We start from the raw sequence: 72,089 nt of genomic DNA, 5'->3' as shown, positions 1-72,089 counted from the left end.
CTAACCACAAAATCACTCTCACCCCTACCACTAGACCACTCTCTCCCTTACTATTAGACCAATATTACCCTTACCACAAAATCACTCACATCCCTACCACTGGACCACTCTCTCCCTTACTATTAGACCAATATTACCCTTACCACAAAATCACTCACATCCCTACCACTGGACCACTCTCTCCCTTACTATTAGACCAATATTACCCTTGCCACAAAATCACTCTCACTCATACCACTAGATCACTCTCTCCATTTATATAAGACCACTGTGTACCCTTACCATAAAATCACTCTCACCCCTACCACTAGACCACTCTCTCCATTACTATAAGACCACTGTTTACCCTAACGACAAAAATCACTCTCACTCCTACCACTAGACCACTCTCTCCATTACTATAAGACCACTGTTTACCCTTACCACAAAATCACTCTCACCCCTACCACTAGACCACTCTCTCCCTTACTGTAAGACCACCATTACCCTTACCACAAAATCACTCTCACGCCTACCTCTAGACCACTCGCGCCCTTACTATAAGACTTCTATTATTCTTACACTAGATCACTCTCATCCCTACCACTAGACAACTCTCACCATAAAAATTAGACCACTCTTACCCTTACACTAGATCACTCTCATCCCTACCACTAGACCATTCTCTCCCTTACTATTAAACCACTTTTACTATTAAGCCACTAGACCACCCTTACCATTTGCAATAGACCACTTTCTCCCTTACCACTAGAACACTCTTACCCTTACTTCAAGACAACTCTTACCCTTACAACAAGATCACTCTCACGCCTAGCACTAGACCCTTCTAACCCTTACTTTTAGACTACTATTACTCTTACCACAAAATCACTCACACCTCTACCACTAGACAACTCTAACTGTTACTATTAGACCACTATTACCCTGACAACTAGATCACTCTTAAACCTACCACTAGACCACTCTTACTATTTGCAATAGACCACTCACTCCCTTACCACTAGACCACTCTTACCCTTAACACTAGAACACTCTCACTCTTACAACAAGACATTTCGCGCTCTTACCACTAGACATTTCGCACCCTTAAATCTAGACATTTCGTACCCTTACCACAAGACCACTCTCAGCATACCACGATTCTACTCTCTCTTACCACTAAACCATTCTTACCCATACCACTTGACCACTCTCACTCCTTCCTCTGGATCACTCTCACCCTTACAACTAGTCCACTCTCACCCCTACAACTAGACCACTCTCACCCCTACCACTAGACCAATCTCACCCTTACCACTTGACCACTCCAACTCCTACCACTATCATCCTTAACACAAAACTACTATCACCCCTGATAATTTACCACTATCACTCATACCACTAGACCACTCCCACCCATATAACTAGACCAATATTACCCCTACCAATAGATCACTTTCACTTCTACCACATGACCACTATCACCCCTACCACTAGATCTCTACCATCACTACCACTTGACAACTCTCACCTCAACTACAGGTCCATTATCACCCTTTCCACTAGACCACCCTCACCCCTACCACAAAACCACTATCACCCTTACCACTAGACCACCCTCACCCCTACCACAAGACCACTATCACCCCTTCAACTAGACCACTCTCAACCTTACCACAAGACCACTATGACCCCTACCACAAGACCACTATCATCCTTACCACAAGACAACTATCACCATTACCACAAGACCACTATCCACCCTACCACTAGACCACCCTCACCCCTACCACAAGACAACTATCACCCCTTCAACTAGACCACTCTCACCCCTTCCCCAAGACCACTATCACCCTTACCACAAGACCACTACCACCCTTACCCAAGACCACTATCACCATTACCACAAGACCACTATCACCCCTTCTACTAAAGCACTATCACCCCTACCACTAGACCACTTTCACCCCTACTACTATACCACTTTTACCTCTTCCACAGGACCACTCCCACCCATACCACAAGAAAACCCTACTACAAGACCACTTTCTTCTTTACCACTAGTCAACTCTAATCCGTTATATTAGACCAAACTTATTCTTACTTATTACATATTGTGATGAGTGGCGTGTCATTCTTTTTCCTTTTCAGAGTCATGTCATTCCCCACCTACATATGTTTTGTCTTATGCAATCCACTGAGATTCACGACTTACTTTTGCCTCACTAGACTATAAACGATATTCACAAACATTTTGATTCTGAGTTTTGAGATTATTTTTTTTGATTTTTTTTCATTTTTGTAAAAAACAAATCGGTGTGTCTGTTACAAAAAACTGTTTAAAAACATGCTAAGATATTTGGAGATCAATTTTCTGGGTCTGAGTCTCAAAATGACACTCAAGACATTAATGAATATCGGCCTTGTGCGTTTTATCCGGACTCCACATTGATTGGATCAACTTAACACATATAACTTATCCATCTTCCATCACATCAAGTAACAGAGGTTGCTGTTTCCTTTAAAACCCACCACTATATACATATAACAACGTTGTCTAAAAAAAACCATACATATTGCATACCAAGTGGATTTACGTTTACAACGTATCTCGCCTTCAGTAAAACTTACTTGTCACATTCCTTCCAAAGTTCGAAAAAAGGTTTATGAGATAAAGAAAAATGTAGAAACAATACTTTGGCTAAACTGCATATTTATAGCCTAATATTTACTTATTTGAATGCGTTATGCATTTGTATTCGCTGTTAAGCCTGTTCTTTACTAATCTAGAATTTGATTTATCCCTAAAACACTTTGCTAGTTTGGCACACAATCTAAATATCAATATTTATTTGAAGGACTCCTTTTGATGCTCTCATTACTGGACATTGGTTACATCACGTGTTAACGTCCATCAACTTTTCACGGAACACAGCGTCTTTACTAAATCGCGTTACGTATGTTTTTAAAAATTGAGGACTTCAGAAACAATAGTTTGAGCAAATGTCAATACCTGTTGAAGGGTTCGAGCTGTCAGTATCTTAGTTTTAATACTGGTAATTATTTGCCACACGTAAAAAATGTATTTTAAAGACAATGCGCGAATCCGTTAAATATAGGTGCAGATAAGATATGCATTCATGTTATCAATATATTGCATGCAGAGTCCATAGTTTATCTTGATACGGAACGCAAATACTTCATTGATCGTAGTAAATTTGTGGATTTAAAGATTTCATGGGTAAATTTAACCAAAAGGAAGCTATAAAAATCTTAAAAAAAAGATAACACAAACAAATTACATATTTTAACTGATTTCTTCGTTTTGAATGTAATTTAGGTAAGATTTGCTTTATATTATAAACTTAGTATTGTTTCTTAATCGTTTATTTGACAATATTTATTACAGTAATAGTTAATGTAATTATTTGTGTTAACATTTCTATAGTTCGCATTAATCGATGAATATACTCGTAATTTTTTTAGTTAAACAACACATTCGTTTAATTTTATGGAAACATACATGAAGCTTATGACTAATCACATAATGTGCTGAAAGTTGATTTATTTAAATTGGCAAATCATGATATATCTCAAGATATATATATAAGATGAGACCGATAGAATGTTTAATTATATTTTAAGATTTAAGTTTTATATCATTTGCTTTTTTGGGGTAGAACAAAGCGTTCGTTGTCCTATCTGTACTAAAGATTGAAATATTTGTTTTCAGAAAATATACTTTTTAAAAAGTTTTATGAGTTGAATAATGTTGAATAAACAACGCCGTGGTCCATATTCACCTTCGGCGGCTGACTGGCCGGTCCTTGTAATGTCATATGACCCTCAGTGCTGTGCTATATTTCTTAAATATAAGTATATTTCGTATCATTTTGCTTACAGTCAATTGATCATTTTAACCGAGCAAACAATTAGAGCAAGTGCATATCCCTGACTGGAAACACAATGTTGTGGCAAAAGTGTCGCGGACCCCCCCCCCCCCCCAGTATTTCATTAAAGTTATGGCTTTCAAAATCATTGTCACGACCACCACTATACCATAGTTCATGTTGATTGCGCAAGCAATTAGTGCCGTCGCCGTCTTAATTATAGACCAGATAAGTATTTCTACTTCTTAATATAAACCAACTTCTCTTTTTCAGAAAATATGCAGAAACAATATTGAAGGACATGGAGCAAATTTCTAGAAGATGAAAGCGAACTTACTATACTAAACCGCGATTCAATTGGTCGAAACATTCATAAACTTCAACCAGGTGATCATATTAATTATCCATTGAATTACTGAAACACAATCCACCGTGCCTTGTTTTGGGAAGAGCAAAGGAAAATCAGAAATCATTTAACCTTTTCAGTAACAATTGCGAGCATTTTGCAATGTATTACAAAACAGGAGAATTTGGTTCGTGTGAAACTGAATGGTTATCTGATAAAGCAAAAGGTGCTGCAGGTTTTTCTAGTGGACTGGGTATCAAAGGAGCTGCGACGATTGGCCTTAGGGAAGCTGTAAACTCATCTGCATCCCAGGTTTTACGGGAAACTGGAAAGGCATCTGCAAAGCGTGTTAATTTTGGAGCATCAAAATCGGCCGAGAGGTCGATTGCAGGTGCACCGTTAAAAATTATATCCAAAATGGGAAGCTATGAAGTAGGCGGTAAGATTGCATCAGGGTGTGCATCCCCGTCAAAAGCTGCATTGATCAAGCAAGCAACGCTAGATACCGGAAGTATATTTGGAGATGCAACAAAAGCTGGAAAAATATTAACTCGAGTAGGAACTTATGCAGGCGCCGCCATTACGGGAGTAGTGGACATTATTTCAACAGGACGAGATATTTACAGATACAAGAAGCTAAAAGATGCTGGGAAAATGTCAAAGGACGATTTTAAGAAAAATGTCACAGAACGGGTGTGTGAAGGTACTATCGGTAGTATAGCAACAGTTGTTGGAGATTTATGAGGAATGAAAATGGGTGCATTAGCAGGAGCTGGAATATGCCCTTTTTTTTTGGTCCTATAGGGGTCGTAGTTGGTGCTGGTAATGGATCGATAGCTGGGGTGGTTATAGGGTCGCTAGCTGCTAGGGAGTTGGCAAAGTGATTGGACAATGTATTGGTCATTTTTTGGACGTTTTTTTAAGTAAGACAAACACGTCTGAGAAGTTGTTTCCAATCTCAGATAGTTTTATGGGACAGTCAATTACTTAGTTATACGTACTACTGTGAAAGACAAAAACAATTTTTAATTTTTATAGCCACCTGTTGAGGCGGCTAATGTCCTCTACATATACTTTATTTGTCATTTTACCGCCCTATGTATGCCATTTAGGCTAGTTGTTATTTTAAATTTGCCCTCGAGGAAAGAACTTCGGACAGTGTCATATTGACATTGTTGTGTTGTTGGCATATCGAAGACACAATAACACGGCGGAACGACCAGCCACGCGAACAATGGAGTAGATTTCGTTTTGGGGCTTTTTTCAGTTTATTCAGGTCATAATTTGAACTATTAATTTCATATTATAATTTTTACCCTACGGCTTTTTATAAAACTTGTCTAGTTATGTTTTTTTTTATCTTTAAACATAGGTTCGGTCTTCAAGCTTTACCGCTTCGCTGCTCCTTTTACAACAAAACTAAATAATATTAATACAGTTTTTATTCAGTTCAGTTCTCTTCGTAAATAGTTGCAGCGTCTTGTTAGCAGTTTATGTTCTTATTTAAAACACTTTTCCTTTAATTCACAAAAGTAAATAATTAAGGGAGAACAACAAACTATACAAACTACGTTGCTATCTTATTTCTTATTTAGTGTAGATATTTCATTATAATTGTTAAATTATTAATTCTGAACATCATTGCTCTTATTTTAATAGGCAGTATATGTGCACTTTCAAATATGAGCAACATCTTGTTTAACTATGTAATTGTAAATGGCCCGATCAAAATTCACCAATAATCTGATCTTATGAACTTATTACATAGTTTTAAAACACAAACAAACAATACATGTTGCCAATTATTACTCTTAAAGGCATATACTGTACAGCAACCATAAACCTATAACGTTTTTTGGTGGAATGTTTACCTGATAAAATTCGTTCTCAAAATCAATTTCCTTCCCAGATACAGATCTGGATTTCTATCTTGCTAAAAATTGCTTGCATTTAAAAACAGACATTATAAATGATACACATGCTATAGTATCAATTCTTATAGAACTACAACACAGGATAGGATGATGATTTTTTTAAAACCTAATGTAAAACAAACTTATACCAAACTACTGTTTTCACTGCTTTTAATGAAATTGACACATATTTTCATGTTCATATCTTGTTCTACTGATAGAGTATACCAAACCTAAATAAAAGTTTTGAAAATTGTCGAAATTAATATATAAATATATATAACATTATCGATTTCGTTGCCTAGGCTATTGTGTTTTGGTGTAACTCAATATTGTACACTGGTATTTCAATTAGGTTGCAACATTTGCCTCTAAGGCAGTCTAGTATTTCGTTTTCTCTATCTGGGATTCGTGTTATGTACTTCTATTTGACTCGCTATACTGCTGTATAGTAGTGTTTATATTTTGTATAAAATACCATGATATGTTGTTCAGCATTTCATACACATAAAGAGACGCTAAATATGTTTTATTGATATAGTTTAAGTAAGTTTGAATGAACCGTTTGTTTATGTCAATGTTTTTGTTTGTTGTCTTCAGATTAACAATAATTTTAACATTCCCAACAAGTTTGGGGAATTGGTCGATTCATGTCATCGCTATGTTTTGTAAGAATATCAGTATGCAGTGAGCATATTATTGGAATAATATAAGAAGAGTTCACGGTTTGTTGATAGTTGATCGATTTTGATATGTGTAATGGATGGACAAAAAAGATCAAACTATTTTGAATGCTGTTTTAATTTCGAAATCTGTGCTGGTATGCTATATATGAAGCTCTTGTGTGTATGTTTATTTGCTATTCACATGTTTTGACAATAAACGGATTTGAGTGTGCCCTCTCCAAATGGGGCTTGCCCAAGTGCGAGTATGAATATAAAATGTAACACAAACAACCTTTAGCCAGACCATAGAATTCACCAATTATATACCATGTAACGTTTAAACCAGGTGACCCCATATCATTTTGTTATCACTTCAACAAAAATTGAACTTAAATCCAAACATTAACAACAGATTTATGAAATTCTTTATATATTGTAATATTCATATAACTAAAACAGTTTACCTTAATTGTCTTTGATTCTAGTATGCACAGGATCATGTTTTTGTCTAAAGGTTAAAGGGAGAGTCTACAGGTAGCCAGGAAAGTGCAATAAAGCCACATTTAGGCAATCCGAGTTTTTTTCGTGTTGTTATATAAAGGTCTACCCTCTATAAATAACTGCATTATGGCCGGACTTCGCTGTATGTTCGTTCACACGGTAAAGCAAACTGAAATGCCTGAATGATATGAGTGATACATCACTTACTATTCCTTTTTAAATATTTTCAAAACTTTGAAAACGTTAAGCAGACGGTCAGTCTAGATCAGCCTAGATCCATACATGTGAACTCGTATTAAAATCAGTCTGTTGAATATTTAAAACTTATCTTCGCCGCCCGTGAGTCATCATTGCTTAAAAACAAAGACGTATGGAGAGTTCAAAACATATTATTGTTTCTTAATTAGACGCCATACATTTAATTATTCAAGCCAAAGAATATAAATAGGTAGACCTATCTAACTACGTTGTCAGTCTTGAACATCTGTTGGCTTTGAACGATCTATTTTCCTAAACCACCGAGTCGATTTAAATGAAAAAAAAACATATTTATGTTCCTAGAATTGTTCTCTTCATACATTGCAAAAATGAAACGATTTCCAGTCCTAGTAAAAATCTGGTTGAAATGGGAACTGAGAAATAACAACCCTGTTACAAATAATCTATAAAATACATACCTGTTTTCAAAATCATATCATATGATCATTAAGTGACCCTGAACCAAGATTGGTGAACGTGCGTTAGTGCGTTGCAAAACATGGCAGTGACTTTGTTTATGTAAGGAAACATCACAAAAATGCTTGATTAATACAACTATTGTTGCAAAAACTTCAGACGAAGTTTAACAGTTTAACCTTATTGCAACGATTGTAAAACCAATTTAAACAACATTATATCAATTAATTTCGTTCACACGCTGGTACGCGAGAGTATTGTCTTTGTGTTGTCGGGGAAACGGGACTATCCGGAAAGAACCCACTTTTCCATCTTGTCGACCACAGTCCAAACTCAGATAGACAATGGCTTAGAGTCAAACACAGGTAACCGCGCCTACTGGTCATCCGATACCTTCAGACGTTGTCGACATGCATAAACTGCTGCCTATCATCAAAATAAAATGTTAATGTATTAAATAACCTAGGTTTTCTGCAAGAAATCTGGTACTTACTAATTCATATCTATACATTCTAATGTAATGTTATTTTTTATAAATTATAAATAGTTGTAAATCATGAAATTAATATCACATATCAAACATTTGTGAAACGTTTTAACTAAATGCCAAGTGTCTGAAAGTGGTCTAGGATGTATGCTTTGTTTATAAAATTGAGAATGCTTCTTTCGGTTAATATATTCTTCAAGTCTAAGAAATGCAAATTGTAATTAGTTGTTTACATCTAATTACGTCAAACACCTACAACCAGAAAGAAAACAACAACAACAGAACAATGAAATGCTAACTGAGATTAATATGAAGTGGATGGTCTTAGGATAAACATAACATATTTTTTAATTCTTAAATAATTTGGATTTAAACTACGTTTTCAGAAAACGTAAGGTAGTCACTGAAACGCTAGAAATGGCATATTATCATTCTTCACAATGATCATTCCCTTCCTGAAATATACAAGGGTTTTTATGACGCATTCTGAGTGAATTCACTCGGAACCTTGTAGTTCATATTTCGCCAAGGTTTTAATGTAACTTTTTTCAGTTAATTAAAAATATATATGGTATCTTACAATCTCGTTGATTTTTGCACATACAAGTGTTCAAGCACTTAGTTTGCTGTTCTTACACAGGTCTATTATCATGGTTATCATGATTTACATATGCATTAAGCTCAATGAAGCACACTACAAATTTACGTTGTAGCTCAATTTTTGTTTTGGCAAAATGTCTTCATTGTCATCATCATCGTCGTTATCATCATCGTCGTTATCATCATCATCATCATCAGCAGCATAATTATCATCATCGTCGTCGTCGTCGTCTTTTATTTGAAATACAACAAAGGACATGACACTTGAAGTAAAGTTTCGGTGATATCACAACTAGTCTGCAATGTCTAGAAATTTGCATTAAGAATCATCTAATCGATTTCATTCCAACAGAACAGTACTATACTGCGCCTAAGATTTTATTAAGATTAAGTTGCACCCTCCACCTGAATTTCTGATATTTAGGTCATTGTCAAAAAACGAAGTTTAATGATAATGTTTATCTGTGGTTAACACTTCTAACATATTTATTGGGACTACACGTTTGAAGTGCGATATATAATCTAAAACACTCCCATATTTCTTAATATATAAGGCTAGTCTATGTCATAGGTTTTGTTTATATTTACCTTGTATAAATCTATCTTATAAATAGATTGAGTGGCATAAACTTAAACATTTCAATATGCCTAAGGGTTAATAATTGTTCCGTTCCGACTATAATTGTGTCATTGAACTATGTACAACGTTCGCTGAGTGGATATTCGGTGAATAAAACAAGATTACACTCTCGCGCAACATTATGCTTAGCATAAGTCATTTTAACTATTCTTCATAATTGTTATAAAATAAATACTGTTTAAACTAAGTGTTACGATGCGGTAATAGGTTGCAGTGCAAATTAATAAACCAACAACTGTTATTTTCATAATATTATTTTCATTTTATGCTTGTAAACAACTGTCCTGTACATTGAGCGTTTGATTTGTTTTACTTATATGATGCTATTGCTCTTTTGAAACGCATAACATTTTTAACCCAAAAAAACCCTTACGACTGGTGCTCTCTCAATGACCGTCAAAAGTTAAATATGTAGATATACCATTGGCATAATGTTACTCTTTCATAGTACATTCTTATAAGTTAGTAATTAAATGTTTATAAACATAATAAAGTTGCATAATTGTGCACATATTCACAACAAGAATTGTATTTTAAAGTTGAAGTATTTGATACACTAACTAATACTACTAGGTAATAATTTGTTTTTTTCGTGAAAGAACCTTCCCTGAAAAGTATGTTTTTGTTTATGCATGCTCTGTTTTGATTATAAAACTGAAGAAAAATGAAAATATTTCTCTAAAACCTTTTTGCTGATACTTGGTTATGTTGGTCGATTTCCAATCTTTATTTGCAAAGAATTTTCTAAATTAACATTTTGAATTATGTTCATAGCGCAATAGTACTTGAGAGAAAAAAACAACCTTTGCATGAGATTGAAACATTTCAACGGATTTGTCCTCGAAAATGTCATTTTGGTAAAAAGAATTATTGAGGTGTGTAAATCTCTATATCTTTTAAACTACGGTTTTTAATTAGAATTTTAGTAAGTGCTTGTCGAAGGTATCCCTTATCAATCCTTAACTCCCTTTCAAACCGTTCAAATATTAGAATAATATGTTCAAAAGATGACAAGAAAGATATGATATGCAGATGAGATGATAGGAAGTGTAACAAAATTGTGTAAATATATGTGTGAATATAACTCATAAACCATTCTACTTGGTTACCATAAGAACAGGATAACACTGGAACGTTCAAAGTGAAAATATCGCATAATTGTAAATGTCGAATTTCGAACACGAGCAGTGAAGAACACAAGCAGTAGACTAACTGTATTGCATGTCAGTTGCACATACCATTTGTAGATGAAATAGTTGGTAAACTAATTTAGATAACTTTAAAGGACATATACATGCTTGTCTTCAGTAATTGTATGAATCGTACTAAAATATGTTATCCTTTTTGGAAAGTAAAATGTAGGTATATGATAGCTTGACCAGTCAGTACGTTTTATGACCATCGGAACAAATGTGACGTTTTATTCGAATTCAATGTTAAAGGTAACACAAACATACATATATGAAAGGAAAACTATAAATGTACACCATTCATTTAAATAAATGCATCGTGATGTTTCTGAAATTTGAAGCTTGTAATAAAAAACATCAGAACAGATCAGAAGTTTATGTTGTCTTATGCAACAACTCATCTCTTCATATAAATCTATAAAACTCAAATACAAATTCATACACATGAGTCTAAAAAAATGACGATTGTTTTGGCGATATATAGACAGTGGCTAAACAAATATCGCTGTATTTAACGTCTTTTACATGAGCTTCTCTACCGATATTAAGAATAAACACATACCCAACTGAAACGATTATCTCCATTGACGTCAACGATAGATGGAATTAAATATATTTCAGTCACGGCATAAGTAATTGTCATGTATGTTCTTTTGTGCGCTTGGAATGCAAACACTCCTGTATCTTCTTAAAGACTTCTTTTATATGTTTCATATACACATACTTAATGGACAAACAAACAAAAGATATAGATGGGACACTTAGATGGTAAACAATAACTTTAGGATAAGCAGTAAACGCTAGCGGCGGTCCTGTTAGTGAAAATGATTTTGTTTTCTACTCTATTCAATGTCTCTTGAAACATGCTCCCTTTACAAATTTCAAATAGTGCAAAAGTTGTTATTTGAATCTACTTGGGATTGAACCCACGAGCCCTCCCTGGCAACAACCTCTCCCTGTGCGGATTTCACACTTTGAAATACAAATGAAATAACATGCGCTCCTATTATTATATACTAACTGTAACTGATAAGATTTTATACGGCACATGCATTCTTGTATTTTACAGTAAAATGGGAGCTGGCGCCTCGGCAAATCGGAACACAGAAAATAAATACGCTTATTCGATGACAACTGATAACATTGATAGATGGAATGAAGATAACGGACTTGCAGTTGTTGCTGGAATTGATTTTGGAACATCTTACTCCGGATATGCTTTCTCGTTAAAAGGCTCCCTTGACGTCATCAGCACACAGAAGCATGGCGGCAGACTTCCAAAGGACCGGGTTCCGACGGTAATACTGCTCAACCCCGACCAGACGTTTAACTCGTTCGGGTACGATGCCATTGAGACTTACAGTGGCCTTTCTGTGGATGTGAGACCACGTTACTTTTACTTTGAGAATTTTAAGATGTTCCTGTACGAGACCATGCACGGAAAGGCCACGGTGAACTTGTACACACTACACCTGCGGGCCGTGAAGGAGATGGGGCTGAAGGATGTGGCGCAGCTGGAACAGCTTCCTTATAACCAGTGGCCAAAGTACCTACAAACATATATCGATTCAGATATCAAACACAATTCACACTCTCGATTTTTAAGAATAAAGGACACTTTAAAAAAAGAAATAGATGCACAACAATTATTCTCTCTAGCATTCAAGTACTTTAGAGATCTTGCAGTGGAAACAGTGGACCTGTCAACACATGGTCTGAATGAAAAGTACATTCAGTGGATGATCGGCATTCCAGCTGTCTGGTCAGACACAGCCAAACATTTCATGCGTCAGGCAGCAAAGGACGCCGGCATGCGTCCTGAAAACCTACGACTCGTCCTTGAACCAGAGGCGGCCTCTCTTTTCTGTGAAGAGCACGCAGTTGTGGCGTCTGGGAACACATTAGATAGACTTCCAGTTGGTCACAAGTACATCCTGGCTGACCTTGGAGGCGGCACGGCGGACATTTGTGTTCACGAGATCATGAGCGCAGGAAGACTGAGGGAATTGTACAGGGCCACAGGCGGAGACTTCGGGGGAAATACGGTGAACAAGGAGTTTGAAATATTTATATCAAACGTTGTAGGATGTGGAGTTTGGAAGGAGTTTAAGAAAACACATTGGGCGTGCTATTGTGACTTAAAACTATGTTTTGAAACTAAAAAGCGAGAATTTCGTATGGATACTACAAATGTAATTTTTAAATTAGAACCGTCACTTATATCATTGTGTGAAACATCCTCAAATGAAACGTTTAGTTCAATAGTTTCTAAATGTAAACACAGTACCAGTGTTGAGTATAAAACCAATCTAGGAAAACTTTTTATCAACAGATCTAAAATGGAAGAATTTTTCGATCATTCTTTGTGCGGAATCATTCAGACATTACGTCATATTGTACAATCTTGTAAAACAGACAATATCACAACATTGCTGCTCGTTGGAGGTTACGCTGAGTCTCAGTACATAAGGGAGAAAATCAAGTCAGCATTTCCGAACTTCAGATTTATGCTTCCTTCTGACTCGCGACTGGCCGTGTTGAAAGGCACCGTTATGATGGGATACAAGCCGAGAAACATCGTAGAACGGAGGTCCCGGTTCACATATGGGTTTTGTTGTAACGAGGCATTTTTACCGGGCGAGCATCCGAGGGAATTAAGATTGATCAATGATGGTGAAGAAATGTGTAGGGGGGTGTTCGTGAAGATGATAGAGAAGAATCAGTTGGTGAATTATGGCGACACCTTCACATGGGAGGGACACTACTCAGCAGTAGATATGCACAATAAACATATAGCAAGGGAAACCGCACTTTGGCGTTCTTGCCACTCGAACCCACGCTTCTGCCTTGACAAGGAGGGCAGCGAGCTGCTGGGTATAGAGGACCAGTTCTGTGAGAAGGTGGGTAAGTTCGTCATTAAACCGCCGCACGAGGGGTGGCCAAACTATTGGAATTGTGAGACACAGCTTATTGTCGGGGAGACAGAACTTATTGTGAAATTCATTAATAAGAACACTGGACAAGTGTATGAAACGAACATGAACTTCTTTTAAGTCGCAAAAATGAAGTAATGTAAGTCTTAATATGTTTAATTCCATTGATAAGTTCTGAAACAGTATACTATTAGAGTTTTATTGAGGGTGTGCAATTTATATTCACGAACATTTTCTGAGTCCCTCAAAATAAATACATTTCTGAATCATTTTTCTTTATATCTAGTAAAATTCGCAATTTATTAAGGAATTTATGATACATTTTGGCCTATGTTAACCTACATCGTCTTCGGACATGTGCGAGTTTATTTGTTTCATTGTTAAGAAACCTAAAGGCACCAGTTGAACTGAAAATTAAATTCACTGATTCACTTGACGATAAGCAAACACATATGGATACAAGTTATCTTTGATTATTAAGTAATGCATGGATGGAGCGAAAATGAGTGAATTCATAGCAAGCGACTCGTTGTGAGAAAGAAGCTATTGTCAATTCCAATAACATTCAAATAATTTTCACTGCATTTTTCGTTTGAGTATTTCCTGTTTTGAGACAAATCAATACTGATATTAGTGTTGGCATATCGGTATAAATGGAACCACTCTACCGATCATTCACACTAAAGTAATGTTTTGAAACCGTATTATGCTCAGGTTTTGATATATATATATTTTGTGACTAGCAAAATATCTGTAGGCGGCAATGACGGTGTCTAATTAACTCGTTTCTTACCAAGGTTCCGGGTTTGATTTTAGACGTTTTTCACGTACATTTGCATATGCTTAACCTTATTTGGAAGAAGTACGTTTTTTACATATCTTAAATAATTTAGTTTTTTTTTTCCAAGCGATCTGGTATTTATTTCTCAACAAAATTTGTAGGTAAATTGTGACTCATAAATAACAAGGTCATACATGAAAGCACATTTGCCTGATATGTAGTCGTTCGTGAATCTAATACTTTCAATGACAACCCAGCTGATAAAAATATAAATCAGTGTTTGAAAGAAGGCCCCTGTGTTGTGATAAATCAGTAAAATGTAAGATCCTATTAAAGTTGAGACCGGGAGATAAGGTAATAAAGGGTTTACCCGGATACAAGGATTTGACGTCAACGTATCTTTATTGCACATATACACAGAAAGAAAGACAGTTGTAAATCGTGAACATAAACGATTGAAGCACACATCAATAAAACAATACCGACCATGTTTTATTGGGAACGATATCATCTGTATTAAATCAAAACCGAGTTTGCAATTTAATGTTAGCGATAAACTACCCTATAACATGTTTGTTTGACTTTAACATCATGTTTCTTATGTCTATAATTATTGTCTTTGCAAACAATTAATTCTTCGGAAACGTCAATAACAAAACCTTAAAGGAATAAAACAATTGTAAAGATTGTGTAATTTCTTCCCATTAAGCACCGTATACTTCATTTTATACATAAATCCTGCGTATCAAATACTACTTAATTATGATATGCAGTGATAACTGCGTACCACATACCGAGCTTTTGAGTCTTGATTATTGTGAATATCATGTACCGGTAAGGAGGTTTCAGCCTAACGAAATAGCATACCATGCAATAAATATCAGACAGCGTTACACATGTATGTTAGAACAAAACCAATGGAAACAAAGCAAGGATACCCACAGTTGCCTGATCTTTAACTAAAAAATTTTTATAAGAAAAATAACAAACAAACAAACAAATGTAAATTAATGTCTAAGACATTGTTCGACAGGTTTGGTTTGTATGCAGTAGAAGCAGTTACAACAAAAACAACAGCATCATTAACAACTGCAACAACAACAACTGCAAAAGCAGATACCATCACCACAATGACAGAAACAGCTATTCCAGTAGCCGTATACACAACAGTAACAATTACATCAACAGCAACAACAGAAGCAGCATATACAATCAACAAACATGTATGAACAACTATATCAGCAACCATATTACCACAACAACAGCAGCAGCAACAGCCGCATCAGCAGCTGCAGTAACAACAGAAACAACCGCCACAGGGACTGGAGCGGCTTTTCCAACAGCATTAACTCACTAGCCACCATACCACTAGCAGCAGCAGCAGAAGCATTTCACATTTTAACCTCCGTTTAAGTGCATCGTGTCCGAACCCAGCGCGTGCTGCAGAGCATCATAATTATCAGAACTGTATAAAAATGTGCAAACGATTCAGCCGCCATACACTGTATCATATGGCTTTAATAACGAGCTTTATTTCTCTACGAAGGCATATCAGTGTTTCACTCAGTTGAATTTAGGAAGGGCGTTTGTTGGAGTCAGGAAAACGACCATTTTTGGCAACCTTTATGCGGAAAGTTATTGTGCTGGATGATATGGTTACAAAAGCGCTAAAGATCCGGTTGTGACTGATCTGTCTAAGAAAGGCACTCGTCATAGAAATTTATCTGTCATCGTATTGAAACAGAACTTGTCTTTTACTAACCTCCAACGCAACGAGGCACTTGTACCTACCTAATAAACTCCATGGACAATTAACAGTTCATGACTTTATCTAGAGATATGAGTCCGAATAAATTGCAGGATTTGGTAAAATGCTTCAAAGAAGCCGTTACTATACCATACGGTTAACTTTTCGTAATTTTGACACCTGAATAACTGAAAATGCGCACGCAAATATAAGACGACATAAGAGACGTTGCAACCATCACTTTGATCAACATGGGTCCATTGTATAACGCAACCCTCTTTTAGGACAGGATAGTCAATTGTACTCTGCTTCAAAATGTGGAAAACAACGACGCAATGGTTTCGTTCGACTATTGCGGAGCCTTTCTTACGGACACTCATAACTTGCAATTACGTTAAAATGAGTTGTGCGGGGAAAAGGTCATTGAAAGACGAGGCTACTTTCGATGATGAACCGACAAGCAAGTCACGCCGCTTGGAATTGATCTCGATTGACGGAGATGACGCGAATAACGAAAACGATATCAGGGACTAATTCGAAACTTTTGTTGCCAAAAGCAAGCGAAGAAAAGGAAGTCGTGGTGGACGGGAAGAACAAAGAGCAGTTGTTGGCTAAAAATGGTTATTTGATATAAAAGTTATTAATTTAATATCAGACATAGGAACAATCACATCGTGATGTATACCTATGAAATTGTACGTTAAAGCAAGGTCTTCCTATTGTATCCTTTATTTACATATTTATGGAAACCAAGACAATATTCACCCAGAATAAAATAATTTTCACTGGCAAAATCGCCATTAGCCTCACTTTTAGAACGCAACTTATATCAGAGAATTAAAAACAGTTAGAATATCACTGTTTAATGTGTTTATTACATAAAATATATTTATAACTAGCAGAAACTAATATGCATGGACTTTTCAAACGTCTTTAAGTCTAGGGAAGGTAACTACGGTTTATATTAAACAACTATAATTGTTGTGTTACGTACCCTGAATAAAGCGAAAAGCATAACCAACACTACAAAAAATCTAATTTTATAAACTTTAATGGTTCAATATCATATTTCTGTCCGTCATAAGCAATTCTGACGAAGGAAGGTTTTACAGGGGATTTTACCAATACTTATATTTTAACGCAATAAAGTGACACTATTCTGTCTGCTCTTATTTGTCCACATGTTTCATTTTTATCTGATCGGCCTTTGCTATGTGTCAAGTCCAAAGAAACGTTTTTACATATGCAAGGCGTGACGTAATCTTTTTGCGCATGAAGGGTAATGTATTGACGCGACGTAGCTGGTAGAAAGCTAGTAGGTATTATGACAGAGTAGGTTTGGTAAAACAAACTCTATTACGTTTTGAAAATGAAGCAGCCGTATTAATTGCTCCATGCATATTTTATTACCTCATTAAGACATCATACATATCTTTTGTGTATATTTTTTTTTATAAAAACGCAAAATAGGAATTGAGGAAATCCGATTGATTTCCTTTTCTTGTTCACTACAAACATGTTTTCGATATTGTTTTCTGTTGAGACATAACTTAATTTTAGCGAAAACCAATTTGATGACCTCATTGCAAATTATACACGTATAGAATGGAGATTTATCCTGGCCTTGAATGATATATAACCTATTAATAGAAACATTCATTTTGGAAGTATTACAATCAGTAATTGCAAAACAGGTAGTCTGCACGTTTATGGATCCTTTATCTCTACAAAACCACTTAACAAAGTTATGCGATAACATTATCTTTAGTTAATCATACCAAAGCGTTTTTTTGTTTTGATTGATATGACGGCAAAAATGCTACAGTAAAGGAAGCGATAATATGGAAATCATACGAAGGGTGAGAAAGGGAAAGCGATGGGATTGGGGGATGTGGACAGGTCAGGTCAGTGGTTGGTTCGGGTGCTAAAACTGCGTTTGCGTATAGATAAGCTCGTTATCATTCGAGCTTTTATGCCAGACCATAGTATTTCTATAAATACTATTTATACTAATGACCATGTGTTTATTTATTCATCACGTGTTTTGTTATAATAATAATCACGAACAATAGAGGTCATCAGGATCAGGTCAATGTTGTCGAGTAATACATGATCGTATAATAGTTAAATCTCAATTGGCATGAGCCTAGTTATATGTTGTAAATTATGATCATTACTAGTTGCAAATATGTCCAAAACATGATGTTTGTTTTACATGCTGTTCATTCGTCTGTGATTAAATTTATTCAGGATTGTTGTTGGTGCGTTTGCAATGGACGTTTGCTATATCATACGTCATTGAATAATGCAGGTCACTTGCATGTTTTCCCCTTGAAGGACCGCAGTCTGATGTTTTAATATAATTGGTATGTAACCCACATGGAAGCTACATCCATTTATTGCCAATCAACTGTACTTGGTGAATTCATCTTGGATGTTGCAAGGCGCAAACTTTCCGCAGTGATCGTGTTGGGGCAATACTCACAGTGGTTGCAGAGTCCATAGGAACAGTTGTTCCAATATCTACATAACTCAGGCAAAATTCTTTGTTATGTTCTACTAAGCCATCCGTTGTCTATTTACTAATCAACAAATCAATCACCAGCTATGACTGAGTTACGAATTATTGTGCGGTAATGAGCGTGGCCTTGACCTTCGAGATGAGTGTACGCATGTCAAGCTCGGTAATCCTTCTAAAGGAGCTTGAGCATGAATAAAATGCGCGGCACATCTTAACCGATAGTGCACTTAAATATGTTAAGAATTTATTTCATTCACATAAATAGTAAAAAAGCTTTATCTGAGTCATAAATTATTGCCAAGAAATCATATGTAAGGGACCGATAAATGAACGGACATTGCGTGTTTTTTATACTGCCCTTCAGGAAATATAAAGCATCTTGTATTGAATCTGATATTTAGGATTTGTTAATATGTTTACATATGGTCTTATTTTCATGAACCTTGAACAATCACTCGTACTCACGTACACGCCGTACCCTACTCACAAACACAGATGGACACATACATACATTTTAAAATAAAGATATTGGTTCATTTTGTATTTTGCTTAATGAAACTCATTTATTATGTTTGTTAAACAGAAGCTTAATTTAGCCGGTTCTGGGGAGGGAAGGCGGCATGCTTAAATGTATAAATCTTTCCACTTCACGAATGTTTATTTGATGAATTAGGTATCATGAAATCATAGAAGGACACGCAATATATGTTCAGTGGATTTAGCTGCGCAATTTAATATCTTCAAATACTTTTATCTTTAAAAAGCTTAACCCAGATTACGATTTTTTGGTCTGCATTTTCCTCACAATTTGTAAAGGTCCTTCAAGTAACAAGAGGTTCTTTCTTGACAAAGAATCATCAGCTATTACAATTCGTACTGCGCTGTTAGCTGGACTTTGTTTATTTACAGGTAGGATTTGTATTTCAAAATTGTTTGAAATAAAAAAAAAATAAGTTCGCATTTGTGTTAAATTAGGAAACTTTTCATTTCTTGATTGTTTTATGAGTTGGCATATAGTTTAAAAACATTTTAAGTCAAGTTATGTTACACTTCATGTTTTGTTTAATTGATGATGCTCGCTTTATAGGGCATAATTTCCTTCACATTATCAGTCGGTTGGTTTCATACGGCCCAAATTTGACAGTCGCGTATTGTTAAAAATATCAGGAAAATACTGATAACACGTACACATATTGTTATAATGTACGAATAAACTCATGTGATAAAGCGTTTCAATGAATGAAGAACTTAAAGTTAAAATACAAAAAAGAGAATATAGGGACTTTAAATGATGATAACGAGCTATTGTCCACTGTCCGCGTAGTTACATATGTTCGTGAACTTTAGACAACGTGATTTTTCTTGAAAGCAATTATTGGCGTGGGTACGCAATCTGCTGAAAGTGAGTTTTAAGTCAAGGTATCATAATTGTGTAGTAAATAGACCAAAGTTTTAAGCGTGGTGGTAACTGCAATAACGTTATAGCGTTTTATATTCGTATTTGGACCATTTTTACCACAACCTTTTCCATATTCGTTCGCAAAAAGTAACATAAGGGATTATTCATCTTTCGCAAGAGGTATACCGATGATAAATAATGGTTAACTGAATTTATAATTTCCAAAATTATAGAGTTTCAATCACGAGGGCATTTCCTAAATAACCTTTTTAGCCTACGTGGAAGAATGCACCAGAACATGATGATAAATACATTAAGGACGCCTGTCGCATTATGTGAATAGAACACAATCATTAACAGTATTATTCACTTCGAGAAAATCATAACAATATCAAACTTAACTTGCTAAAGAATATCAGAAATTTATGTTCTGCAAGTTTCAGCTCCATAATATAATAAGGGCTTTACCATAGAATCAAATAAAATATTTAATAAAAGAACAATAAAAAGGTCACTGTTAGAGCATAGATTGATTCCCGGACCCAGCAAGTTCTTTTTACATAGGCCAAAATTATTTAGGCGTGCAAAAAAGCCCCATGTATTACACTGTTATATTTACAAGGGCCCCTTTTTAAGACCAATGATGATCGTATATACGCAGCGATTCTAAATTTAATTACGTTAGTTTTATTTTGACTAATAGTCGGATATGAATAAATTGCAATTACATTTCAGAAGTATTAAAAGCGAAACTCGCAGTTATCTGAAATAGATTACACTTCAAAATAATTCTGAGAACATAATTGATAGTCAGTAACACAAGCACCAGTATTCCTTGGGTATGCACAGTGCCCAGGAACGTCATATAAAACGTACATTTAAAATTGCATGTTATGAGCATAACAAGGCTAAAAAAGTGATTTCCTCAAACAATGTATAATACTCATGGCATGCTTACACTTCAAAATAATTTTGAGAACATAATTGATAATCAATAACACAAGCACCAGTATTCCTTGGGTATGCACAGTGCCCAGCAACGTCATATAAAACGTACATTTAAAATTGCATGTTATGAGCATAACAAGCCTAAAAAAGTGATTTCCTCAAACAATGTATAATACTCATGGCATGCTTACACTTCAAAATAATTTTGAGAACATAATTGATAATCAATAACACAAGCACCAGTATTCCTTGGGTATGCACATTGCCCAGCAACGTCATATAAAACGTACATTTAAAATTGCATGTTATGAGCATAACAAGCCTAAAAAAGTGATTTCCTAAAACAATGTATTATACGATATGCTGCATATTCATACATACAGTCCTCCTTATGAACAAAAAGCGCTTTTATGTTACAATGACCCCTGTTTAGAGACACAAAGCATGGACAAAAACGGCAATCAACGAGTGTCAAAAACGGACAAACATACCACAAACATGTACAAACAGACAAATGCACGACATAGCATAATCGGTAAGTCACACTTAACATGCTCATTGGATTTACTCAGGGGGCGATGCCTAAAAAGCTGGTATCTGTTGGTGGCACGCCAAAGACCATGGCCCAAATTTCTCGAAACTTTTTAAGCTTAACAGGTTTAAGTAGCTTATTATAGTTAGCCAAAATACATACTGAAGTAGGATTTTGATTAATAAAAAATGGTTTATTGTATTTATCATAAACATAATTCCTATCTTAAGTGTTATAAATAAAAAGAAATATTAAATATTACGCAAATTATTAAAAGACAAAAAGTGTGAGCTTAGCTTAATCCTGTTATAAAGGACTTAAGAAGTTTCGATAAATTGGAGCATGTAAATCACTAATATTAATTTTGAGTTCAGTAGGTAAACTTATTGTCGAAGTTAGCGGTCCCGACAAAATACGCATCCGATTAGTGGAATACAAGTTGTTTGTGTATACTGTGCTTTAAAGGGCCTTTGACGTATAATGAATCATGAAACATATTGTCCGAGTCTGTGTACATGTTTACTCACTAATATGTTTTGTCAGGCAATTTTTTCGAGACGATTTTAGGTTTTTGGGGTATCTGCCAACTCTAGATATGCTCAGATTAAATATGTATTCATGCTATCAATTAATGACAATACACTTCATCTTCTAACGCCTTCTAATCTGCAAGATCTTATATTGCTGAACTATTTTAACCTAGATCCCGGCAGATGAGGAATGACACCATGCTGTATGCTACCTTATATATAATCAGATAAAGTATTTATTTATGCTGCCAATCAATGATATTTGCAAAGAAACCTCTTTTGTTTATCTTGAGCAATTTAATCTGTGAATAAAGCTGAACTACTTTAACCTAGATCGTAGCAGGTTTATGGTTTTCAACTGCGCATTTACCTTAATATATTGACAACAATTGATTCTAACTTTGTTTGGATTGTTATACCTATTTACAAGTTTTACTTCGGCATTTATTTATTAATATTAACAGGATCGTTTACCTAACAACACTTATTGTAATGATAAAGTGAAATAAACGTTGTGAATACATTTTAGTTATTTTGAAATTAATTTAAACTTCTACAGTAGTGTTAAAATATTCTGGAGAAACATGACTGAAACGCACGATCTCCTTTTCTTGCATAATGATCAAATGGCGACACTTACCTCATAATACGCAATCATGGTCGACATTAAAACAACTAATGATAGTGGTCAAACATATTATCAAATCGTCCTCATTTTTCACAAACGTGACAGCAAAATGCCGTAGAAAGACATCTTTGTATAATGACGAGTGACATTCAATTTGACCTTTCACGAAAGGTTTCCTATTCGTCGGTCATGTGAAAAAATGGCATGACCCTAATATCCAGAAGCATATTAAGCATGTCAGACTAACGTTTCAAAATCACTAGGTCAAATATATTACTTAATATTGGTTTTACGGATTAATATGATATTATGTTTTTATCAAGTGTCTCAAAACTCTTCTTAATGAGAAAAAACATAACCATACCCACACAAAAATAGTTAGATTAGCTCAAGTCTATAAGGGACTTAAGACATTTAGAGAAATTGGGGCCTGGCCAATTTTGGCCTTTTATAACACAGGAAATTATATTATGATATAACTTCAAATAAATATAACTATATTCTAAGTTCAATATTAATGTTTCAGATGTCAAAAAATAGATGTTTAAAAACATGTAAATACCTGTTTTCGCATTATTGCAGGTATTTCACACACATTTTCGTAAAATAAGAATCGATATACAAAACTGTCTTTTGGTTATCCGATAAGCGGTTTCCTATGAAAATATAAGTAATTCCTTACCACAATTTAGTTATAAATCATATTAAAATAAAAATATTCCGATAATTGGACTGGGCCTAAAATCCATGCCGAAATGGTTACTCGGTTGAATAGATCTGCAAAACATTTTTAATTCATCAGATATGCACCAGGCATTCGACATAATAAATCAATTATTTTTTTACATTTAGATTTCATTTTTATAGTACCACAATAATAATAATAATCTGGGGTCAAGGTACATAAACATTTGTTGTTGTGATTTGCTGTTTAGAGGTTAACAAAACCTAGTTAACGCATTTGCATATGAAGGAATTGGGTCGCAAACCTAAACAATGAACTTGTTCACGTCAGTTTTATTGATTAGCTTTGTTTTTGAACTAGATTTACTTAAGGCATCCGCTGTAAACAATTACTGTGGGATATTTGGCTGAAAAAGTTTGGTTTATATAATTTTCTGTAAAAAAATATCATTTAAAACAAATAATGATTCTTGTGATATTCGAAGTGACGTCGTAATTATCCTTAAGCTTTATAATCGGAGGCGCTAACAAATCTGCTGTTCAAAATAACACAAACCAAAGTTAAACGTGTGCTTTAATGTTAAGGCTTAATAGTAAAGAAGCCGTAATAGTTTAGTATCTCGGCGGAATATCGGATACCTGTTAACTCTACTGATTGGCTGACGAGTTCACAAAGCGATAGTCTATGGGTCCTGAGATCCACACACTGATTGGATGTTGATATAAATCATAATTTCTTGTTAAAATTAGATAGTTTTTATCTCTCTAAAGGTCGATCTTGGTTGGTCATACTATTCATCGCATTTTCTTTCGGTTGGTGAAAGTTGGAAACGTTTTTGTCAGGATTTTACCCTAAATGTTTTTTTCACTGTTCGTTTTATTTTAAAAACATCTTTATTAAATCATGTACAATGCTTTCGACTGAGCGGCACATCTAGTTCTGGATTATCTATATAAATACATAGTTTCCATAATTGCATATTTCATTCTTATAATTCCTTTCATAACTGTTGCACTGGAACAATTCATATAGTTTAATGTGTACAAAAAATGTATAAAGTGTTTGCAGTAAGTCTCAAACGAGGTTTTACTCTAAATATTAAAGAATTCCATGGAATTTTAGAGAACAATCAATATTGTATTTTGATGAAGAAGATAAAATTTAAACCTTTGCTTTGATGGGTTCACCTCCTACACTTAGACACTAAAGTTATAACTATTCCAACCAAAATACTCTCTTATGTGATTTTTGAATAAAAAATCGAAATTGTCTACACAATCAAAATAATCTGCCTGAAAACAAAGACCTTATCAAATAGGTTTTGTCCGTGTTTCCATTGTATTATTATTACCAATTGCGCGCCTAAACGGATGCTTTACTTCTAATAGTAATTTTATCGCTTGAAAGGGCAAGGTATTTGAGGAAATGCTTTTATCTGATTATTAACGCAATTTTGCGTTTTACATGACATTGCCAACAATGGGCATGACCATCGTCATACTCATCACACCAGTAGTTATGTATAAGAGTAGTGCTATAAATATTATTAATGATAATTCATTTTTTGTTTATAAACCAAGTCTTTTTAAATTTTATTTCAGATCTTACCGTGTTTAGGTTTAAATATGCAGAGACAATGTTTTGGAAAACAGGGATGAAAAGTCTGCAAGGGAATTCTTTGTACTAGCCAGTGATCACATCGTGCGAAACATAACAAACTGCAAAGAGGTAATCATATCGGATAAGATAAATCTTATACCATATTCATCACGCTACCAACGTAAAGTCTAAAAGTATTAAAGTATTTCATGTTAGCAAGGACGAAAAGACGGACGTACCAAAATATTGAAAGAAGAAACAGGCAATTATATAAACCGTTTTCTGTTTATCTGTTTGCATCATGAACCGGATGGACCTAATAAAATCCACCGAAAGTATTTTCCAAAGGGCACACAACTTTCTGACAAACTAAAATGATACAATATGTTCAGTAACAATTGCAAGCACTTTGCAAAACGGGTGAACTTATATATTGTCAAACAAAAAGGTTATTCGATAAAGTTATAGGTTCTACAGTTCTATCGAATGTATGAGGTTTAAAAGAGGTTAACAAACCATTTGCATGAAAAGCACTGAAACGAGCATTACAGGAAACTGAAAAAGAATCTGTGAACCATGTTGTTTTTGAAACATCAAAATCGGCAGAAAAATCGAAGATAGGTGCAACGACTAAACATTATCCAATATGTTTAGTAATACAAAAACTGGAAAACTAATCACCCAAGTAGGGACTGCTAGCGGCGACATAAGTACGGCAACAGTAGACATATTTTCAACCGGTATAGATATCTTGCAATTAAAAGATCTTAAAGATGCTGGAAAAATGTCAAAGGGGGATTTTAACAACAAAGTCGCAGAACGCACGTGTGAAGGTGCTCTCGGTAGTTTAGCAACAATTGGTGGGGCCAGTGGAGGAGGGGCATTGTTTGCATGGGTAGGATATGGAATAGGGGGTCTCTTTGGCCACAAAGGGGCCATAGTTGTTGGATGTGTTGGTTTTGTAATTGGAATAATTTTAGGACCGGCGGTAGCTAGGCCAGTTGGCAAAGCGATTGGACGATGCTTTGGTCGCTTTGTTGGACGTTTGTGTACGTCAGACGAACAAGCTTGATAAGTCTTTCCAAACCGATGTTTCAGATATATTGAGAGAGTTCAACTACTTATTAATATTTCTGTCAAGCACAAAGAAATGCTGTTTCCCTTTTTTCATTTTTCGTTTTACTTTTTTCGCATACATCGTACGTCAGGCAGTGTTTGATACTTTTAGATTATAAGTGTTGTCAATATAAATATAAACATAATTGTTTTATAAGTTCTGTAAGGAGGTATAAATTCGCCATGTTTTGCGAACTGAAACTCAAGACACTTAAAGCTTAGTTGTCGTAAAATGAAATTAAAAATATTTTACTAAAACATTCATAAACACTAGTGTATGTTAGTCCTGGAAACAAAATTAGTAGTTTTATAATGACAAAGAAAAAAAGAGAATAATTTATGTTCGGCAGCATGATTCGAATTTTACTACTGTGAGTCTTGTATATTTAAATAGGATTTGTGCTAGTAAATCTTGTCATAAATAAAATTGACCCGGTCTTTGTTATAAAACACCCAAATACAACTGAAAAAAACAACAAAAACAAAATAATTATGTTTATGTTTAAGACGCAGTAAAATACTATAAACAGTTCCACCCGGAAAAGCTGAGATAGATTAATAACATTTTTATAAATGTTTCTGTAACGATAAATACATAACAATCCGTATGAATGTGTACACTTGTTGCATATAATACCATTTTATGTAGCTCTTTGTATACATATAGATATTAAATGAAATATCCATTTTTATATTTAAGATAAGCAATAATGGATCATTTGCTTACATAAATTCATTTTTGATTTTTCCATTCATGTCATCGCTATGTTTTGTAAGACTTTGAAGTGATCAAGATAAAAAGTATTTGCTGTTGTCCTGATAGTTTTACATCGATATTGATAAAGGTGAACAATATGCATTATAATATTTTTAATGTTTTTTATTTGATGTTCTTACGTTTGTTTCCATTTGATACTGTTTTTTTGTTGTCGTTCAATATGTATTTGCAGGCACACGTTTTGATATGTTTATTGAAATGAACGGATTTGAGTGTAGTTGATATTTTTAAGTTTTGTTTCTGTAGTGATTGCTTTATGGTTATTAAGTGTTTTGCAAATCATTAAACGTAGCCATTTATGTTGTTTTGGCTGCTATTGAGCTGATTAAGCTCCGAGTGCTAAAGACTGTTTGACATAAATCGGCGACAATTTATGAATCAGTAGCCAAGTATATAAACCTGGATTTGTTAGACATATATTATCTTTAGAAAGTTCGTACAAAATAAAAATTAGATTGTTCAACATTCGTTATAACGTAAATATTGACCCATAGATAAACCTTTTGGCAAGTTTTAGCCTGGCTTAAGAAATAACCAGTTGTATACCATTGGCTGTAAATGTACAGCGGAATTAAAATTACGTTTCATCGTGCAATTTACCGAAATCAGTAAATCTGATGTATGGTGATGCTTTATTCATTCGTTATCATTTGAATTGGTAGAAAAATCGTTAATAAACTAAACGCAACATTATAAAGCGTTTTGGTTTGGTGTTGGCTAAACAACTAACTTTTGATTTTCTTTATACTTTATGTAATATATTATGAAAACCTTTCGAGTTCTTTTAGCAGTATGGTGCATATCACACAGCATTTTTTAATTGATGCTTACATATGAAAGACCAAGTGATACGATCGGCCGTTTGATATCTTAAGAAATAGTGTTTATAAAATACGGTGCAAATTTTCAAAGTGCATAGGCATCATTGTCCAAAACAAGCATAATGACAAATAAAAAGTAAATAAACGCTGATCAAGCCCAGTCATGGTTTCACACCATATTTTATTGTTATGATATAACACTTGACACATATCTCCATGCAATATCTGATGTTTTCCTTTAGTTTTGTCTTTCTTTTGGAGTCTTTTAGAATCTGTTGTGTTCCTGAAAGTCATACAACATGCCATGATGAAATACGTGCCAAATGACTGACATTGAAGCGAAAAGGACCTGAAATATTGCGGTTAAAATAGTTTATGTGGAAAGAGCAATTAATAAAGTTAAGAACTTTCACATCTTCGATCAGGTGATTACATTGTCTGCTTTTGGTTGTATCAATCAGATATGATGTGTTCTCTATTGGATAAACGTTCACCAAGCACCAAATAATATTTTATCCAGTCAATTAGTAAAATTGAATTGCGCACACTGGAGACTTCAGATGATTTATTTTTTAATCTCACATGTTACGGCAGATCACGTGGTACATTTTGTATTACTACATGTAAATTGTATATTAAACTAATTATCAAGATTTATCTGCCTTATGGTACTGATGTTAAGAATGCCAAATATGACACATTTCTTTTTTTTCTTCATTTAAGCTTCAAATACTTACAATATGTCTGTAAATTACCCTAAAGTAGCGTCAGTATGTTTTTTCCTTTTAATTCTTTCCATAGTCTTAGAATCCCTCTATGAGGAATGGAATACTGCGCCATTACGTCATGTTAAACAAGAGTAGTCATATATTTCAATTCTCTTTCAATAAGATTATAAGTATCTTCCATGGCCGAGAGTGTAAGACAGGTTCATTCCGACCCGAGCGTAGGGTGTTTTGCGGAAACGAGGTTTCGGAATGAACCTATCTTACATGAGCGGCTATGGTAGATGCATTTTCTCCCACCTCAGTTGAACAAAATTAAGTAAAAATGTTATTTTTGCTGGAACTCTTTTGTGCTTAGTGAAAATAATTGCGTATGGATATTCGATTATTCGTAGTTGTCATGGATATGCGCACAGTGATGCACATTATTTTAATAGCCAAATAGTTCTAAGGAGTGTGAAGCATTATTTCTTGAAAAGTGCGTGAAAACTGTTTTATGGTAACATTTAAAGCGAGAAATAATTAATTAGCGTTCTAAATATTGCCATAAGACAAGATTTCCATAATGCTACAGACGACAGTTTTCAACAAGGGAGGTAATTACTATGCGGCGACTATAAAAAGGGAGTTCCATACGGGTATTTTATCTTCACCCGTGGGCAAGATAAGAATTTCTAGCATTGTTAAATTATGGGATGTACTTATCTGAGGTGAGAGCAATGTACGTCTGAATGAACAAATGAAGTCAATACATTCAAGTATTTTCAAGTTAAGTGCCATAAAGTGTTTGTACATATTTGAGTTTTTTTATCATAATTGAAATATTGAAGCTTGAATTACTGTCACATGTAAGACATGGGCATATGTTTTCAGACAACATGTGTTCACAATTTCTTATGAACATCTTGACCTGTGTTTTGAGTATGTAATTAGTATATCTTCAGCTTGATTTCCTTTAATAAGAGTCAAGCTAAAGGAATAGAATAAATTTGCTATTATTACCGCTAGAGTAACTTGCTTTATTAATCTTACATATGGAACCGGTATACACAGTAAAAAATGAAAAACAACAGCAATATGGCTCTTTTGACATTACAATTAGGTTGATATATAGCGAGACTTAAAGCAAAAGGTACATGAAAATGAGTTAATTCCACAGCATGAAGTAGTAACAAATTCATTACAATGCATTATAGTGATTAACAGTGCATATGCATGTTCGTGTATGATATCACAAGCTAAAGGAATGAAAAAAGAAATGATTATGAATAAGGGGAACTTAATTAAAGTTATAACCATAAACCAAAGCGTGAAACAAATATGTATTTCAAATCCAGGGTTATAGACTTTAATCTTGAAAACAAGAATGTAAAATGAGCAGACAGGAGCACTGGCAGTAAAACAATACTAAACATAAAGAGGTCAGACAAATTAGAACAAAACGATTTTCAATGAAAAAAATACAGAAAACCCCCCCATATAAATTCAGTAAAATAATAAACACACATAGAAATTCAAGTAAAATAAGAACAGTCAATAAGACTAAATCGTCTTCAATTTAATGGAAATTCTTGGTATCATCACCAAGGCTTTCTTTCATATATTCAGTGTGACAGAAGTGTTGTCACATTCCCTGCAGAGCTGTGGTTCTGCGTTGCACTGTCGGTAGGACAGACTAGCTGTAAAAGTAAGTATGGATTAAGGTAGTGAATGAAGCCATGTAAGGTAGATATAACAAATGTGTATGATCAAATTTATCAAAAAAATAAAAACTGCTTAACTAGAAATTTTCCTGTTTATTTCGATAAAATCACAAAAAAAGAAATACTCGATAAACTATTCGAAATCCGAATTCCACAACGGGATTTCTGATAAAATTCAGAATACATCTTATTTGTTAATAAATATGGTTAATTATCAGAAAAATAAGATATCAAACTAAAAACTTTGTAGCAAACTGTCACCCCGTCGAGGATATACGCATACAGCAGCTACGATCGTATGTATTATTTGAGCTGATTTAACATTATTAGGTATGGTCTTTTGTTCATATACAAAATATAAACAGTTCAATTATTTTGTGTCGCACACAAAGGTTTCACTTAGTCAGATGGTTCATTATCGGCGTCCGCGGCATAACAGTCGGTGTCGAACTTTCGTTTCCGACCGATAACCTTTGAACGTCTGATTTTCTAGTGTATGGTAGCACTGCGCTTTTTGTTTTCTTATATATTCTAATATGTTCTTTATGTGTGCGTCGCCTATAAGTCATAGTAGACACATAGGAATCATTTTGTCCTGCGTTGTTGTCATCATTGTATACGGCCCCTTCGTCGGGCCGCCACTTTGGTTTCCGACCAATAACCTGTTAATGACTTATTGTCTTATTTTAATATGTAGTCATTGTCAGTAGGTAACCTTTGCTGATTTTGGGGTCAGTAAGTCAAACTTAAAGTCATGGTAACAATTGCGCTCCCGACAAGTGACACATTTGATTTGCGGAAATTTAGATTGTGTTTGTACATTTGGTAACGCACACGCACACGCACACGCACACACACGCACACACACGCACGCACGCACGCACGCACGAACGCACACATGCACGCACGCACGCACGTACACACACACACATATACACACACACACACACACACACACTAACACACACACACACACACACACACACACACACACACACGCAAACATGCACATTTTATATGAACTGTTTGGTTGTGTTTGTGTTAAATCATTTAACTCATTTGTTAAGCGGGACTTTAAGTTACCGGTACAAATATTTTTATTGATCTACTTCACATCGGTTTATTAGATAAAATAAGTATCAAGATGTCGGACAATTACATACAATGTAATTTCAGTGCAGTTTGCTGCGCATTTTGATATCATGCAAATGCTTTTATCTTTACAATTTTGACCTAGATTTGTGCAAGATTTTTTTTTCGTGTCTGCACTTCCCTCGCTATGCGAATAGGGTCGTTCACGTTGCAAGAGGTCCTTCATTGACAAAGAAAATTATAAAATGATACATCTTGTACTGTTATATGATAATTTCCTTAGGTAAGAATTGCTTTTAAACATATTACATGTTTTTAAAATAGTTTTTCTCAATTATTTATCTGACATTACTTCTATTGATTCAACACGGTGAAAAAAAAATTGAACTACCTTCATATACTAGTATCTTTCATTGTTATATGATTAACATTTTTGCTAGATAATTATCCTTCAGGTTAAATTATACATTTTAGTGAAGTTATGCTATCCTACCTTTGTTGGATCCTGTTCTGCTCGCTCTGTGTTGGGTATTCTTTTTATCGCATTTCTTTTAATTTGGTTTCTTACGTCGAAATTTTCGCTGTGGTAGAAGTTCAAATATCCGAAAAAAAGTTCAGAAATGTATTTTTAAAACAAACCATGAATATTGCATACTAACAAAATATCATTTAATAAAAGGCTTTGCATTTCAGTGAAGTTAAAATAATATATCGTTAATCATAATATGTCTCATGTTTCTTTTAAAAATAATCTGAAATGATATCACAGGGAAACACTGGAAGTGAGTTTGCATTTGTTTAGGGTAATGTACTGATCAGAAATTGCTAATAAAACGTTGTGATTTTGGTATTATTGGCACAAATGTATGCATACCACGATGCAAATGCGATACATCACGATATTATATAATCGAAGCACAACATATATCGCCATATACCGTTTGAAATTAAAATGAATAGTCGCCTGTACTGAATGTAATATTTATGTTCATATTGCCATTATTTCACTTTTTATTTTATAACACGTCAATATGATATATTAGATATGCTTTATTTGTCTTTATTGGCTTAACATCTTTACTATGCATCAGGCTGTTCACAATAATTATGTTATGACGAATGAAATTGATGAAAGTGTACTGTTGTCATTTACTGTATACAAGTTGATTGTTTCGTATTACAAAAATGACATTGATTACAGCTATCAGAAAACCATCATCATCATCATTATCATTCAAAACGGGGATTAGATGTGTCGCACAACCCACCGGGAAATATCGAAATTATTGTCACTTCGTTTTGACTTAACACATACCGCTTCTTTCAGTATCCTAACAAAACATAACATATCTTTCTGGATTACAATATATCGGTTTACCATAACACATTATAACATAACATCAAACAACATAAAACAAAATAAACAAAACATAACGTTTACAAAGCTTTTAATTTTACAAAAATTATGGCCAACAAATGAGGTACCCCCCAAAAAAAATAAATAAAATAAATGAATCCGGAATACCTCTTAATTATTGTACCTGAATTCGGAAGACCATTTCGTATAAATGTTGATAAAAACGCCTTAAAAGTCCGACAAGCCTTGTTATCAGTATGTCTTTTGGTCAGATTTCTCATCCGTGCCGTACATCCATGTAAGATAAGGCATACAGTGGCATGCAAATGCGTCAATTGAAGAGTAGTATAATGCGAGTTTGTGTAGATGTTCCTTACACGGGTAAGATAAAATCAAGGCTAGGCACACGTTGACAAAGACAAGCTTGTAACTACGATCAAAGAAAGTTTTTGTTCGATAGAACCTATCCCTGTAAAGCTTTTAAGTATAAAGCATGTGTTTAACTGAATGGTCGAATTATTAGAAGTGAGGGGAAGTTCAGAAACCGGTAGCAATTCTGTTTTATTCTACGGATTTCGTCCGAGTTAACATTAAGCGAGCGGTCGACATAAATGCTTTTTTTCCATTTCGCACAAAATCAAAAGCGTGTGAATTTTTATGACAATCCTGAATAGTAACAACATCTTTAACCGTACGAAGTGTAAGTAAAGGTTAATACCCCACATATCTTCATTTTATATACTTGTCTCAGACTTCCGCATATTATATTTGTTTTGCATTTTCTAAAACAAAGATGCGATAGACGCGTACAACGAAACATCAATTTTGTGTGGCCTATCGGTAATTAAATCACTTAAACAGACATGTCTTGTTTGGTAGTTATATCTGCAGGTTACCTCCTGCAGGTGAGGGCGCATCCGGCGCTCGCCCTCCCCCTTTATTTTCGTAAAAGTCTACTTCTTATATCAATAGCGGAATAGAAAATACGACCAACATGCACTTTTTCGAACATATATTGTTTAGAAATACCCGAACATTTTGAACAATATTCATTTCGGTTCTGAGAAAGGGAAGCATGTCAAAAGGTTGCGTCCCTAAGTAACGCCTCCTCTAACACCAAATCCTTGAAACGCCCCTGCCTTCGCTATTTCCTCTGAAAAAAGTTTCAAGGAAATACTAATTTTGTTTCCAGTTTGGTTATCAAGTTAAAACTTAATACTATGATCATCATCATTCATTATATTATGTAAGGTAAGGTTTATCACCGTTATTTTCATAGACATACTTTTTATATACTTTGTTTCTGTTTCGTTTATTACCCAATTTTTGTTATATTTCAGATCTTACAGTTACAGTATATTAAAAATAACATGGTGAAAGCAAGGCCAAGGATAGAGTTCCCAAACAAAGATGGGTATGACCAACATCGGACGTGCGCAAGGGATCGTGCTATATTAACCCGCGATCATATCGGTCGAAACATTCACATGCTGCGACCAGGTGATCATATTGGTTGGGAAGTGTTTTATGTTATTGCTCATCATGCAATCGTAATCGAGGTAAAGTCTCAAAGTATTGAAGCATTTCATTTTCACGAGGACAAAACGGACGGACGTTTCAAAGTATTGAAAGAAGAAATAGACAATTCTAAAAACCGTTTACTGTATAGATTTAATTATCCATCGAATGTGGTGAAACAGAATTCACCGCAAATAGTTTTCGAACGAGCAAAAGAGTGTTCTGAAAATCAGAAACGGTATAATTTCTTTAGTAACAATTGCGAGCAGTTTGCAATATTCTGCAAAACGGGAAATAAGTATTCGTTAGAAACAGAATGGTTACGGGGTAAAAATAAAGCTCCTGTATATCGTTCTACAGATTTATGTTTAAAATGGGCTGCTGTACTAGGAGTGATCGGAGGGTCGCAGGCTACTAAGGTAGTTGGCAAAGCGATTGGACGAGTTTTTGGTCCCTTGTTTGGAAGATTCTTTCCGAAAGACAAACACGCATAAGAAGGCAAGCTACCTACATGCATTTTGAAGGGACAACTACAAACGACAACAGTAGTTTCTTATTTCCCAAATTAATTTTGCATTGTCCTACACACTTATTTTCATGCAGTGAATGAATTGTGTTTATCCCTTGGTGCCATTTTCAAGTTGTTAAATAAAGGCGAGTTTTAAGAAATTGTCATTACATTCTTTGATTCGTGTTTCCTTGAACGAACAATAAATTTAAAAAAATAGAAAATCTTGAAAAGGCCTTGAACGAAAGAACGTTCGATATGAAACTATAACTTTTCAGGTTCAAACGTGACGTGTTTATCTAGGGAAGTAACTACAATGGATTTTAAAAGTAATTCTCAAAGTTGATATTTTCACTCCTGAGTTTGCAGTAAAATATTTTCACTCAACTCATCGAATAGCATGTAGGAAAATTCAATGTACGAACTGAGTTATGATTTAGACCACCTCTTGCTTATTTTGAAAAACAACGTATTTGTATTTCATGATGTGAACATTAATAAACATCTTACGTGTACGCCTTAGCCATGCTATTCAACTATATTTTTGTAAATTGCCCGATCCAAAATTGCGTTTGTTCCAATAACACAGATATAATGACCTTCTATTACATAGAACTGTAAGACATGAACAAGCAATTCATCTTGTTTATGAATGTTCAAAGAGATAACCTGTATAAAATTAAAATATATGACAATAATGGAAAAATGTTAAATTGATCAGATATTATCGCAAAAAGAGTTTCCCACTTAGACCCTGCTTTTAACGTCTAGAGCTTGCTAAACGGTGATAAGATTTAAAAACAGGCATGTGAATGTAACACTTGATTTTTCAGTTAATACTTATGAACCATAAACATAGAACTTTATTGATGAAAACTACTATGTATGAAAATATCATACCAATTTACTGATTCCACTGCATTACATTTAACGGGACAGATTTTACATTTTGGATGTTATTAGAACTCGACATCTTATGTATCAACTAAAATCTAACTTACACCAAAATTATAAATGAACAATAGCCTTATATATGGAATCTTTATATATTTTGTGATGTATCATAAAAAAACTTTTTAAGAGACACCGATAAAATGTGGGGTCACACGACATCAAAACTTCACAGAACTGAGCATAGGATACCATTTTTGTTTTTTGTTTACTCTAGGATGAACATCATCATATATCATATCAGAAATATTACAGAAAGCCGGGAAAATACAATAAAGTGCGACCAGTGCTACCTCCGCGTTTGTTGTATAAAGGTCGTCCCACTGTAATTGGTTGGATTATGGATTTTAGTGTGTCTGTTGTCAAAACTTTGAAAAACATCTTTTCCTAAGCCTAGGTGCGAACTTAAGTGAACCATCACAGAAATGTTTCCTAGCACAATTTCTTCATACGTTGCCCGAAGTGGAACTCAGGTTGCTATGGATAGCTAAGGATACATAATAAATATAATGCTATGTAACTACATGCCTTATTTCAAAATCATTTCGGAGTGTTTTTCACAGGATTATGAGATAACGAATTGATGCGTTGAACAAGTTAGTCGCTAGAGGGCTATTTCTTCATCTATTCTGATAAAACAAACTATACACTTCGCCTAAATGTCTGTTCTTATTTCAACAAAAATGTCCCTCACATGATTCTGTGCAATAAATGGTGAAAAATTCCAAGAAAAACCGATGGCATTGGCATCCTAGAGAAATCCCCTTTAAATATGCTGCCATTAAAATACCTGGTTCATCTTTCAAGTCGCCTTGGGAACCACAGTTATACTTGTTTAGTTATGTTGAAGACAAGCATGTCAGATTGGTGAAATAGCTGTTTTCGAACTTGAGACCATTCATAAAGATGAGCCATTTAGTTTAAACGACTGAATATAAATTAAAAAGAATACACGCAAAACAATAAAATTGTATAATAAATATCTAAATAACAGGATAAGTTCAAGTTTGTTAAGATTTATTTCATTTTTGTATATTTTTCAATTTATTTATTTATTTCTGAATATTTCGCAGAATATATCGCCGTTATTTTTCGAATGGGGAAGTTTGTGACCCAATGTGAAACGAATGATTTCAACTGGACGTTTTATCTCTTGAATAAATATAGGGAAGAGTTTTAATGCATCATGCGCACTATTCTAAATATTTGTCGTACTTGCATAACGAACAGCAACATGGCAGCACCGCCTTTACATTAAGATATGTTATCCCATATTCTTTGATTTGTTTTAACTGGTCGTCTTTCGTTATCGATATTCTGCAAAAAACATTTTTCTGTAAATATGATTCTATTCGTTTAATACATAGAGATTCAACTTGGAGGTTCAAAGGGTTTTTGACTAATTCGAATGTATGTTTGTAATGATAACGACTAATTGTACTAGCTTGTGGCAAGTGAAAAGTCATTATTATGTAGCATAGTATGTTCTGTATCATTTAGTATAATTTCTAGTTATAATTGTCCACGAATGTGGGTGTATTGCAGCTGCGACTTGTGCCAGAGAAAGTGCAGAGTTTTGAATTTATTGCATGAGAAACCTATTCGATCCAATTAGCAAGCAGGGTAATACAAGTTAACAGTGTCCGTTCGGTGACTGTACTGAATAATACATACCTAAAGGGATGACATTCGTAAGCTGTACGCCTATCCTTCTGTCCGTAGCATTTCGTGTGTAACCTACAACTAATGCAATATTTAAATAAAATCTTCATTGAAATATCCTTTCTTGGACATATTTCAACTGAAGTACCACTTCCAAGTAATTTAAAATACTCAGGGGCCGTAAACAAACATCAATTGCAAACGGATCAAGCTATCGGGAGCGAGATAACCAACTCACAAAAAGGTACGATGCAGTACATAAGACATAACTGAGGTTTAAAAAAAGAACAGATTAGCTTTTTTCACTCGGTTTGTGAGAATGAGTCTTGTGATTTTCTGAGTGACATTATGAAGAATTACTATTGGTTGAGCTGTCGTTATGCAAAACACATTTACCATTATATTTGCCAAATAAAATACATTCATGAAATTCATATGCTACAAGTGAACACTCGTAGAACAGAAGTAAGGCCGATAACTATTCGAATAAAAAATGAACACCTCTAGCAGGTTAAGCCGCTTGATATTTTTAAATATGTTCGAACAAAAAGGTTTAACAATGGCGACATACAATTTGTACTATATTTTCCACATTATATTACGTACACCTGTTATCTTTGAAAATATGAATATGTTGTGTTGATGAATGGTTGATGACTATCATTTAAAAAGGATGCGTACTCACTTAAAACTTGTTATCTACAATTTCAAATTGTTTGGAATGTCGATTGTTAAATAAAATGGGGTTATAGTTGATGTTTTTATTATAATTAGGATGTTTAACTGAAACAGTTTAATATAAATTATAACGCTGTAAATTGGCACACCTATTACATTGGATATGAAGGCGTTATGTAAGTAAATAATGAACGAGCAGTTAGTACGTTATTGAAGGTTTGAATTTTCATCAATAAAACTTATATTCAAATCGAAGGACAACACGTTAAGGATAACCCATTTACTGTATTAATTGTGGCAACTAAAGAAACTGGTTTAAGCCCAACATAAAGTTTTGTAAGGATCAGATAAGAAATGTTTGAACTCGGACATAGAAGTTTTAAATGACAACTCGGACGGTGACGCGAAACAATTTGATCTCTATATCAATATACTATGCAGTCGGCATTAAAACTATACTAGCTGTGTAAGTCTAGACCCTTGTGCATGTTAGTTATAATTAAGATAACATTGGAAGGATGGAATGCTTGGTGGTTGATATAGCCGAGTTCTACAGTGTTTGATTTTTGGAAATAAATTCGGGCCTATGGCAAATATTGTTATGCATTAAGATGCAAAGAACCTTTGGTCTGAGTAATCCTTACTAGAAAATCATGCATTCATTTTGTTGGATTCACATAGTAATTGTTTCATATTATATATCAAAAAGCCAAATAACACAGCACCTTTCAAAGTCCAAAAATGGGCGTTTATTCAAACCCGAAGAGAATATATTTTCAACTCAAATCATAAAACACATATATATCTAATGTTATGATATTACCCGTGAAAAAATATCGCACGCTAGTATCAGTATATTAAAATAATATGTTTGCCATCAATGCACCACCGCAGTTTGGATATTGCCATCTCTTATCAAACTGCTCAGATTTAGTAGGACACAGCATCACCTCAGCAAAAGAACCGGCTTTGATGTCGCCACATACTTCATTAATGATGAGGGTGGTAGATTTTGGAGCAACTCTGACTATGTAGGACATACTTGGATAATTGACACCTTATTTACACCGTCTGGAATAATTAGTTTGTAGTTTTGTTTTAACCTTATAATTATGTCCCCTTCGAAGTCCGTCCGTCCGCAGATCAAAGCTTGTCCGAGTGATAAATGGATTATTTCTTGACTTACGGTCTTAATCATGAAATGAAGGTTGGGCCTGACCAGTAGATGACCCCTACTGATTTTAGGAGTCATCCGATCAAAGTTTAAGGTCACAGTGACCTTTAATGGTAAAATGTTGTCAAACCTTTTTCGAGTGATAACTCAAAAATGCCTAGACATATGGTCATCACACTTTAAAAAAATAGAGGCTGGGCTTGAACACTGGATGATCCCTATTGGTTATAGGGGTCATCGGGTCAAAGGTCAAGGTCACAATGACCTTATTTGATTAAAGGTTGTCCGAGTGATAACTCACCAAGTCTGCAGCCATTGACCTCAAATTTAATTTGGAGGTTGGTACTGACCCTATTGATTTTAGGGGTCAAATGTCAAGGTCACAGTGACCTTAAACGCAAAATTGACAAATTCTGGACCTATGGTAATCTAACCTGACATGAAGGTTGGGCCTGACCAGTAGATGACCCTTATTTATCTAAGGGATCTTGGGGCCAAGTGTCAAGGTCACAGTTACCTTAAATGCAAAAAGGTTAACAATAATTTTCAGTATGATCTCAACAATGCCTGAACCTATGATCATCAAACTTGACATGGAGGCTGGGCCTGACCCGTAGATGACCCAGTTTGTGTTTATGAGTCATTGGGTCAAAGTTCAAGGTCACAGTGACTTTGAATGCGAAAAGGTTGTCCCAGTGATAGCTCGACAATCCATGCAACAATGGCTCTCAAACTTGTATTGAGTGGTGGAACTGACCAGTAGATAACCCCTTTTTATTTTCTTCAAAGGTAAAACTCACAGTGACCTTAAAGGCAAAAAAGCTTGTCAGTGCGATTACTCAACAATGCCTGCCCCCTTTGCCCACAATCTCGATATTTTGGTTGGGGTTGACCAGTTGATGACCCCTGAGGATTTTGAGGTCATAGAGTCAAAGGTCAAGGTCATAACTCATATTATCCAACTAATTTTCGTCATATTCTCTTATATCCTGCTGTTTCATTATTATCTGCAAATACAAGTCTTCATCTGAACATGTTTAAAAGCTGTAACTACTATCCTTACACTTTGAATGTTCATTATCTTAAAACTGATGCAAATACATTGAGTGTCAATGACAAATTGCTGTCATTTCTGTCCATGCAAATCTCATTAAATTGTACAAGTAATCTTGACAACATGGCGCTCAGGTGGGGGTGGGGGAAGCATAATGTACTGACAAACATCTTTTGTTTCAATATCTTTTAGTACAGTTTTTTATGTCAAAATATATCAAATAATTGTTTTGGAAATAATGTGTTTTTAGGCACGTCATAACGTTTAAATGATTTTTTGAGGACATTACGTACAACTTAACCATTTAATTACAAAATAGTGCTTATTGTCTACGTTCTATATATTGTTAGTAAATAACATTATAATTTTGTATAATTAATATCAATAATTAAAACCGACTCTAAAACAAGGAAGCAGGATACGAACAAGTTAGTCAAGTACTAACGGAAAAAGCATCACGCTTTAATTAACAGCTTTTCAAGATGCTTGCATCTGAGCGTATAATGATGTGTTACATCCTAGTACAAAAATGACAAAATTGATAATAAAATACAATTTCTCAATAACAAATATACGTGGCTGATAATTGTTTTCGTTCGAGATTGATCTTGCCAATACCAATGTACCTTTTAGAATTGATAATCTTATATATAATAAGCTGACCTACCCGGCATTGTTCCATCACTCTAAAAAGACTGGAGCATGTAAACAACTAATAAATATTACCGTAACATACCACGTTGGGAAGCGTTCTATCATTCTGTAAAAATCTAATATACATTGCCGTAACGTACTGCTTGCGGAATTGTTCCATCTCTCTGTGAAAAAACTAACATACATTGCAGTAACGTACCCCGTGGCAAATTGTTTAATCCCTCTGTAAAAAGCTAATATACATAGCCTTAAAGTTTGCTCTTCGAATAAACCTTTGCATCCACCATTTCAAGAAACTGTATTGAGACCTGACCGATATAAGGGACAATGATTACAAATATTCGCAAATCTGAGTAAACTCAAATTGCATAACTCCAAATCTTCTCTGCATTTTATTTTTCGTTCTAGATGAGTAATTATGATGATAATCGCTGAATTTTATTGCTATTATAATTTATACAACTTTTCACATTTATTTTTGTTAACCAAATGAAATAACGATGATGTTTTGTAATCAAATTAACGTTCTTACTGAATCTGAGTCCAGACTTGGGCTTGAGACTGTAATTATAGCTCCTGTAATAGTCAATCTGCATCCACTACTAGTGGTATTTCAATTTTAAACAAAGAACGCTATTTGAATCACGCGAGTTTGGTGTAGTTACTGTTTTGTATCATATGTCAAGGGGCAGTATTAAATAACCACCTTAGATTTCACTTAATGTTAAAATTAGAATCAAGGTGTTATGATGGACTGAAAATTAACTGGCTTATGAACTGATGAAATCATGGAGGCGTGTCTTCGAGCAATATTTAATACGGCACATAGAGGATCCGTGTTTTAGTAATAGCACACTTGACTGTCAATTCAGGGGTCGTAGATTCGATTCCCCGCCGCACCACAAACAATAACAATCGTATGGGGAAATGAAATGGGGGTCCCGTGTGGTAGCAACTGGAGCAACGAACCAGGGTAGCTCTGACTATGGTAACATTCTGTCTGTGCTCATGCTCTAAAACGTTAAAATGACTGAAAATCTTACCGAAGCACAACGTGCTCACACATGCCCATAGACAACGCGATACCAGTCATATCGGACACAAAAGAAGACAGCTATTTATCGATACACACTTTACGCAAAACAAGAGAGCTATATATCGATACATAACTGACACAAAACAAGAGAGCTATTTATCATAATATAGTTTATATACAAAACAAGTGAGCTATTTATCAATATATACTTGCCACAAAACAAGACACTATTAGTCAGTATATTCGTAATACAAAACAAGAGATTTATTTATCATTACATTCTTGACACAAATCAGACAGCTATTTATCAATACACTCTTGACACAAGCAAAAGTAACTATTGATGGATACATATTTTTAATTTTATTTTTAATTATTGATTCATACTTGACACAAGCAGGAGAGCTATTTTTCGAAACTTACTTGACACAAAACAAGGAAGCTATTTATCGAAACATACTTGACACAAAACAAGAGAGTTATGTATCGATACTTACTTGACACAAAACAAGAGAGCTGTTTATTGATTCATACTTGACACATAGCAGGAGAGCTATTTATCGAAACTTACTTGACACAAAACAAGGGAGCTATTTATCGATACATACTTGACACAAAACGAGAGAGCTATGTATCGATACTTAAATGACACAAAACGAGAGAGCTGTTTATTGATTCACACTTGACACATAGCAGGAGAGCTATTTATCGATTATTACTGGACAAAAAAACAAGGGAGCTATTTATCGATAAATCCGTGACACAAAACAAGGGAGCTTTTAATCGATACATACTTGACACAAAACAAGAGAGCAATTCATCGATTCATACTTGACACAAAACAAGAGAGCTATTTATCGATACATACTTGACACAAAACAACAGAGCTTTTTATCATAAAGTGCAAATTAAAATATATAAACCGCATTGTATCCAGCATCACCTTCAAGACAAGAAAGTACAAAACGCACAAAAACATATTACTGACCTATGAAACAACTTTAAGTAATTAACAACTAGATACGGAGTGTTGTTTCCTCTAAAATATAACGCAGTCCTATGAAGACAACCATCTGCCATAGAACGATTGCAAACAGCTTTAAATCTAAGAAATCATATACTGTTATAACATTAAACTTCAAGGATAACTATCAATCTTAAAGTTAAAGTTACCTATGTATGTAAGGGTGTAATCAACGGCGATGAAAAGGTAACCCTGGCGGCAAGGGTGTAAACAACGACGATGGAATGATAACCCTGGCGGCAAAGGTGTAAACAACGGCAATGGAATGATAACACTGGTGGCAAGGGTGTAAACAACGGCAATGGAATGATAACACTGGCGGCAAGGGTGTAAACAACGGCGATGGAATGGTTACACTGGGGGCCAAGATGAAAACAACGGCGATGGAATGGTAATCCTTGCGGCAAGCGTGTAAACAACGGCGATTGAATAGTTACACTGGCGACAAGTATGTAAACAACGGTGATGTAGAGGTTACACTGGCGACAAGGGTGTAAATAACAGCGATATAGAGGTTACACCGGCGGCAAAAGTGTAAACAACGGTGTTGAAAAGGCAACCCTGGTTGCAGATGTGTAAACAACGGCGATAAAAAGGTATCTCTGGTTGCAGGTGTGACGATGAAAGATTAAGACGATGAAAAGATTACCCATGCAGGCAAGGGTGCAAACAACGGCGATTAATAGGTTGCCCTGACGGCAAGTGTGTAAACAACGGCGGTAAAAAGGTTACCCTGATAGCCAAGAGTGTAAACAAAGACAATAAAAAGGTCATCCTGGCTGCAAGTGTGTAAATAACGGCGATCAAAAAGGTAACCCAGGCGACAATTGTGTAAACAATGGTGAAAAAATGTTACCCTGGCGATAAAGGTGTAAACAACGGTGATAAAAAGGTCACTGTTGCGGCAAGGCAGTTAACAACGGCGATGGAAGGGGTAACTTTGGTGGTGACAGGATTATAATCATGAAAAGCTTTTACATTTTATTCCAGTAATAAATCAAACCTCACTTTTTTAGACAGGTTACCAAATCTATAGTTCGCCCAAAAGATTGTATGCTTTAAACGTTTGATTCAAGTTTGCGTTTCCACTGGATGAGATCTTGAGCGAAAGTAACAAAAATACAAAAAAGTGAATAGGATATCGACTAGTTCTGCAAAGAATGATAATTAAACGATATCGTATCAGAAGCCAACAAAACTCGAGTATTATATGGCTGTTATAATTATACAGCTTATAATAAAATAACATACATATCGTGCCCTTAGTCTTTAATTACTATCTGTGTTTTGTTCATATTTATAAACAAGATTATAAGGATATAGACACTTAAGACACTTAAGCTTGTAATTGTATTCGATTTGTAATACGTATCTTAATAGTTACTTATAAATATCAGTTCCGCAATAATGTCATAATGTCATCAAGTTGACTTATTAACTAGTTCTATGACTTTGTATTTATTTTTGAGAATGGTTCAAGAAATTGGGGCCAGGATTAGTAATACACTCATGCGCACAGTGGTCAGAAATTGGCTCAGTGTGAGCAATATTTGATAAGCTTATAGAGAGCTGAATTTTATACCTTCTGCATGTACCCTGTGCGTAGGAGTGAATAGAGAATACATATTTGTTTCAGTGTTAGATCGTTATATAATTCACCGAGTGAGCACCAAAATATACATAACAAGAGTGGTGTTCACGTCGTTGAAATTGTGTCTCGCCCCTCTGTGCGCTTACGTTTGATTTGGAACTGAGAGAGGAACAGTAAAATATCTTTTTGATATTTCCACTGTTTCAAACAGTGAAATATCAATTTTATTTCACTGAAAAAATTCTTATTACAGCTATTATTTTCTTAAACGTCGTCAGACATGCAATTAAAATCATGTCAAGGTAACATAGCACTTAATCTTACTTATTTAGTTTAAACATATTTATTTAGTTCAATGAAATACATAAGTTTGCAAATGCACAATCTACAAAACAAATTATATATAATATGACTGGATGGATCGCCAGACAGGCACTTTGAAGTTTGATATGAAATCCTGTTTACTCCTGCAAAAAAATGGATCGGGTCAAGATATGGACTCGGCTCCATTTAGATTTTACTACAAAGCAGCCAAAACAGTATGTTAGAAAGATAAAACAAAATTTTTATATCCTATTTTGCTCTTAAATACTTGAAAAAAGTTGAATTGATAATATAATGAAGTGCGACAGGGTTTATATAACTAGTTTGAACAGGCTTATCAAAAATATGTATACATACTTCAGCATGTCAAAAAAGGGAATTATTTCAAAACATGTCAATCCTGACCGAATTTATAGATACTGTGATACTTTCAAGATCTCGCTTATCTTTAAGCACCATGAGCAAACACATGTATCGTTTTGCCTATGTTTTGTACACAAAAGGATATTATCGAAAGATAACGAGACCAATTTAGAAACGAATGCATATACCAACGCAAAAGTGCCGGCAAACATGGGGGACACTAACCGACCAATCGAACAAGGTTACCATTGTTCTAGTTCATATCTACGTGCGACCGTGCATGCTTTTTACTTTCGTCATACCTATGTATTTCACAGGTGGCAGTAACATTGACAGGTTCCAACCTTTTGCCACGCCCCCGCCCCAAAACAAATTACTATTATTATATAAAAAAATATATTTGCGTATTTTTCGGTTAGGTACTGTCCGGGAACGGCGTTTATTCATACCAACCGTTGTCGATGTAAACATTCACATGCATAATAAGGAGAATCGTTACGATGATGTTCGCAGCTCGTCTAGAAACACATGTATATGACCCTTTATGCATTAAGAAAGAGCATGAACGCATATTCAGCGGTGATATTAGTCTTACTTCAAAGATGTTAAGGACCTCTAACGGACGATTTTGTTTTTTGTAAAGCTCGTAACTATCTTATTTGTCAACCAAATGTCTCCAATCTACTTGCATTCGACTAAGAACTTGATATAGTTTCCAAAAATGTACACCTTCAATATAAGCCCATATTTATTTCTGAATATTTGACGCCCAAACTGCGATCGACACCGAAAATGCTTTGGTAGGCAATATTATCTACATCATCAGAATCTGTGTTTTCAACAAAAACTCGCGTAGGTCCTGTCACCGTTACTGCCACCTGTGATGTCTTGTACCTTATACAGCTGATATAATTGTTAGTTTATTTTAGAGTTTTAACTTGAATGTGACTTGGTTGACGAAAGCTGTCAGCTTAAAGAATCACGTTCGATGTCGTTTCGTGGGTAGAAAGAAGTACGAGGTGTTCATTATAATAGGACAAGAGAAGGCCCCCCGGGCTGTGATTGAACCCACAACCTGCTATTGGGTGAGAGGCGGATACCTTTACCACAATTCCACTTTCACATTTCTAGCATTGTTGCGACGTATATATTCTGCATGTCTGGGTTTATTATTCCTATATATACAGAATATAGTTCGATTTAGACATGCAAATGATATTTACATATGTTTTAATGTACAACTTGCACCTTAAATACAAAAGCGTGTGGCTCGATTTTTACTTTTAGGTAACAACACCGCGAGCGAATGTTAACACTCATATGATGTATTCTAGTTATGGGAATTGATAGACATGTTGCTATGATAATAAATGCAATAAAACTGACATACAAATTACATACTTTTATTAATAAATGTTAATTCAAATATCAAATGGTTGAATTAATTTGAGGAAAACTTACCGCCTCTGTGTTTTGATGTCAAGGTAAAACGATACCGATTCTATTCAGGTCGACCTTTATTCTTAAAATATGCAAGATTAGATGATACAATTATACCCGGATACAAATATATTATGTTCAGGTTGAAAAACGGGGATATAATATATTACATCTATATTGCAAATATACCCGATAACATCATAGGCCATTGCATCTTTATAATATATTTATTTTTTGATTTAGAAATTCTCTGTGGCAATAAGGAAGTTGCATTGTAATGTTAAAGGCCTAGTTTAAGGAATGTCTTTCTCGTTAATCCTAAACTAACCATCCAATGTTAAATTCCCTTGACTCATAACAGGATGCGAAATTTCCTATGTATTATTTTTTGCGTAATTGTCATTTAGGCTGTGTTAAAAGATAAGGTGGTTGCGCCGGTTATGCTTTGACGGATCATTGTTCATAATATCTTATTTCTGATCTATAACATCAGACACCAGAGAGGGATTAAGAACAGGAACAAGACACAGCCATATGTAAAACCTCGGACTGTGGGAAGAGTCGCTCAAAAAAGCGTTTAATGATAAATAACCAACACTTAAATCCCTTCTCACACATTAACCACTAACATTGTGAGGTTTACAATGCAAGACTATGCTATTTTCTGCTTCAACACGCGTGAAATATTTTAGATTTGCTTTTATTGTAATGATGCAATCCTTTGCTAAAATTTCAGCGTTGCATCGACCTTCAAAACTCCATCTATTTGACATACTGGCTAAGGGTTGCATTATTAAAATACAAGCAAATATAAAATATTACACACGTGTGATCGGTTGTGACCCGTCATGACCCATGTGAGGACTCCTTTAAGTCACGTGATTCATCACCTTAGCTTTAACTATGAAATAAACACCTGGATCCCCTCACAGAGTTATATTTTGCTCGTATCATTTTCAGGTATCGTACACACACGTTGATCGATTAAAACGTGTTTATTGTCACCATAAATAGGGCAGCTTCCTACAACATTAACTATATGGTCTGACCCCCCTCTTTTCATCATAAATTGTGATGTTTGGAATAGTTTTAACCATTGTTCAAACTCGTTGACCCCTTCAGCATTTTTTTCATCATAAATTGTGATGTTTCATATAGCTTTTACCGTGGTACCATCACGTTGCTCTCCGAAAGCATTTTTTCTCATTTTCCCTCCTGTAGCTTGTTATATTTTCCAAATTATTAAAGGCATTCGTTCTTCTTCGTTTACCTTCCTTTTCTCATTCTAGTTAGCTGTCCGTCTAACCATTGTTCAAACTTTCGATCTTTCTAAATCTTCTTATTGTCACTTTTCTAACAATTCCTTTTCTTCCACTATGCGTTTTTCCAGCTGTTTCTATAACTCACTTCTGTCTCCCTGATTTTCATATCCCTGTATCTCTTTTTCGTTAACTCTTCTTAACCTTCCTCTCCCACATCACCTTTCACCCTAACGTCCTCTGCTTACTCTCTTTCTTTCCAATTCCTATGCGAACCATTATTTCTTTGTTCGTTTAGCTTTCTAACCCTTTTCGAATTAATTTCTATTTCTATTTCCTACCTCTGCTACGTTTAATGTTCTTTCTACCTCGCCTAACTCGTAACAAATCCTGGTCTTCCCTTTCTTTATGCCTCGTCTCCTAACAATTCCTACCCCTATCTTATGAACCCCTCCACACCTCCACTGACTCCCTCTATCATCTACATACATGTATCTCCTGCATATTTTATCTTTATCTTTCATTCTTCCACTTCTTAAAATTCCTTGCCTTTTCCTAATTACTAACTTCTTTCCCCGCGTCCCCTACTTTACTTTTTAAACTATGTTTTCTCGTTCCTTAATCACTAAGTATTCTACCTTTTTATCTTCGTCCCTCTTTTAAGTGTTCGCCATCCCCTCTTCTAAATCTCTCTCTTTCCCCTTTACTTAAATCCTTCTCATTCAAACATCACTTACTCTGTCTTCTCATTGTGTCTCGTTCCGTGACCCCCTGTTCTCGTACGGCTTTTTGTTATTCAAATTGGTTATCTTTCTCTTCTAATGCCACGGTTTGTTAAAGATCTGTGAATTGACCTGCCGGACTTTTTTCGACATGGAAGCACGAAGTTTTCTCTCTTCTTTCACACTATTTTGACAGAAAAATATGGTTTTAGCAAGAAGTTAAACTAGAAATAAAGGGTATTCTGATATTAAAATGTTGTGCACGATTTTCATATTGATCGGAAATGTAGAAAAGATTTCTTAATATCACCATCATTTGTGTCAAAAAAAGACCATGTCATTGTTAATACTTTACCAAAATAACCAACAATTTATTCCGCCTAATAGATGATTTGCCATTCGACAAACACAATCTCCACGTGTAAATGCATTAAGTGTTTAATTGCATGTGTGTGTTTTTTTTCTTCCATCTTTATGACGAGTGTAATATCTAATTGCAAAACAGATGCAAAAAATCATCCGCATTCATAAGTATTTAATTTCAGGATGTAATTGAAATATATAAAATTACAATATATTTCATTTGTGAAATTGAAGATTATAGTTCTAACATTAAAGTGACACACTTATTCAAAATCAATAAATACACATGTATAACATACATCAATTTTGACTGTTAAACCTTTAACTATTTACTAAATAATGCATTTATCGAAAATTTTAATTTCTGATAACAAGATTGTAACCGTGTATATAAAAGCAGAAAGCGCAATAAATATTAAATGTTTGGTAAATGATAAAATATTTACTGTGCTATACTTTAGTCTCATAAGGTAAAAATATCATGTCTTATGCTCATTTCCTTCAAATTAAACTCGGTGTCCTTCATAAGGACAATTGTTATCGACATTTATTCATCCATTTTTGAATATCAAAACTGATAAATTGTGGTAAATCTTATTGGGAGTAAGTGTGCATCTTTAACATTTTTATGCATAATGCAACAGACTTGTTGAAACTTCAATGACACTTTCCATATATATTTACCTTGACAAAGCGATCATCCATGCCCCGCTTTAAACAACCTTTAATGATGGAGTGGAGTAAAGTGGAGTAATATTTAAGAGGTTTAGAACAAAGTAAAATGTTTGATAAATCCTGCGTTTATCTACATCCAATATTTACATTGTTTATCAATCGCTTGATCTTCGCCGATATTGACGAAGTCATTAGTGTATTGGGTGATTTAAAGTCCAATATCTTAAGTCTGTCTTACATGAATATTTAAGTAGTGAGTTATGAAATATGGGCACATTTTAGTATTTTGAAATTTTACTCTTTTTGTGTTCCTTCCCATTTTATTAAGTACTCTGTCAGTGAAAAATGATTTATTTTAAAGCAAAAATACCCAGAACAAGTTAAACAACATAATTTCATAATAAGCTAAGCTATTATATAACGAAAATTTAAAAGGTGTATGTTTTTTTGGATAAAACCATGAAAACAAGACATTTTATAGAACAAGGTCTAGAACATATACTAGATTCAGCTTTTTTTCTTTCTATTTAGAACTTTGTACACATTTGGGTAATAAAACATGCATACAAAATCTGAAATGTAGGTAATAGAAGTGCAAATAAACAGAAAACTCCTACATTTTGACGCACTTGAAGTGAACAAATTCCGCACACCCATGTGGTCTATAGCTGATTAACTGCATCCGTGAAAGGGCACACATTCTAAAATGACTATTAGATGGTTGGCAAACAAAACAAAAGAAAAAAAATATACGGAAGTTATGATAGGAATGCATTCTTTCCATTATTGGATAAAGATCATGATCAGAGTCATCGCCGTCCTCGTCGTCGTCCTCGTTACCACCACCACCACCACCACCACCACCACCACCCCTATTATCATCATCATCATCATCTTTACATCATCATCATCATTCATCATCATCATCCCCCTCCTCCTCCTCATCATCATCATCATAATCATCATCATCATCTCATCATCATCATCATCATCATCATTATCGTCAGCAGGCTTTTAAATGCTATGAGGACATAAAAAACAACTAGAGATTTATTTTTCTGCAGCAATGAGAATGACAATACACTTATACGGATACCTACAAGTCCATTGTACCCATCTTCCGTGACTGAATACAATTGCATATCATATTCAATGACGTCTTATTTGAACCAATGAATAATGATACGGAATGCTATGTCACATTTGAATGCTTTAAAATCTTTGTCATACTATCTTACATCCTTGTTCCTAGCTTATCTAAAATATACTCTCTTTGTTAGGTTCCTACGGTAAATCTACGGTTTACTTTGTCATAATATATTGCATAACAAAAGCGCCGCGAAGGGACTGTCAACAACAGTCTTATTTTCGCAACTGTAATAATTCAACCCAGAGGTGTGATACTTAATTGCTTTACATGTGCGTATATTTCTAGCAACACTTATATTTGGTCTGAGTATCTTGTACGTTTGTGATTTGTGACCAAGGTTTTCTCAACGCTGACAACGACGCGAACGATATCACAATACATCGAATAGTTTTCTTCGGAATTATCGACGCGCTAAATTTTGTCCATCGACATTTATAACAAACCCAACACTGGCTGTTTGTCCAGATTAACAAAGATGTTTATATTAAATATAGGTTTATATCTTAAGACGTTTGTAACGGTAATAATTTTGTAGCATTATCTGCTTTGTCAAATCAAACCCTGCTCGTTTAATAAGTAACAAATTATAGGGTTGCATTAAAGCTGTATTATTTACATATCGCTGATATATAACGCGATTTCGAGAAATAATACTATTAAGACAGTACTGAGTTAATTAAAATTATTATACAACTAACAGATCCAAACATCCATGATATGTTCACGACTCTAGATGTCTTTTAAAGACTAGGGGAAGTAATCACTAAAAATAGTAAACAACTTTATTCCATGAGTTACGTCCCCTGTATTAAGTGAAAAACAAAACCCAAACTCTTCGAAAAGACAAAATTCTATATTCTTTTAAAATTCTATATCATATATGTGTCCTTAGTTTTCCAAGCTGAGCAAATATTATTGTTTTTTTTTCATAACGACTTTGAGCTTAAGGAAGGTAATTACTGTTCATATTAAACAACTCGAATCTGCGTGTTACGTACCCTGTTTTAAGTAAAAAGTAAAACCAAACCATTTAAAGTCAAATTTTATATATTTCTTAGGTTCAATATCATAAATGTGTACGTAGCAAATTAGAAAGAAACAACTACAAATGCTCACAACGACTTTTAATGCTAGGGGAGGTAACTACTGTTTATATTAAGCAACACTGATTCGGCGTGTTACGTGCTTTTAGTGATAAGCTAACACAAACCCTTCAAAAGGTCATTTTTATTTAGTTTCAACGCTCAATATCATTAAAGTATACGTAGTTTTCAAAGCTTATTACATTCGCCAAGGCCAAAATAATTCGCGAGTTTTATTTGCACTGTTGTTTTCAGAGTTGTTTGCACAGAATGATATTGAATGTTGCATTGCCCTACAGGTTATCGGTTTACATTCAATGCAAACAAACAACACTTTAAATTAGAAAAATGCCATTTCTAGCGTTTCACATATGTAAGACCTTATTTTTCCAAGATCATATTCTTCCTACCTGGGAAAAATAGGATCTTATTCTTCCCAGCTGTGAAGAATAAGATCTCATTTGTCACACATTTCAAACATATAATATCACAGCTCCTGAGAAATTTGTGATCGAAGCCGTTTTGTACCATGAAATCACATTCCTCACAGGTAAAAAATTGCATCTTTTTTTAACAAAAAAAGTAAATTTGACAACTGAGTCACAATTGTCACATTGCTATTTTCAGTATTACAGATATATTTTGTTGACATACATAAATGCGTAGATATTCTAGTCATAAAGAATCGTTGCAATATACAGGGCACCGGTAAACTCATTTGTTGAAAATCTACCCCGAACCGCATTAAAGGCTTTCTCTCCATGTTCCGGTACTTTGCTGCCGATATACGCTCCACACACTCCTCCAACTTGGTGCCCAACAGCCGCCCCTCCTGGACCAGCAAGCGATCCCATTGTTGTTCCAACAAAAGCACCAACACTTTCTCCGATGACGCCACCACCAGCACGGCTTATACCTTCTTTTGCACAATTTGTTACGTTTTTCCTAAATTCTTTTTCCGTCATTTTCCCTTCATCTTTGTCTTTCTTGTGTTCATAAATTTCATGTACTGTTTTTAGGACATGTTTTGCTACATAACCCACGCCCATTTGATCGATAATCCATGCATTGTCGGCACTAATGCTTTCCACCGACATATTTGCAAGTGCGTCAAATGAAAGATCGATGTCGACTGACTTTGCCATCGGAATAAATAGACCTGCCAAGGAAAAAATACAGTATGAACACGTTTTTGTTTATAAAATAAAATACAAATATCTATTGTAATGAAATAAATCTAAACAAATATAATTTGGACAAAATGTCTCCAATAATTATCTCCCCTGGGTCTAGAATGAAAATTTACCGATTTATGTCAGTGTGAATACCACGTGATAAATTACCTCATAAATGCTACATCTGAAGGCAACGTTTTGCTTTAAGTAAAGACTTAAAACAAAGATAACATTCTTGTACAATACATTTTTTAATGAAACAAAGGACAGTCTATGCCGCTTATAGAGCCCCGCCTTCGTTTTATTACCGGAGTTTGCTATAATAATTATTTTTATGAAATATTTAGACAAACCTGTTTCCAAAATAATGTTTAGACAGTGATCCTTCAGTCGGCCGTTCGTGAAAAGGTTTGTCGAAGTATTTAAAAAAACTTCACTCTAAATCAAACTCGGGTAAAAGATCGAAGGCGGGGATTTGTAAGCGGCGTAGACTGCGCTATGTTTCTTTAAAACTGGTGAAAAAAAAGTCAAGTTAGTTTAAAGTTATCATATGAAGCAAATAATTGCCTTTCGACGAAGCCTTTATGACGCATTTTGTCACGTGGTATGTACACACTGTATGTACAATGCGATATAACTTTACAAGTACAGATCCATACTGATCAATTTTGGATAGCGCACAGATTTGAAGCTACATACTTCCAAAAGAGTGACTTAATGCTTTCAATATTTTGTTTGAGAAATGATCCGCACAAATTTGCTCTTAAAATAAACGTTATAAATAAACAATGGGAGGTAATGTCTTAATGAATAATCCAAGAGTTATATCATTGCACTGTTGTAAACTAAACATTGCCTGATGATCTATCAATTGTGTTTAGAGATTTAAAGATACACACTTACTCCCAAATATACGCGTGGAGTCCTTTGGACTCCACACACATTGACCAACCCAATTGCGTTCATACCCCGATAATGACATCAACCCCGCAATTCATTCCTTAAATCTTTTCTAAAAAAAGCAACAAAAATAACTAAGTTTGACGACCGATACGACAGAAATTTGTTTAAACTTATCAATACAATATCAAATTCCAAAACAGTATTTGTCTATCCTTTTGTTTAAAACCTTTTTAAAGATTTATATTCCTATTGTCGGTGATATTGATTTGTAAATCACTACGCGTTGTCCATGCTATTTGGCAAGTTTAATGATATACTTTCCGATACTATCTACTTCTATTATAATGCCGGTTGCGACAGATAATCATTTTTAAGTGACACTCGTATTCGTAATTACGATTTATATTTATTCAACGCTATTTTGCTTTGTTGAGAACTCTTAATATGTTTACCTATAAAATTGCACAGTGTTTACACTAAATGATTAAACATAAAATTTTAACATAATGTTGTTAGAACCACCAAACGCAGCAAATTTAAAGGGACCAAAATCAAACAACAACATAATTTATTTACTAACAGTTTTAAAAACCATATTCACATGTTAAAATATGAAAACACAGATTATAGATAATTAGGTTGATAAAGATCAAGATTAAAGAAATGTTCTAGAACTGGTGAAACTGTATAGAAACTTTTAACCAAAATACCCAAGATCAGTGAAGTGTGCCCTTATATTTCAAATGAGAGTATGTGTTACAGGACATCAACAAAGTACTTCTCTCTGAAATAATATAAGAATCGTGTGCATTTTTAAGATCCTACACATGGAATTAAAAGAAATTTCTAGAACATTCTAAACTTATCCTGTCTTTCATTCTTTAATCATTGGGGGAAATTAAAGACTTATTCGCTTTACAATGGAATCTATAATACAATGAAGAAGAGCATTAAAAAAAACCCATATACATTTATGACATTCGGGCCTTGTTTCAGTCGAAGTGATCTCTATTTCTAATTGTAGAAATATAATCCAGGCTAGAAATTGTCAGCTTTTTTGGCAATTACAAATCGTCTTGTCCGAAAGGCACACGCAAATCTGTTTTATATGACATCACGTGGTTTAAACAAAGCGATTTTCTTGTATAATTCTTGTTCTATAGACAATGCTCTGTAATAACCTTTGATCTTTTTGAACAGGTCAGACTTTAATGAATTTAATCGTTTACGGTGAGCATTCAAAATACGTTGAAGTTATAGGTACTGATTGGAATGTTCTGCACAGTTGTTCGGAAATAACAATCAGTTAAAATGCGATACCAAATGACTTTTAGTGCACATGTTCATTCTTTATTTATTCGATATGATGCCGACTACAACCATATTATATTATTAGGATAATATATACCAACATTGACAGATCAAGCACACATGTATTGTCAGAATTTATTGATGTTTGGTTGTCATGATGTAATAGATTTGATCCTTTAATGTACCCTGACATATGTAATGTAAGATTGTAAGCGGGTGAAATGTACTTTAAAAATATTGCAAAATAATAATGTCTATACATTTCAAGTTCTTTCGAACAGTTTAAGACTACCAATAATCAAATTTTGTATTTCATGTGAACAATTGGTTTGAGCAATTATGTGTATTTAGTGTCTGGTGGTGAAGTCTTGCTCCAAGGAAAGGTTATTCTTTTGTGCGAAACGGCGTATAACTTAGTTTAAATTATATGAATTAAAGTCTGAATATACCTAAATAAGTACATATCAGTTGCCGTTTTAATTATAAAATATTGATTCAATTTGAAAAAAAAGAGTATAAGAGTCAAAAGTATTCATGGCATCACGGAATCTATGAGGAATATCTTGAATTCAGAGGTCTCGATCAACTCCTAATTCCCATGTAACAGCTTTGCAACATTCAAAATTATATATGTTCTACATTTTTAAAACCACAATCTCATGCATTATGTCGTATAAAACCATCGCGCAATATCCTTGAGCATAGTGTTATCATTACGTGTTTTATTTGTTGATTGCATATTATATACAGATTTAAAAACCAACATCTAACGCTATTGCACCTGCATAACTGACATTCGTCTTTCAATGGTATATTTATTTTGTAGACAAATGTTATTGAAATGAACTTATTTAAAAGCTTTCGTAAGTTTTTTGGCTTCTCTTCAAATTAATCTCTTTAAAATGAATATGGCAATGCCATTGCATTGAGTGTGCGAAACATAGCCTTAAAACTTCAAACATGAACTGTTTAAATATATATCATTTTATAATCAATCATGACTCAAAACGTAGAATGTATTAATAGATACAGCTACATTTGGAAGGATGCCAGTCAGAAACCACAACTATATAGAAATACCTGTCTTTACAAAATATCTGTTTACTGTCGCGGTCTTCGCCTTACGGACATGGTTAAAATGTATTTGGCAGTAGTACGTGCTTGCTGGGTAAGATTAACACTTTGTGCTTTATAATGACAGTATTTACATCATTATCTCGTGTTGATTATTATATAAGAGATTAGAGCATTCTTACATATGTATATACTCAAAAAAGCGCTATTAGTTAAGAGACTTGGTATTGACTATTCAATATAAGGTAAAAACACTTTGAAGAGTACACATAAGTTGTAAATAGGGCTGACGATTCGGTGATAACAAATCTGTCTACTTGAACATTGTTTTACACCAATATATACTTTGTTGATTGTAGAGCGCATATTTAGACTTTACGTAAACTAGCATTAGCTGTTTCTATACATAAATGATTGGATTCCCAACTTTATATATATATATATATATATATACGGAACAGATCGATAATCAAACTAAAACATACCACACCAGTAAATGGTTACAAAATATAAGATAGGTTAAGATAAATTTATTTTGATTTAAGCATATACAGCTTATCATCATATACACATATCAGTTATTCATGAATACTCAAATAATGAAAAATAACCCAATCACATGTTATAGCACTAATTATTTTCCTTATGCGTAACATGTCACAAACTACAACAGAGAAGGAAATGTATTACAAAATAGTTACTACTGTACAATATTGATAATAGTGTCTCTTTGTTTAGAGGTTTTAATAATATACAATGCTAATTTATGCAATTGGTGTTTATTTCTTACATTTAGAAATTGAATAAATTTAAACATGCTAAATATATATCAGCAATTTATAAAACGAAAACACACATTAATAACTGGTCTTACATGTTGACAGTCCTGCATGCAAATCCTTGTAAGATGAAAACTCACTTTAATCCGCCAGGTAGATATAATAATAATAATAATAATAATAATAATAATAATAATAATAATAATAATAATAATAATAATGTTATTTGTTATACAGTTCTTCAATATTTTCAATATTCAAACCGCTATAAAAATTATCATTGCCTAGTTCTAAAAAAATCAATTTCACGTAAGTTTACTGTTTTCAGAATATATCATATACCAGAAATATAAGTTTTTTTAAACAGTTAACGTATATGTTCGTCATTGCTTTTAATAATGTCATTGTGTATCAACATGTGTTGATATGTGTGTGCATTACGTGCATTTAACAAAAGTTTAAATTTAACACGTTGCCGCGTTGAAACTTTCCATTCCGGCCTTTATTATCGTCTAGTTCTCGAAATAATATAAACATAATTTATTTGAAACCCTTTTTGGAAGTTTTACTTCAGTTAACTTAAATAACGTTGACATCCGAAGTATCTACAGTATCGTTGAGTGCAATCAATATACTGTAGGTTAATATAGCATTAGTCTACGGTATACATGTGTGTCTCAGGTGTACGAGTGGTTAACGACTTAGCCTGTTAATCAGTCGAACCTGGTTCGATTCCTCAACCCGGCTAGATATCTTTGTTGTTTTTTAAGGTTTTTTGTAGATCAGTATATGCTAGCCTTTTTATTCAATTGATCTGCCAAATATAATTGACAGTGAAGACAAATGTTAATTCCATGACTTTATATGATTAAAATAATGCATTAAAAAGTTTGATATGTTTATAATTAGTTGTGCCCCCCATTTAGAAAATACTGGACGCGCCACTGGTCTGCAGCTGAATAAATGAAGTTACATAATTTGATAACCAACCAGAATACTTCCTATTCGGGTAATGTAAGCTTTTGCACTGTGTATTTTTGTTGCACTGCAGTCAAGCGTCTGACGGTTAACAAATGACAGGATAAAATATTATTACAAAGCAGATTTGATAAACTCGCGTATTTGTACGGTTGAGGTTTTTCAAGTTTGATATCACTGTGAGGCCAAACTGAATTGATCGATTAATGTACGTTGTGCATTCGCCTTGGCTTTTGGAAACGGCGCTAATTTTGAATGTATTTTAGATACTGTAATTTGTTAATATATATACAATTATTCTGGCACTTGCATACACATCGGTCCAATAAAAAGATGCCGTGTAAATTTTTATTATATAAGGGCAGTATACCACGTGATTTTTATCCGCAAATCGGAATTTTCTCCTATTCTGAAATGTCAGAGGAAAATCGCAAATAATGCTTCAGAATCTGATTAATAGTCGATTAACAACAACCCGAGCATTTACTAACCCTGAAAATTCCATCGGTATGCATGATTATGACATTGACAACGAAAGGTGGTCAGCAAATCTACATGTTCACTTGACCTACCCGCCAATAATGCTTGCAGTGCAGCATTCAACGATTTTAATTCCATTTCTGTGGTGAATGACAAAATCTCACTTACAACAGAAATGAATTATCTCTTTGCCGGTGCAGGTCTGAACATCCAACACTTTATCCTTTTATACCAACATCCATTAAATCCTTTTAACATGTTTTTAAACACTCGTGATCGTGAACCGTTGTTCTTTGTAGTCTGTGACTTGCGGAATAATTGTAACATGATACGATAATGTTTGGTAACTGATCCACGTTTATTCCTTTTCAAAAACGTTTATGTTTTGAATTTGAATTGACGTATTCAAATGGAATTACTTTGACTAAACACGTATTGAATAAAATTAAACAGTTTTGAGAACTATTTCTTGGGCACATTTAAATACAGGTACCTTGCGTGCCGATGACAACAAGGGAACGCAACACTTGTCCTCCTTTTTTTAAAAGATGCTTGATAATTGTAAAGTAATTGTTCGTGTTTAATTAACAAGGTTACAGGATAAATGGAATACTAGGTTAGTGCCTGGCTCTGCGGCGGAATTTAAATTTTACCAAATTTCCAGATAAACATCCTATATTCTCTACACCAAAATATTTTAACAACTACTGGGATATCAAATTAAATTCTATTTATAGGATATAGTTAAAATGTATTCGGTGTTATATAGTATACTACTTCTGTTTCCGTAGGGCTCATTTAAGAGGGTTAACTGTACCTTAAATAAACATTATGTTTGTTTAGATTTTATTAAATATTGGAGCAACAATTAATACGGCACATAACTCAATTAAATAACAAACACAATATGCTAAGATATACACAACAATTTGTGAAGCAGCTAACAAGCTTGTCACAAATACAGTGACATATGGTGCACTTTATTTGTTGGTCTGCATGTCATTCGACCCTGCTATTAAATTGATTAGCATAACATCTCCTATTTACAAGGAATCGCTTATTCAGTCCTGTTCGTTAAGTCTCCATAATTAATTCTAATTCGTATGCTTCATCGCCTTTCATATCTGTCTTCTGATGCTCGCTATGACAGAAGGTTTCTTGAATTTTACTTTAAAGTAAAATCTCTGATTTATAGATATACAAGAAAGCTGTTCTGACTAGTTCGACGGTACATGATTCACTATATTATGTTATTAATTTACTTTAAATGTGATATCCGAACAGTAAGTATCATCTGGTTTGTAATAAAACTGTTCTTGTCTCCCTATATATTTCTGCTCGAGAATAGTTGATAGACGATTCAACTTCTGCATAATTGCTCTTAGTCATTGTAGGGGATATAACAACTGTTATATGATAGGCTTTATTGTTACTATCGGTAATGTAATGTAACACGGAGAGATAATTGTAATTGTCCTCGTCTGAAAAGTGACGATCAAGTTTCGTTTTGATTGACAAAATAGCACGATCTGACGTGGCAGCTTTTGTCGCATTCTGTGCTGGAAAGTAATGCACTTTTGCTTTTCGCACGAGCTTCTGAACATGAATATAACTTAACGTATGAATACAGTATATACAGTTTATCTTAACCAAAACCTATAAAAACTAAGAATATGCAGTTTTAAATATGCATAGACATTTGATTAAAACATGACTCTAAAGATTGTTCGGTTCTTCGTCATGCAAAACAATTCTGTGCCTTCAAAGTCTGTATATTCCCTCGCTATGTACCACTAAGTACAGTTTTGTAGTCCTGTAAAACTGGTAGCGTGTGTCGGATCGTAGTATATTTTTTATAGTCTTTAGATATTCCCCAAAGAAGCCATGTCTGCACCAATCTATAGCATATGTTCAAATGAAGTTATATAATATATTATGTTTCTAGTACAAAATTTATTGTTTCTTGCTATCCCAAGTTTCAGCATCACTTTTATATACGCAGACTATCTGATAGCTTAAATAAGCTTATAATTCCAAAGGACCCTTTATACTGCAGAAGTCAAACAAACGATCTTGTTTCGTAGTTTATCAATTTGGACAACTTATATCTGATTTGAGGATCTTGTCAGCAACGCAGCCAGTACATTGCCAAAATACACTGATATTTTTCAAAACAAGCGTTCTCGCGACTGTGTAGGCCCGATACTCATTTCAAACGATGCGTCTTCATTAATGTCCGTCAACAATGTAATGATCGTTTAATTTTTTAATTTATCTTTATTTTTTAGTACTTTCTCATGGTTGTATAAAACCATTGTTTCGTCTTAATAATCTCCCGGTTCCTCATCGCTGTCTTCCTCAGTCATGTAACCTTCTGCAGGCTGTGACCTGCTTTCTTGACACCGGCCACCTTGAACATCGAATAATCGAACACTATGCCAACATTATGTTGACGTGTTCATAACTTGATTGTATATGTTGAAAAATAAATTTTATCATGTTATGTCGACATTCTTTTTGTCAATTCGACCAATGTTTTAACTGTGGATTTTTCATCGACAATAAAGGTAAAAAAGTGAAGTCTATTTAAATTAGACGTAAAGAAAATTATGGCAATTGATTGTACAAAGTTCGTATTGTAAGGTACAACCAATAAATAGACAGCTAACTAACAAGGAAGTATTCAGATCTCTGTTTGCCAATCAGGTAATCGATACCACATTGAAGTGCATTTCTGTTTAATGTTACTTGTATTTATTTAAATACTAGATGACAAAAGCGTATGATTGGTTTGATCAATATCAACCAGGTAGTGACGAAGAGGTAAACAACTCTCGTTTCAACATGAGTGGATAAGACATTTAATATATCATATAAGGATTTTCTTGCATGGATTTTTTGCAGGGTAAGATACCATGTCGTTTTACATATTTGTTGAATTACAAGTTTGCGATGTGCAGTATAAACATGTTTCATATAAAATAATGTTGCAATACAGTTTTGTACACTTGCATGTTCTAGTGTTTATGATTATATAACTGTACCGAATTTCAAAATACTTACGAATTATTTAGAAGACGTGAAATTTGCTACTAAATAGACAGTAACATAGCACAATAATTGATAAATTGTGTGTCAAACAAAAAACACTACTCGGCAAGTTAAGGTAGACAGCTATCTGATTCGCCCCTTTTCTGTTTCTTTCCAAGTGCGATCGGAAGTAAATTTTGGAATATTTATAACTAAAACCTTTAATTGAATAAATAACTATTCAGTTATTGGTACAAATTTATAAGTAACATATACTTAATATATTACTTCTGACATTAAGCATTCACTGGAAAGACGAATTTTCAGGTTAAGCAAAATAGTGAAAGGTAGATAACCAGAACTCCAAACGTCGAATGTAAACAATATATTCATACACATTTAAATCAACACTAGTGCATGTTTCTTTTCAAATATGAACACCGTTCTACCTAGAATTTTCATCGGTTGACCTACAATCTATTTATTTTACCTCATATGTAGAACACAAGAACATTATAAAACATATTATTAAACATTATATACAAATTAGAATATATAGAATGCAATACATCTAAGAACCATTTACGTCTCATATAGGCTGATTAATATGTTGACAATCCATTTGAAACTCAATACTATCTCCGAAGAAACGATTTTGAAATTGAGCCCATTGGGCGTGAAAACATGTATTACTTTTAATTTCTTCCTGTTCGTCTGAATTTAATTGTTGGAAACGGTTATAGTTTTACTTATTTTTCTATGAATCTCTGAAAAGCATATATATATATATATATACAACGCAGTTATAAACTGTCAATATATATACATATATATATATATATATATATATTGACAGTTTATAACTGCGTTGCCATGTTAGCTTTTAAAAGCAGAAAAAAATAGGTAACTGAATCACATTATTGCATAGTAAAAGTATTTCTGCTGAAAATCATTTGATCACTTGAAACGTTAAACGTTTAAAGCGGGTTTTGAATTTGTAACCTCCATATTACAAACCTATTTTTACGAGTCAGATATGTAAGAAGCAAGGATTTATATTTATAATAATGATGTTGTTTAACGACGATTATAATGATGAAAATGGTGATGGTGGTGGTTGTGGTGGTGGTTGTGGTGATGATGATCAGTATAAGTATAAGGATGATTAAACCGATACAAACAATAAATACTCTTACTTCAAAGTCTGGTTCTACATTTATCGCTTAGCAAATTGCTGATAAAGAATATTATTTTGATCTGTAAATATTGTCGAGTTTTCCATGTTAAAAAAGTGATCAATACTATTATGATAAATACGTGACTATTTGGGTTAAACCTTTTTAATTATTCAATTATGTGTATTTCTTTAAATAACACTCTTTACGCTGTTCCCTTTTATATGTACAATTGGTCGAGCGAGCTCTTTTTATGAATGTGTACGATATAAGCGTGAAGGTTGACCTTGGTTTCATTTCCTATCAACTTCAACTACAAATGAGACAGGTTCAATATGTCTGGTTACTAGACCGTTTGGACACGAAATCACGCGATCTGAGCATCCCCATATTTTGTTAGTATAACCAGCCTGTCGGTTTCGCTTGTTACGAACAGAATAGAACATCGATTCGTGTTACCAGCTATAGATCTATAAATATATTCATACAACTAGGGTGGTATTCAATATGCTACTTAAGTTAATCTTATTGTCATACATCATTGACTTCATTCACTCTATTGGTCAGTTATTTATAACCAGTAATCTGATTAGTTACATCGCTCTTAGATCCAATTAAGACCAATATTGAATACCACCCCTGGATATCTACTTAAGATTTGCGAATTTCACTTAGTAAATGGTAACACGAATCTTATCTTTGTAACCAGTAAGTAAGTTATTTTCTTAGTGGAATTTGAAAACCATAACTAGTTTTGAATTTGAACTTTTGAATTTTCGTGTCTTTTGTGTAAACATTTAAAATGTTTTAAGACATTGGTCGGCCATTCATATTAACTTGCTTGTTAACAGCACATATTGATAATCATATTCCAGCCGTACGATGGAAATACACCGTACCTACTATATTTCGTAATATGTACCAATAATGTCAATCAGATTAAGATATCAGGACTGAACCTTTCAGAATTGCATTGACCATACACATAAATTATGATTTACATAACTTGTTTGAATTTCATCTGAGGATTCGCGTGACATAAGACAGAATACTTATTGTCTTCTAAATCGATGTCGTTTTCAATTGAATAAATACCAAGAGCGCTGAGCGCTATATCCGAACGTGTTTGAATGGAACTTGCATACAACAGCCATTCGTTTTTTGTTTAAACTCCTTCGTAGTTTGCTTTAACATTTAACAGATTTTTAAAGGTATGTGTGTACGGTTAGAAATATTTACGTTATTTTTTATCTTCACTCTCGTAAATGTACATGGTTCTTTGGAGATGAAACAGAAAATATCCTACGTTTAGCCCGGTTAACATTCTGAACAATTAAGACCGATATTTGATATGTAAATAATATTAAAACTACATTTTCTAATTTCGACTTAAACGGAAAAGGTTGGTTTATAATTTGGTAAAAATCAGTTATTTGGGTGTTTGTGCTTGATTTTAAATAAATAATAAACGTTGTTAAATAATATATATTACTCCATAAACGATTGGTTTACAATTAAATCAAAAGAGTCATCGAAAGCAAGTCTTATTAAGGGTTTGATTTTAAACAATTCCAATGCTTTTTAACATTTCCGTACTAGCTTCAAAAAAGTAAAAAATCTTTGTATATGCTAGTTACAAAGGAACAGAATGAAATTGGTGTATTGCTTAATATTATTAATTAACAATTAACGAAATGAATTACCACACCTGATTTCTGAATATAACAAATCAGACACATATGATTCCATATTCCATTTCAGTTGAACCATGCCCAATAATGATTTCGGAGACAAAGTGAGGAGGAAAATGAGATGACTGATTGGGAGGAGTTAAAAACAATTCCTTCTGATCAGACCATATTACCACATACACATATTGGGCAAAACATTTATCTGTTGATCGAGGGCGATCACATTGGTTGGGAGCGTTCGACTTATTGGCATCATGCAATTGTCAGATCCGTATATCAAAGAGGATTTCAAGTTATTCATTTTTCCAAAACTCAAAACATATACAACGGCATTTGCAACAAATATTTAAAAAAACATCAAGTCGATGACGAAAGCGATACAGAAAAGGCGAAAAAATATCAATGCATGAATATTGTCAAAGAAACGATCGCGAACACGAAAGAAACGAACACAAATCTATTTCGTTTTAATTATCCAGAAACCATACGGAACCAAAACCCAGCAGAAGTCGTTATGAAAAGAGCAGACGCTGCACTGAAAGAACCTCAGAGTTATTGTCTCATAACAAATAACTGCGAGCATTTTGCAACGTACTGTAAGACAGGGAAGAAGTTTTGTTGCCAAACGCAATTGTTTCATAAACGAGTTAAACGAGTTGAACATGCTGTCACCGTTTCAATCCAAACCGGTGCAAAGAATGAATTCTTACGTAATGTAATATCTACGGATCAAGGAGAAGAGGAATTAAAGGGGTTAACATCTGTATGCAGATCGACAGAAGACGGGAGTAAAGCGATTGACGGGTTAAACTCAGCTTCCAGAAATGGAATATTTGGAGACCAAGGGTTAGAAAGGTTGGATGGGTCAACATCTGTATGCAGATCGACCGAAAATGGAAGTAAAGCGTTAAACGGGTTTAACTCTGCTTCCAGAAATGTTATATTTGAAAACCAAGGGTTAGAAAGGTTGGAGGGGTTAACTTCTGTATGCAGACCGACCGAAGTTGGGGGCAAAGCGATGGACGGTTTTAACTCTGCTTCCAGAAATGGAATATTTGGAGACCAAGGGTTAGATGGGTTGGAGGGGTTAACTTCTCTACGCAGATCGACCGAAAATGGGAGCAAAGCGATGGACGGGTTTAACTCTGCTTCTGGAATTGTAACATTTGGAGACCAAGGGTTAGAAAGGTTGGACGGGTTAACGTCTGTATGCAGATCGACCGAAGTTGGGAGCAAAGCGATGGACGGGTTTAACTCTGCTTCCAGAAATGGAATATTTGGAGACCAAGGGTTAGAGGGGTTAAAGGGATCAACTCCTCTAAGCAGATCGACCGGAGTTGGGAGCAAAGCGATGGACGGGTTTAACTCTGCTTCCAGAAATGGAATATTCGGAGAACAAGGGTTAGAGGGGTTAAAGGGATCAACTCCTCTAAGCAGATCGACCGAAAATGGGAGCAAAGCGATGGACGGGTTTAACTCTGCTTCTGGAATTGCAACATTTGGAGACCAAGGGTTAGAAAGGTTGGACGGGTTAACGTCTGTATGCAGATCGACCGAAGTTGGGAGCAAAGCGATGGACGGGTTTAATTCTGCTTCCAGAAATGGAATATTTGGAGACCAAGGGTTAGAAAGGTTGGACGGGTTAACGTCTGTATGCAGATCGACCGAAGTTGGGAGCAAAGCGATGGACGGGTTTAACTCTGCTTCCAGAAATGGAATATTTGGAGACCAAGGGTTAGAAAGGTTGGACGGGTTAACGTCTGTATCCAGATCGACCGAAGTTGGGAGCAAAGCGATGGACGGGTTTAACTCTGCTTCCAGAAATGGAATATTTGGAGACCAAGGGTTAGAAAGGTTGGACGGGTTAACGTCTGTATGCGGATCGACCGAAGTTGGGAGCAAAGCGATGGACGGATTTAACTCTGCTTCAAGAAATGGAATATTTGGAGACCAAGGGTTAGAGGGGTTTAAGGGGTTAACATCTGTATGCAGATCGACCGAAGTTGGGAGCAAAGCGATGGACGGGTTTAACTCTGCTTCCAGAAATGGAATATTTGGAGACCAAGGGTTAGAAAGGTTGGACGGGTTAACGTCTGTATGCAGATCGACCGAAGTTGGGAGCAAAGCGATGGACGGGTTTAACTCTGCTTCCAGAAATGGAATATTTGGAGACCAAGGGTTAGAAAGGTTGGACGGGTTAACGTCTGTATGCAGATCGACCGAAGTTGGGAGCAAAGCGATGGGCGGATTTAACTCTGCTTCAAGAAATGGAATATTTGGAGACCAAGGGTTAGAGGGGTTTAAGGGGTTAACGTCTGTATGCAGATCGACCGAAGTTGGGAGCAAAGCGATGGACGGGTTTAACTCTGCTTCCAGAAATGGAATATTTGGAGACCAAGGGTTTGAAAGGTTGGACGGGTTAACGTCTGTATGCAGATCGACCGAAGTTGGGAGCAAAGCGATGGACGGGTTTAACTCTGCTTCCAGAAATGGAATATTTGGAGACCAAGGGTTAGAGGGGTTTAAGGGGTTAACATCTGTATGCAGATCGACCGAAGTTGGGAGCAAAGCGATGGACGGGTTTAACTCTGCTTCCAGAAATGGAATATTCGGAGACCAAGGATTAGAGGGGTCTAAGGGGTTTCCATCTGTATGCAGATCGACCGAAGTTGGGAGTAAAGCGATGGACGGGTTTAACTCTGCTTCCAGAAATGGAATATTTGGAGACCAAGGGTTAGAGGGGTTTCAGGGGTTTACATCTGTATGCAGATCGACCGAAGTTGGGAGCAAAGCGATGGACGAGTTTAACTCTGCTTCCAGAAATGGAATATTTGGAGACCAAGGGTTAGAGGGGTTTAAGGGGTTAACGTCTGTATGCAGATCGACCGAAGTTGGGAGCAAAGCGATGGACGGGTTTAACTCTGCTTCCAGAAATGGAATATCTGGAGACCAAGGGTTAGAGGGGTTTAACGGATTAAAATCTGTATGCAGATCGACCGAAGATGGGAGTAAAGCAATAAGGGTGTCTGCTTCAAAATGCGATTCTACAAAAAATTTAGGCGGAAGTAATAGGTTTGCTAAATGTATGAATCGCCTTACTGCCGGAATTGCTGTGGGTATGACTGCTATTCGTGAAGTTCAAGCAGCGAGAAAAGATTTTGAAAAGTACAAGGAATTATTGAAAGACAAAGAAAATTCAGAGGAAGAATATAACCGCCTGTGGTACAGCCGTGTCACTGCAAGCCTCGTTGGGGGAACAGCAACATATCTTGGAGATGTTTACGGATTGAAAATAGGTGGCAAAATAGGGGAAAACATTGGCTGGGTTGGTGGTCCTCGCGGAGCGGTCATTGGGGCTGCGATTGGTGGTGTTGTAGGAGCAATTGTCGGTTCAAACACTGGCAAGGTACTCGGAGAGAAACTAATACCAGACATTCCGCAAACAGAAAGCAGTCGTGAAACAAGGCAAGGCAGTCTTCGTTTACATCTATGCCAAATAAGCAGATAGTGTAGGCTTTCTAGAATATATTTTCGAAAAGTCTCTAAAATTAATTAATTTAAGTTCTAAAAGTGATCTTACACGATTACGATACATACTGACTAGTATTTTCTAGATACAAACTATCGATTTTAATGAAACAATGGTATGCATATGGAGCTAGGTCCCTATAGCTGCGAGTACTTCAATTGTTGTATCTTATCGGGTCATATCATTGTATTTTTTTCACAAGACTTTACGTCAACAGTAAGCCTACTTTGCACGGGGACTTTCAATATATATGTTTTGCTACCGTTTAAAAAAGTATTATATATTTAAAGCATTCAGAGTAGGGACCCACAAACAAACAAGCTTCCACAAGCAAGAAAGTGGTTCGATTGTTCATAAAAATACAAACGGGCAGTTCTTTTTCTTCAAGATTCGACAAATTGGATAAATGGGATATGCTCTGATCGCGAACATCGGGTATTTATATACATGTAAATCGAAAAAGGTTCATGTTGTATTTGTTTCTATTGTTAAAGCTGGCTACGAAAAATTCCACAAAATATACTCATTATGATATTAACTTTATTAAAAAGAATACCAAAAAAACAACGAACACTTATTGCTAAACTGTACTTTTTAATTGAGTAACAAGACAAATATTATTGAAACACCGACTAAAACAATATTACGGAAGAATGGAAGAGTGACTGTAAAAAATACAAACACAAAAGCTTCATACTGTAGCTTTCAATTTAGTAGCATGCTGTTTCTGGTTGTGGTCCTTGGGCGAGTTATACCAAACAGTTTGAGTATGAAAATATCTAAAATCTGCCCGTTTGTAAAATTAATATGAAATATGCCCATGTGTGAAATATATCCGGTTGTGGAGCTTGGCTCATTTGTGAGTCTTTCAAATGATGAATTACGTTTTAGTGTTTTATTAATAGTTAATGCGAAGTACGCGTAATGTTGATGTGCAAAGTCTTAAAGTATTTTCATTTTGTTCTAGAAGGGCTCATGAAGTAGATGCGGAAACCGAGATATTTGGAGTGTTTAAACCAGTGACGGTGCCGCTAGAGACTTCCTCCGTTATAGTCTTCGACATACAGAAAACAGATCTAAGTACGTGCCTCAAGTTTATAAGTTTTAGCTAGTTGTTTAATATATTTTATATTCAGAGAAGCTTCCTTATCAAGATCAACATTTTATAAGTTGGTGTTGATGGCAATAGTGCATCGACGTTTTTTCCGTATTTTTTCTTATTCTATTATCAGGTGGTGGGGAGCAAATGCCCCGAATAACTCAACTTGATGCGCGTGAACTGGCTTCCGGGCATACATTCATCTGCATCATCCCGGAGAATCCTTGCTCATGGATGTCAGCCTCCATAAATTTCATGAACTGGCTAAAACAGCACGAAAATGCCGTGCTTGTCGCAATCAACGGGGGACGAGATCACTTTGAAATTCTAATATCAGCATACGCAAGTGTTGATCAGTATGATTCCTTGATGGAAAATACACATGGAATGCTATATTATACAATGGATAATTGATTTGTAAGCGTCCTTTATCTTTTGTGCCCAAAATACTAACGATGATGAAGAAAGGCTAGCTAACTGTGTTTTAACAGTTGTTATCCTGGTTATGAAACATGCTTTTACTACATACATTTTCCTTGCTAGTAACAAAAGAACAAAGAAAACACAGTTTCATTGAGCTTGATTTTTTTAAATTAAAATGCCATCTGCGGAAAATACAGCTGTGTCGACACTTACAATACAACGTTTAATTGAACTATTTGACCGCTCCAGTTTAGTTAATTCACAATGATAAATGCGTGTAATAGATACAATTCACTTCTGGTCGTGATTAATAATTTAAATTTATGTACTTAAGTTATATGTGTGAAACATACGTTCCAATATGCGCTTTGTATAATACTGTAAATCATTAACCTAATATTGATTTATTTTAATTCAACTGTGTTAAAGAGCTTTATCCATAGAAGCATATTCAGGGAAGTAGCTTGTGCTGAAGCTAGTGCTCATATTGGTCTTTAAAATTCATAAAAAAACTATAAAGAATAAATTCTCTACGTTCAAAAGGCCATGTGATATTGAATTATCAATATTTGCGTGCATGGTAGGAAACCATGATTGTCTATAAACTCATTAATAGGTGTGCCTCATGTCAATGCTGTAGCAAAATCATAACTTTCGTATCTACAGAATATCGAATTGGGTTCTGAACTTTTCCCAACGATCATTGGTTAATCTACAGAAATAGTTGTGAGTTTTTTTATGTCCAGACATAAATATCAATGATAAAGCAGTATAATAATTATTTTATTTGATGCATATCACTTACAGAGTTAACAATATTGGTGAAAACTTGATCATTGCACTCTGGCTCGAGTGAAATGATTACATTTCATCATTTCACTGCTGGCAACTCGGGACTACTTTTTCATCTTTTGTAAGATTTGATTCCGTTGAATTAATAAAAAAACTATTTCCATTGAATTAATAAAAAAACAAGTATTCAACATTAGAAATAGAGCCATGTTACATGACACATGTGTAGTACAGAAAAATACGTGATGACGTTAGTTAACCGGAAGCAATTTATTGCATGTGATCAGATGTAATAGTTCAGTGCTGTGACATTAATGTCTAAGCACGTGTTAATATGATAAGATTAACTCTTCGGGGAAAATGTGCCCCTGTCGACAATTCTACTCTTATAGTGGCCCATTGATACGTTGTTATGCCTCATCATTGTAAACCTATTTATGTGTTGTTGTTTTTAAAGCTGTCAAAAACGTTGTTAAATGTATCATTTTATTGTTTTAATTAATCAATGTTGCAATATATTAACTGAAACACAACAATAAACCTTATGTATCATACAGAAAATGTATTGTTGACCAGTGTTTCAGTTGATAAATGCCCAAGTGAAAATAATAATCGATATTTGTTTCTCATTGTCGCAATTATGTACACAAACAATGGCCAGCAAAATCTAATTCTATATATAAACTTAAAAATTACTGTTTTTTTCTACCTTTGAACGGCAAATATGCTGACATGTCCACCCCGGTACGTATTTCATGTCATATAAACAACTTATTTGCCATCGGTGATATTCAGTAAATGTTTCACAAGTGAAATACAACTATTCGAAAGAAATTGCTATCGCCATACATTTTTTTATTCTTTCATTTTATTTGCGAATCACGGTAAAAAGGTATTGAACTATTGTAAGTTTAGCATATTTATGATACGTATTAACAACTGTTTTAGATTAAGATCGATTCATTTGATAATTCTATTTACGGTTTTCTCGATGCTTTACATTGGTTTGGGTATGAGTGTGTAATCCATAAACAATGGTTTGTAAATAGGAAATTATAATATTGCTTTCTTAATTAAATTTTAAATTCTGTATTTGCACGTTAACGTTGTAATTGCTATATCACGTTTTTATGTATGCTTGGTGAAATACACGGATTTCAGTGAAGCCGAGAATGCTTGTTTATATTGTGTTTTTCATAGTTATTCCGTTTCCCTGCAATCCTATAAAGTTAACAAGCTCAACTGTTTTGCTCGCTACTAAGCTGTTTAAGCTGAATATGTGCTCAGAATTGTCAGGAAACAGATCGTCGACAAGTATAAGTATTAAGTTACAGACGTGTTGTTATAGAACTCAGATAACCCGATATCTTGTATATGCTGTACAAAAGACAATGCCTATATAGGTTAAACATGTTTGTTTACTGTCTTACATGCCAATTTTTGCTCACTCAATGACCAAACTCCATTGTACCAAGTGAAAAACACCAGGCGCACAGATTCATTGCCTGAACTACATTTACCCAAGTTTACTCTTAGTAAAAAATCCTTTAGTTCTAAGCACCACAATGTCGATTATTCCTTATTAAAGTGCCACAACTGTTAATGTCTGATGCTTAATGGCAAACAAAAGCCAAACTGCAC

At 34.5% G+C, this 72,089-nt stretch overlaps 2 protein-coding genes across 3 annotated transcripts; both read left to right on the top strand.

Moving 5' to 3' along the window:
- Nucleotides 1-11,959: 11,959 nt before the first annotated feature.
- Nucleotides 11,960-13,939, top strand: LOC128240479 (heat shock 70 kDa protein 12A-like). The gene is made up of 2 exons (XM_052957123.1): nucleotides 11,960-12,974; nucleotides 13,302-13,939. Exons 1-2 carry the CDS (start codon nucleotides 11,960-11,962, stop codon nucleotides 13,937-13,939), a joined length of 1,653 nt encoding a protein of 550 aa, XP_052813083.1.
- A 51,694-nt stretch (nucleotides 13,940-65,633) lies between these two features.
- Nucleotides 65,634-71,613, top strand: LOC128239901 (collagen alpha-6(IV) chain-like). Of its 2 annotated transcripts, none has more exons than XM_052956346.1 (3): nucleotides 65,634-68,070; nucleotides 69,105-69,214; nucleotides 69,367-71,613. In XM_052956346.1, the coding sequence occupies exons 1-3, from the start codon at nucleotides 65,735-65,737 to the stop codon at nucleotides 69,645-69,647; spliced, it is 2,727 nt and encodes a 908-aa protein (XP_052812306.1). In that variant the 5' UTR covers nucleotides 65,634-65,734; the 3' UTR covers nucleotides 69,648-71,613. The 2 variants fall into 2 exon arrangements, with proteins under 2 accessions (XP_052812306.1, XP_052812305.1); XM_052956345.1 differs by having other exon boundaries at nucleotides 69,102-69,214.
- Nucleotides 71,614-72,089: the final 476 nt, after the last annotated feature.

Source organism: Mya arenaria, chromosome 7 (genome assembly GCF_026914265.1).
Source record: "Mya arenaria isolate MELC-2E11 chromosome 7, ASM2691426v1".
Taxonomy (NCBI): domain Eukaryota; kingdom Metazoa; phylum Mollusca; class Bivalvia; order Myida; family Myidae; genus Mya; species Mya arenaria.
The sequence above is the reverse complement of the archived record's forward strand: the minus strand, read 5'-3'. Positions and strand labels throughout refer to the sequence as shown.

Bases quoted from the DNA above. Each gene is read 5' to 3' on its own strand.
- LOC128239901 (XM_052956345.1), top strand. From the start codon at position 65,735: ATGGACGGGTTTAACTCTGCTTCTGGAATTGTAACATTTGGAGACCAA. The intron at 68,071-69,101 runs GCAAGGCAGTCT...ATTTTGTTCTAG, and splicing joins GAAAGCAGTCGTGAAACAAG to AAGGGCTCATGAAGTAGATG. The intron at 69,215-69,366 runs GTACGTGCCTCA...TTCTATTATCAG, and splicing joins CATACAGAAAACAGATCTAA to GTGGTGGGGAGCAAATGCCC.
- LOC128240479 (XM_052957123.1), top strand. From the start codon at position 11,960: ATGGGAGCTGGCGCCTCGGCAAATCGGAACACAGAAAATAAATACGCT. The intron at 12,975-13,301 runs GTGGAGTTTGGA...CTTGTAAAACAG, and splicing joins TATATCAAACGTTGTAGGAT to ACAATATCACAACATTGCTG.